This window comes from Cibotium barometz, chromosome 31, assembly GCF_041138505.1.
Source record: "Cibotium barometz isolate CiBa-2024 chromosome 31, ASM4113850v1, whole genome shotgun sequence".
Classification (NCBI taxonomy): Eukaryota; Viridiplantae; Streptophyta; class Polypodiopsida; order Cyatheales; family Cibotiaceae; genus Cibotium; species Cibotium barometz.
In genome coordinates this window covers 22,892,102-22,964,190 of record NC_141076.1, presented here as the reverse complement: position 1 = coordinate 22,964,190, position 72,089 = coordinate 22,892,102, and the positions used below count along the sequence as shown (strand labels likewise).

Sequence of the window (72,089 nt, the reverse complement as noted above, 5' to 3'; positions counted from 1 at the left end):
AGAGGATTCCTATGCATATACTAATGCAAATCATCCCATACATGTTGAAGAGGAAGCTTATGGGAGTAACGATCAATGAGCACATACATATGCAAAGGGTTGCCCATGCTTGTTGGATGGTGCTACCTCTTTAAAAAAAGAGGGAATACAAAGATTTTTCCCAATTCATATCCTCTTTAAACTAATGGCAAAAGCACAACTCTCCAAACCACAAGGATGATCCCTCTTCCAATACTCTTAAGGATAAAATTACACTCTCTAAATTCAAAGGAAGTGGTTCAGCCCTCAAAGAGTTGGAGGAGTGGGTTATGAATATGAAAACCTATTTTCAGCTCTACCCAAAGAGCAAGGAAGACAAGGTGCAATTTGATTCATTGCACATGGAAGACTATACCATCAATGGGTGGAGGCATACGATGAAGGATGGTAACAAACCAAGCTCTTGGGAAGAGTTGAAAAAAGAGATGAATTTGGCTTTCATTTCATCATTGGTTCTTGATGCATACATGGAACAATGGTGTGAACTCGTACAAAAGGGTGGAATGGTGATGGATTACATTAAGAGCTTAATGAAGCTTTCCATGTATGTGGAAGGACTTAGTGAAGGCATGAATTTGGGGTTCACATATGGATTGGATCCTCTCATCAAGATAGATGTGTCAGGACAAACACCACCCTCTTTGAAGGAAGCAATGAGGCTTCTGAAGCTTTATGAGCCTAAGTACAAATGATCTCAACAAATTTCAGCCAAGAAGAGCTTCCAAAGACCATCAACTATCACATAGAATAATGGAAAGACCTCGTTTTTCCACACAAGCCCCTTCCATACTGCAACCGGAATCTTATTCTAGGATAGATTGTGGAAGAGTAGAGAATTCACAAGAATTGATTCAACCATAAAAACCAATGCTTTGCAAGCTTCAACTAAATCAAATTAATTGAAATTCAAACACTTAACAAAATTAAAATACTTAGCTCAATAGACCATGTTGGGTGCAATCTTCCCCCCTCTTGTGCATGGCCTTTCCCCACACGAGAGTATTTCTTTATTAGCTTTCTTTCCACCAAAATTAGGCCATAGCCCCCAAAATATACAAAATGTGCTTTTAGAGAGCACGGCACTCTTCTTTTACAAAAATAGAGTGTATAATATTGGGACTAGGGTAAAGCCATAGGCTTTAATAAATTCCACATTATAAATATATCTTTCCTAAAGTTCAAAATGGAAAAATCATTTGCTAAGGTTGCAAGCTACTATGCTTGCCAAAAATTAAATGTGATGAACCAAGACATTTCTTCCAAAGTAAACTCTTCATTTTCCATAGTCTTCATCACCTGAAAATATAAGCCCAATTAATAATTAAATTAATCCCACAAATATTAAATAGGCACAAATCATAACCAACTCATGATGACTACCAGGCGTAAGTACCCCAGGAATCACCCTGCCATACAAACCTAACTGAAATAATCATAGATGGCCTCAAACATACGTCATATACCGCACGTATTAATATTTATAGTGGTGTCACCCACGATATTAACCTAAGCTTCACTGCAGGGAATTTTTCCACTCTTTAATCGACGTTTTTCAATTCTCAAAAGTACATAATCACCTTCTTGAAATGAAAAATATTTACGCTTTCTATTTGCTTGAGATGTATACTTCTCTTGAGCTCTTGCAATACAATCACGCACTTTAGATAAAATGCGGTCAAAGTCTCTAACATATTGGTCGGCAGCTTCAATCTTATGGGACAGTCTAGTAGCCGGAATAGGCAAAGCTCTACCATAGATAATCTCAAACGGTGCTCGACCAGTAGCAATATGAGGAGTATTATTATAAGCAAATTGGAGTAGGTGTATGTACTTATCCCATGCACTAGGTTGCTGGGAAACATAGGCTCTAAGCATATCTAAGATTATGCTATTTGTGACTTCGGTCTGTCCATTCGATTCCGGATGGAAAGCCGTGGAAAAATCTAACTTAGTGCCTAAGTTTGAGAAAAGAGCAACCCAAAAGTGACTACAAAATTTAGAATCTCTATTAGAAACTATCACTTTGGGTAGTCCATGATGAACAAAGATTTGCTTGACAAATATGTTCGCGGCTTGCTGAGAAGTTCGTGTCTTTTTACATGGAATGAAATAGGCTTGCTTACTAAACCTGTCCACTATTGTCCAAATCATGTCATGATGACTGGAAGTAGTAGGAAAGCTAGTAATGAAGTCCATAGACACTTGTTCCCATGGTCTATCAGGAATGGGTAGAGGCATAAGCAATCCTAAAGCTTTGCCTTTGTAGCTTTTAATTGCTTGGCAAATGTTACATTCAGCTACAAATTTAGCTACATCATTCTTCAAATGAGGCCAAAAGAATTCTCGAGAAACTACTTGAAGTGTTGCGGAAACTCCTCTATGTCCCACAAATGGTGGTTGGTGCATCTCTTCCAAGACAAGTTTGTCTATAAGGTTGAGTAACACACAATCTTTTCTCAAAGAAAAGATAGCCATCATTATGAGAATAACTTCCTTGAGCTGTCCAATTGTTTTCACGTAATTTGATCCATATTTCAGAAAAATCTGGATCAACTTCATAAGTTTCTTTCATAAGTACAAATGGTTCACTTTCAATAATGGAAATGTTGTTGATATTTGTGGTCTTCGACTCAAGGCATCGGCAACAACATTTTCTTTTCCAGGTTGGTATTGAATCATAGGTTGGAAACTTTGGATGAAAGATGCCCATTTGATGTGCCTATCTGAAATAAGGGGTTGCGTAAGCAAATGCCTAATGCTTTGTTGATCCGTCTTGATAAGAAATTCAGAACCCATTAGGTAATGCTTCCAGATTTTCAAAGCATGCACTACTGCTGCTAATTCCTTGTCATATGTGCTATAATTTTGCTCTGCAGGCTTAAGCTTTCTACTCTGATAAGCAATAGGATGGTTGTCTTGCATAAGAACAGCTCCAAATCCTTTGCCACTAGCATCAGTCACTACTATAAAGAATGGTCTTTGAAAATCAGGTAGTGTTAGAACTGGTGCTTGTGTTAAAGCATTCTTGAGTGTTGCAAAAGATTTATCTTACTTTTCAGTCCAATTGAAATTTGTAGCTTTCTTAAGGAGTTCAGTCAAAGGATGAGCAATATAAGCAAAATTCTTGACGAACTTCCTATAATAACTACATATAATAAGGATGAGCAATATAAGCAAAATTCTTGACGAACTTCCTATAATAACTACATAGGCCAAGAAAAGACCTAAGGTCATGTATGTTTCTAGGCATAGGCCAAGAAGCTATACACTCAATTTTCTTAGGATCTACACGAATCCCTTCAGCCGACACTATATGACCTAAGTATTCAATCTCTTTTTGAAAGAAAGAACTCTGTTCAAGATTGACATACAATTCATTTTCTCTCAAAAGGTTGAACACTTGTTCCAAGTGTTGTTCATGCTCTTGTCGATCCTTACTGAAAACAAGAATGTCATCAAAGAACACTATAACAAAACTTTGAAACTTAAGGAATATGCGATTCATCATACGGCTGAAAGTAGCTGGAGCATTGGTTAAACCAAATGGCATAACCAAAAACTCATAGTGACCAGTTTGTGTTCTAAAAGCTGTCTTGAAAATGTCAGATTCAGTCATGCGAACTTGATGATACCCAGACTTTAGGTCAATTTTGCTAAAGACCTTTGATCCTCTAAGCTTGTCAAGAACATCATCTACCCTAGGAATAGGATATCTGTTCTTGACAGTAATCTTATTCAATGCACGATAGTCTACACACATTCGGAAAGTTTCGTTCTTCTTCTTAACAAGAAGGACTGGAGCTCCAAAAGGTGAACTACTAGGTCGAATAAGGCCTCTCTCTAGCAAGTCTTCGATTTGGTTTTTGATTTCTTTTTGCTCTAAATTGTTGACTCTATAGGGAGCTTTACAAGGCGGAGAATTTCCAGGTAATAAGTCAATACTATGATCCTCAGGCCTAGACTTAGGTGGAGGTAGATCTTCCATGAAACAGTCACTAAATTTGGAGATAAAAAGATCAAACTTTGGACTTTTGGATGTGTCAGACTCAGCATTAAGCTAGTTAACCCATACCATATAAGTCTTGTCTCTCTTTTTCTTAGAGCTCTCTTTGCTTGAGTGTGACTCAACAAAGGACTCATTTCTCCTTTGACTAGACACTGGAGGAAAATATTTTCATTGTCCTTCCTTAGACAAATGTTATGAGTGCCATAGTCTATAATAGGGTTGTACATGTGTCTCCAAGGCATACCCAAAATTATATCTACCCCTTGTAAAGGTGCAACTAAGAAATCCCTCTTTTTTGTTAAAGGCTTGATGCATAAATCCAAACCTTTCACCTCTTGCATGCAATTATACTTTGTTCCACTAAATGCTGCTTTGACTTTATAGTGCGTAGGTGAAGAATGAAGATTTAATGCTCTAAGTGCCTTTTCAGAAATGAAATCATGTGTACTACCATCATCATGCAAAATAATAACTTCATGTCCATTTATTGTTCCTTTTATTTTAAGCAAAGTATAAACATGAGGTTTACCTTCTTGTTCTGAGTAGTATGGATCGGAATTACCCTCTTGCTTGAATGATTCTTCTTCATTGACGTCTTCTTCAATCATATTGACTCGAGCTGTTTTACTGCTGCTGGTGTCGAACTCTTGGTACACTCCGGACAATTCGGGGCTATGTGTCCTTCTTTGTGGCACTTGAAACATTTGATAGGAGGTGCCTTCGGTTTTCCACCATTGACTTTCTTATTGGTACTCATGTTGCCTTTAACCTCGTCCTTGCCTTTGTCATAACCTGGTTTATACATTTTCTTTGGAGCATAAAAAGATTTAGTAAATGGTTTAGAAGAAGTACCCTCATGTGCTTTAATCTCTTTAGGAAAACCATTTTTGCGTTCGAAATTAGTTGCCAAAGATATTGCAGTAGATAGTGAGTGAGGTCGAAACATATTCACATCGGCCCTAATGGTAGATCTAAGGCCCGAAATGAATTTCCTCTTTTGGTCCTTCTCGCTGACTCTCTCCACAACCTGCACCTGTAATAAAGTATTCCAGAACTTTTCTACATACTGTGACATAGTTTCCTTTTCAAGTTGATGCAAAGTGTCCCATTGGTGCCTAACTTTAGACTTGAATTGTGAGGGTAAAAAGTGCTTTTTACCCAGCCACCCATTGAAATCTTTTTCAGGAATTTGGCTTGTCACGACCTTGCTTTATTACACTCCACCATAAAGCTGCGCTGTCTACCAAATGATTGACTGCACATTTAATCTTATCACTCTCTGAAAATTTTTCTCCTGAAAAATAGTCATCTAGTTGACTAAGCCAAGCTAGAATGACCCTAGCATCCTTCTTTCCGTCATAATTTTGAAATGTGAAAGCTTTCCGACTAATATTGGATTCTTTTTGTGACCTTTATACTTGCAATGTAGCATTTACAACCCTTTGGATAGTGTCATCTTCGTCATCAAAAGATAGCGAAGAGTCACGCTTGCGTCTACGACTCGTGAGATGTCTCTCCAATTCAATACGCTTCTCTCTCTCTTCTACAATTTAATGTTGTAAAGAAAGGAGTTGCTCTTGAATTGATGGCGAGATAGGAAAATCTGCCATACTGCTTGTGCAAATGATGTAGATAAATAAAATTTTATTTTATTTGATGTAAATAAATAAAGCAAATGTAAGTACTTATCTTGTTTTTCTCCCGCAATTTGATCTTGGTTGAAGCTGAACAAAGATGCTATTCAATGGTGGCTGAATTGAATTCTCGTCGCTTCAAACAAATCCTGAGCGATTCCGCGTGATTCATGAGACTTGGGCTAGTCGAATTGTTGATGAAATAATTTTTTGCATTTTGAAACCTGCTGAAACAGTCCTGTAAACCTTGCCCAATCTCTGTAATATTTTTTAAAATTTTTTCAAAATTTTTCAGAAATGATTTTGGAATTTTCTGGCCTTTTTTTTCTAGGCAATTTTTAAGCCTTTTAAAACCTGTAAATGACTTTTCTGCACCCAGAAATTCCAAAATTGGAAACCTTTTTGTGTTTCTCTTCAAATTTGAAAATAGGAGGAGTAAAAGCTCAAAAAGGTGATGTGACTTGCATGGGGTTTGGGAATAGTAGGATTAGATTAAGGGTTGATTAAGCTTATGGAGGATTAAGGGTATGGAATTTTTTTATCTAATCCAAGCGCCGGTTTGCACCGGCAGGCTGCCGCTTTGCGCCTATTTTCCTCATGGTTTTTGTGATTTTTTTTTGATAGCTTTTACACAGATAAATATGCTCCGTCCATTATAGATTTGCTAGTGCTTGAAGCTTTCTGATTTCTGAGAATACCATGTGAGGTTTCTCGCTATGGGGATTTCATCCATGCGATCAGATTTTGATTTCTCTGAGTATTTAGAAAAACCACTTTTTGATAGAGAGGCATGGTTTTGCAGGGTGGTGAGTGGGTTTGTGAGTAGATCTAGTTTTGAATCTTTGACCTTTGGGTAAAGACCTACAAAACACCCTTCTGTCTAATGGATAAATTCCAGCACTTTCTTGATTTTTGAGAAGATGAAGCCCTTTCCTACCTTCTCTACAAATCTCCTAGCCCAAGCTCTGATACCACTGCAACCGGAATCTTATTCTAGGATAGATTGTGGAAGAGTAGAGAATTCACAAGAATTGATTCAACCATAAAAACCAATGCTTTGCAAGCTTCAACTAAATCAAATTAATTGAAATTCAAACACTTAACAAAATTAAAATACTTAGCTCAATAGACCATGTTGGGTGCAATCTTCCCCCCTCTTGTGCGTGGTCTTTCCCCACACAAGAGTATTTCTTTATAAATTCCACATTATAAATGTATCTTTCCTAAAGTTCAAAATGGAAAAATCATTTGCTAAGGTTGCAAGCTACTATGCTTGCCAAAAATTAAATGTGATGAACCAAGACATTTTTCCAAAGTAAACTCTTCATTTTCCATAGTCTTCATCACCTGAAAATATAAGCCCAATTAATAATTAAATTAATCCCACAAATATTAAACAGGCACAAATCATAACCAACTCATGACTACCAGGCGTAAGTACCCCAGGAATCACCCTGCCATACAAACCTAACTGAAATAATCATAGATGGCCTCAAACATACGTCATATACCGCACGTATTAATATTTATAGTGGTGTCACCCATGATATTAACCTAGCCGGCATGACGCAAGAGTAACCTAGGCGTCCCCAAATTACTCAAGAGGGGATAAATAATATTTTTCTAGAGGACTTAAAATATATTCTCATGACACATACCCAAGTTTTCAATGGTGTATGGGACTAGACAACCAAAGATAGGCAACTTTCATGCTCAAATTGATGGCATAAAGAAGCCTTTCCCCCAATGACAAGATGCCCACATACACTCCTAACAAGTCAAGACAATTGGATGCTTCAAAGATTCAAGAGTTGAGGAGCAAAGGGCTATGTTTTTACGTGCAGGGAGAAGTGGAGTAAAGACCATGTGTGCAAAGGCAAGATGGCTAATGTGAGCATAATTGTTATGGAAGAGGATAACATTGCTAAAAATTATGATGTGGTAGAGGATGCTTATGTGGATTGCCATGAGGAGGTGGTGGAAGAGTTTCCTTCTATGGAGGATCATTCCATTTAACCCATCAGCCCATATATGTTCCATATCACATGAATTGCTTGTAGGGTGCAAGAGAGTCACTACTTTGCGATCACATGGTATTGTCAATGGAAGAGTGGCCCATATTTGGTGGACTCGAGGAGTACACATCGTTATCAAATCCAAAATCTTAGATTGTAACCCATTGAGCTTCCACATGCATTAAGAGTTTAAGTGGCAAATGGGAAGAATGAAGTTGTTACCATGTTAATATTACCCTTCTACCTCCATAATCCTCGCTTCCTAATATTTTATGTAAGCCAACCCATCATGTTGGAATTGGAGAGAATGAAGTTGTGCCTACTCCAACCAACACTAATCAATTGAGGGATTCTTGGGGGTTTCTTCCTTTTAAAGAAGGTTCATTGAGCACTATGCATCTATTGTCGCTCCACTCACCAATAGGCTCAAGAAATAGGCCTTCTTTTGGGATGCTATAAACGAAGAAGAGCTTCCGAGAACTCAAGTAAATCCTCATTTCAGCCGCTATCTTGGTATGGTCTGTTGTTGGTATACCTTGATTTTTCCTTAACTTTTACCATATGGGCGGATGTATGTGGTAGTGGCATTGGGACTGTTTTGTACCAAGATCATGGCATGATTGCATATGAGAGTAGAAAGATCAGAGATAAAGAAAGGTCTTTGCATGGTATGAGCAAGAAATGATGGGCCAAGAGTATGGGATGATTGCATATGAGAGTAGGAAGCTTATGGACAAAGAAAGGTCTTTGCATGTGTATGAGCAAGAGATGTTGGCCATCATACATGCAATTAAGAAGTGGCATCACTACATCTATGGAAGTCATTTCAAGGTGAGGGTACTCAAGTACGTCATGTCACAACCCAATCTTTCTCCCAAGCAAAAGAGGTGGTTGGCCATACTTCAAAGTTATGATTTTGAGATATCTTACATGTTAAAGATGATGTGGTGGCCGATGCTCTTTCACGTATGTGGGGGGGCAAGTACTCTCTCTTCCATCTTATAGGTCTCAAAGATTGGATTATGGTCATACAAGAGAAGTACTTGATTGATCAAAGTGGCTGCCCCCCCAATGTTTTAGAAATTACAGCAAGGTATATGTGATGACTCATTAGAAGGTACACAATAGGCTATTATGGTATCACAGGAAGGTGTACTTGGCTCTCCCAAATCCTTATACATGGGTGAAAGTGTTGCAAGAGATGCATTCATCTCCACATTCGAGGTGTTTAGGTCTCTTCAAAACTTATAACAAAGTGAGGCAAAGTTTCTATTAGAGACACTTACGGAGGGATGTAGTTGATTATGTTTCCTAATGACTACCTTGTCAACAAAACAAGGTTGTTGAGGGATGTGGTTGATTATGTTTCCCAATGTCTACCTTCTTGTCTCAATAAAACAAGGATTCCACTCATAAGCCAAGTGGTTTACTTCAGCCCTTGCCTATTCCTGGACTCACATAGCTATGCACTTCATCGCCAGTTTACCTTCTACTAGGCATGGATGGAATTCCATATAAGTGGTGGTGGATAGGCTTACTAAAGTCATTCATTTTATTCCAACTAAGACCTAATTTTCAGCTTCCTAGTGGCCAATCAATTTATGGAACGTGTGTTTAAGCTACTTGGGATACCTCAACAAATTGTAAGTGATAGAGATACAAAATTCATGGGGTCTTTTTGGAGAAGTTTGTTTGAGAGCATAAGCACTAAGCTTACCAAGTATTGCCCCATCATCCTCAAATTGATAGGGGTAGGCAAACGGAGAGGGTTAACAAATGGGTGGAGACATGCTTGAGGCATTATTGCCATCATACTCAAGCTACTTTGCGAAAAGTGACTTTATTTGGTTGAATTTTGCTATGATAGCACCTCTAATTCAAGAATTGGTATGTCACTTTTTGAGGCCCTTTATGGACATCAAGTGCATGTGCCATTAATGGTGTTCAAAAAGGAGGTTGTCAATCTTCATGCAAACGATGCCTTGGAGAGAATGGAAGGATTATTGCAACAATGCAAGGATAACATGAAGAATGCACAAGATAGAATGAAGTCTTATATTGATGCATGGGCCTTTCATGGTGACAAGAGAGTGCGAGAAGTGGTTTATGCACTCCAACTACCTAGTAATACAAGGATGAATAATGTGTTCCATGTATCCAACCTCAAAAGGTATGTGGGACAAGATCTTCAAGTGGTAGAGGAGTTGCTTCCCGTGGATGAGGAGGGAGAGATCCAATACACACTGGAGAAGGTAGTGGAAAAAAGACATAAGTTTTGAGGCACCATACCACCAACTAGAAAGGATTGCCTGAAGATGAGCCAACGTGGAAACCTCTAGCTTATGTGTAAGAGCATGGGCTTATTCTTGATAATTTGGGGTGATTTTGAGGGATTTATAGGAATTGGTAGCTTTCTATAAATTCTGTTAACTTCATCGTTGTAGACTAACATGCTTTCTATTTAGATGCTTATCATGAAGAGATGGCTTGGTGGGATGCTTAGATGGTAACATGCAATTCTTAGCTCTTCTTATGCTCATAGCTCATATGGGACTAGTTATATGATATTTACAACCATGTATTCGGGGATTTGGCTAATGGTGATCATAGGCATGCTTTATGGCTTCTACTTGGATGTTATTTTGGGGTTGTGTACAATAAATTATATCACATGAAGAGCTTATGAATGGGCACAAATGAAGCTTAGAAGACATGCTTAAGGGACTTGGAAGTGAAGAGATAGACTACTACTTTGGTAGTCTACTACATGGGATGGTTTCCTTGGTCATGGGTATATGGATATGGTGGTTGGCATGGCATTTTTGTATATGATTTTGGGAATTATATCATTTGCAAGTGTCATGATTTTGGGGGCAAAAATCTATGTAAGAAGGGATGGATTGTAATGAAGGGTTTAAATAATACACTAAAAGATTGTAAAAAGTAGTATATGGCCGAGAAAACTATATATGACTTTTGGATCATTTTATAATGTAGGTTTAAAGTTTTACCCTTAGACGTATATGATGGGATTCCTAGGATAGATTGGCTCACATAGAATCAGGTTGATATTCATTATTATAACAGGACTATTTCCTTCATGGATCTTCACGGGAATAATGTGTGAGGGATTGGAGTAAGTGGAGCTCCCACCTTGCAACTTGTAAAGGCATCTAAGTTATTGAAGGGACTCAGGAAGAAGCAACTAACTTATGTTGTTAAGATCAATCCTCGAGGTAAAGAGTTAGATACAAAGGAGCTTGAATTGTTAAGTGATTATGTTAAAATATTTCCTGAAGAGTTGATTGAAATGCCCGTGACTTGTGAGGTTGATCATGAGATAGAGTTGATCCCAAGAGCCCACCTGACTACAAAAAGAGCCCACCTGACTACAAAAAGAGCCCACCTGACTACAAAAAGAGCTTATAAGATGGCCACTTTAGAAGCAATTGGTAATTGAACTCAAAGGACAATTGAGATAATTTTTGAAACAAGGCTTTGTTCAGCCTAGTTCACCCCTTTAGGGTGCACCGGTTCTTTTCCAGAAGAAGAAGGATTGGATTATCAAATTGTGTATTGATTATCATGGGTTGAATAAACTTACAATTAAGAAAAGATATTCTATTCCCAGAATAAATGAGTTGTTAGACTATGTACATGGAGCACATATATTTACAAAGATGAGTTGTTAGACTATTTACATGGAGCACATATATTTACAAAGATTGACTTAAAGTTAGGATATTATCAAATTAGAATTAAGGAACATGATTGAGTTGTTAGACTATTTACACATATATTTACAAAGATTGACTTACAATTAAGAATAAATATCTTATTCCGAGAATAGATGAGTTGTTAGACTATTTACATGGAGCACATATATTTACAAAGATTGACTTAAAGCTATGTGTTCCTGAATATAGAGATCTCGAGAGAAGAATTTTAAATGAAGCTCATGATAGCTCTATAGTAGGCCACCTTGGCTATGTGAAGACCTTCATGGTAGTAAAGAAAAGTTTCTTTTGGCCCGAACTTAAAAAGAATGTATTACAATATGTTTGTCGGTGCTTAGTTTGCCAAAAGATCAAAGCCAAAAGCATAAAAATGTTAGAAAAGTTGCATGCGTTATATATTTCATAGATGAAATGGGATTTCATAAGCATGGATTTCATTACCGGATTGCCTTCATTTAATGTAAGATATGATTCCATCTTAGTTGTGTGGGTAAATTTCTTGACGAAGGATGCTCATTTGATTCTAGTGAAAAAGACTTATACTGCTCTTAATGTTACTAAAGTCTTTGTGAAGGAAATATTTAGACTTCATGGATTGCCTTGAAGGATAGTTAGTGATCGAGATGCTAAATTCATGTCCTGATTTTGGACTGCATCCTTCAAAGTTGTGGGCACCATAATACTGCCTACTATCACTCAAAAATCGATGGACACATAGTTGCTCCACCCCTAGCATGCACCTATATAGTAACATAGCCAAGAGCTACGACTGTGCCCAATACCTTCATGGAAACTCTTGATGATCACATAGCACCCTTTGGCTTCCCTTGATGCAAACACCTTGGGCAAAGTGTGTGTTTTGGAATATAGTAGAAAATGGTAGTATATTGATTTTTCTATAAGGGGCTTGCCAGCCCTCCCCTTGTTTAGTTTGTGGCTCAAGAAGCACTTACACTAAACAAGGTGATATAAGAAGTCATCTCAAATGCCAACATTAATGTTGTGGGGTGAGAGGAATGTGATGTAATAACTTGTGTGAGCCGTCGGCATTGTCTCACAATAATGAAGTATAAAAGGGTGCACCTTTGGTTTTGTTGGCTTCTAGTGATGCTGTAAGCTTTCTTTCTCTCTCTCTCTCTCTCTCTCTCTCACACACACACACACACACACACACACATGCACGCACGCACGCACACGCACACACACACATGCACATGTATACACACAGCCACACACCCACACATGCGCACGCGCACACACACACAGTTCACTTATCATTTCTATTAACTCTTAATCAAGGTTTATTTAACTTATTATTTTAAGGAATCAACCTTCTTCTCTTAATAGATTAATTAAACTTCATCTAATTGGCTAATTAAAACATAATAATCAAATAATTAGCTAATTATATATTAATGAACTATGCTAATTCATTAGATTTGTTAGCTAAACCACTAAACATAATTTTAATTAAGACACTTTAGTTAATCAATTTATTTTAAGAACTTAAATCATATGTATTCAAGTTATGCTTTTTTTAATTTGGTAGGAAGAGGTGCATAATAAAAACCACAACTTAAATATGATTTAAGTGCTTTAATCAATTGATTAATTTTAAGCACTAACAAACTTGACATATATGATGCACCTTTTCCTGCCAACACAACCAAAGAAAAATAACGACAATTTAAATGCACCTCTCCTCCTATTCTCGCTGCTTTGATCAAGTCCCCTTTCTCTAGGTGTTTGTCCTCCACCATGTTTTGAGCGATTCTCTAAAAGCCCTGTCCCACTGAAGAGTTGAAGAAGTAGTAGGGTTTTAAGGTTTTAAATGTATGATGAGTGTTGTAGGGGCACCCATGTTTTGCTTTAATCCCATCTCTGATAGAATTAACACTGCAAAGTTTTTGATTGGCAAGAGGGAATCGAAAATCTCCTCTTTCACAGGATTAGGGGGGCTTCGAAGTTGGAGGTGAGGAAGTTGACAATGTTTTTTAAAGGAAAAACTTTACCCCTATAGAACCTATTAGCGCTGGTGAAACGTAACTCTAAGTCTCCTTTGAGCGATACTCTTTGGACCCTCATTTGAGTGATTTTGTGCTTTCTTACCTCAGCCACCAACTCACAAGCGAAAACCTTATAAAAGTAAAGGTCCCAGAATGCACGTGTTTTCAAAATTGTTTTCCTTGCTGATCGCGTGTTAGTGCAGCGACGGTTAGCATGGAGTTTGAGAGTCCCTAAGTTGTGTGAGTGATGGCACTTGTATGTGTGGGTGATAACATGTGTATTTTCTACTTTCAAACTAAGGTAAAATAAAAATAAAAAGAAAAATTGTATTTCTAAAATTTTTAAAGGAGATGACGTGGTTATTGGACCGATGAAACTCAACACCAACAGTTCAATTCTCTTTTGCCTGCCTTTGCATCAACATGTATGTGTTCGCATGATGGAGACGAACCCAGCGGCGCCATCGAAGGTTTGCGTTGTCTTAAATATCTGTGTACTTATACTCGGAGCTCCGCATGGTCGATTGATTGATTGATCGCCTGTCGGTCTTGCAGGCTCTGCGCCCCCTACATATTCCTTGGGCGCCCGTGTCGAGGGTGAATCAGCTCGATGCGGCCAAACTGGACGTAGAGATGACGGCCATGCTCAAGGAGCAGCTCACAAAGGTCTTCTCACTCATGCAGGTAGGTCAAGATTATTGTGGCGATGGTACCTGTTCTATCGGTGGTGGGGAAGATCGGGTGGGATGAGTTGCTTTGGTGTGTGTAGCCAGGGTTTCTGTCTCGCTATGAGCCCGAGTTGGACGCCTTCCTTGAATTTTTGGTTTGGAGGTTTTCCATATGGGTGGACAAACCCACACCTGGAAACTCCCTAATGAATCTAAGATACAGGGATGAGAGGGCTTTTCTTCCCCTGGCCACTCTTGGAAAAGGTTTGACACTCTTCTTTGCACCCTTGTCAAACGTCTAGTCCTGTGGAGTATCCATATCTATATTGCTGATACCTTTTCTTTCTTCAAAATCCAGTTCGAACAGGCCTGGAAGGTCCGGGGCTCACAAAATATCAGAAGATTGCGTTCTGTTTGGCCATGGTGGGTGGACGTTATGGATGGGCTCGCTTGCAAATGGTTTCGGCTTTTCGCAGATGGGGTGACAGTGGGCAGGTCTTATCATTTGAAGTGACACACTAAAGCTTAGTTAAAATGCCTTAGCAAACCTATCCCATTTTTCTAGCCCCTTCTGTTTTCATAAGTAAATATTTAACACTCTGAGCTTGAAAAACTTGCGAGACAAATTTTAACAAGACTTTTAATTTTTGAAAAGAGGGCACAATTGTGATAGCAGTAGCAAAAAGGCTGTCATTAGCTTGGCTAGGTTAGGTTGGCCACGACGAAGGCTGGATCATTTATAGAACACATGATGGTATGCTAAGCCAAGCCTCTCAAGGAACAGAGTTAATGGCACCTTTGGAAGGGTTTGATGTTATTTCAAGAATCTAGCAATTCTACATGGATAAGCTTAGGACTAGTGCATGGAGTCAATTGGAATTGTAGTTGCCACCAATGTGGTCCACATGTGACATCCCCTATTGCTTATCAGTCATCCTCAATGCTACACTTGGGATCTTGTACATCTTCAAGTCTCCACTCTAAATGCATGGCGTCAGCTAGTCATGGCACAATTGCAAATCAGTGTGTCTCTCCCATGTTCACAATTTGTTGTCTTGTGTTTTTGATCTATATTGTTAGATAGAAGGGCCTTATGGCTCTACCTAGGAACTTAGGAAGTCATGTAATGCTCCTAAACCAAGTCCTTGAAGAGGTGTGCAACACTTGCATCCACTCTTGGACACATAGTTGCCAAGGGTTTTTTGAAACGCGCTTAATAAACGTTTCTGAAACGTTTCGTACAAAGGGGGGGGGGGTGGGGGGGGTGTACAAGCTCCAAAATTTGTTCACAATTTGTTGTCTTATGTTTCTGATCTATATTGTTAGATAGAAGGGAGGTTCCTTCCTTATGGCTCTACCTAGGAAGTCATGTAATGCTCCTAAACCAGGTCTTGGAAGAGGTGTGCAACACTTGCACTGCAAAAGATAGGTTACCTTGCTTGGAAAACAATATTACTTATGCATCATTTACACATTAAAACATGTTTATACGTTAAAACTAAAGATTTAGGGTGACCCGGTTACAGTGGACACCCAACTGACCAATTGCCATAAATAAATCGGCAACATCAAGAATCATAATTTGGATTCCATCATCAATAATGGCAACTGCGCAAAACTCAAGAAACAATATATAAAGCAGGAAAGAGTGACATAGTCTTTTGAGCACTCAAAGTGATCACAAAAAGTGTAAATCTTGAGTTGATACAAAAAAAGAAAACCGAAGTTTGAAATACACAAAGTAAAGCATGTTGATAGATGCATGACAAAGTATATGAGCGTGATAGCCCCAAAGACTAGAGTCCTCAATTTGGAGTCTGGGCAATCAATCCTCAACATCCTCGATGTCCTCATCAGTAGCCTCCTTGGTTGACTCAGCATCATTCTCAGAAGAGGACGACGCTGCCTCAGTCGCCACACTCATCTCAGTTGTTGCAGTGGTACTAGCACTTGTTGATAATGCTTGTGTGGCACAAGTAGGTGCCATCAACTCCTCACTTAACCGTGAAAATTAGTCATGAATGATCAAAGCTCGTAGCTAAAGCCTAAGACACAAGTTAGAACAAGAAGGCAACTAGTTGGAAGTTGGAACTTGGCATGTTGAGTACCCCTCGTCTGTCAAGAGAGTGCATTGGTTAAGAGCCTCTCCAATCCGGTCCATGAACTTGTACAAGAGTCCAAGAGTGCTGCCCCTCATGTCAGTGATGAAGAACATCATAGATTGGTTGAAGAGCGCTCACCAAAGCCTTTGCCTGCTTCCACCAACCTTCTTGCATCACTTTGTGTGCAAAGGCGATTGCCTTCGGGTGCTCATGATCCTCCCAGCTCAGCCACTCTCGGCAAACCGCTGTGTGCATCAGTCCCTGGTGGACTTTCACTACCCTCTCAACCACAATGAACATATATGCATAGTTTGGACAGCATTGAGTTCAAAATTGATGTTGCAAAAGGTTGTTTCCACCATAGTTGACAAATTCACTTGTTTAAGCATTTGGTGCAAATGTTTGGTAAAAAAACTGGCTAGAAAGCTTTTGGTTTTGGTGAGCATCAGTGACTAGCTTTTACTACATTTGTCTCCTTCAATAAATGATGTATAAGCATTGTGATTCATTTTGCTCTATGAAATGCTATTGAGGCTTATTGGTTTTTGTGTTTTTTGTTGGACAAGCACAGAGCTCTTGGAGGCACAAAGCATGGGTCTTGCTACAGAAAGCTGAAAATGTGTACAAAGCTGCAAGTTTTGTTAACCTCCTTTTATTCCTTCGAACAGGACGGTAATGCACTATCAAGTTTTTTTATAGGAAGTCTTGTTCAAGTTGGTGTTTGCAAAATTTTAACTATGCTATTGGCCTCTTTCATTGTTGCAGTTATCGAAGTTTAATAGAGCGATTTCTAAGTGCAAGACTTGTCTATCAAAGCCCAAATATGAATCGGGCAGTTAGCTTTGAATACATGAATCGGCAACTTGTTTGGCATGAGTTTTCGGTATTTTTTTCCTCTTGATCAGTCCTTTCTTCATATTACAAGAAGACCTTTGTGTGTGTGTGTGTGTGTGTGTGTGTGTGTGTGTGTGTGTGCGCACCTGCTTACAGTTTTCACCTCTTGTAATAGAAGTGCAATCTCCCACAGAGATGATTAAAATCACCACAATTCTACCCCCCTTAGAAGTAGGGCCTGGAGTGAAATGTGTGCTTATTGACGTGGTCAATCAGAGTCCAAATCTGGTCTACCCCCTCAGAAATAGGAAATCCATAGCAAATCTTTCCATGGTCATTCTGGGATTGGCATTAAGAGTGAGTAATCAAGGGTCTTACCTCTAGAGTATTGGTTTGTTGGCAAGTCATGATTTCTAGGACATATCTTTTTCATTCGTGGCCAGAATAATTGTCGACTAAGGGTTTTCTAAGACTGAAGAAGCTCCTTTGTGTCCCAAAAAGGGCTGAGCATGAGACTCGTGGATATTGTGAGACCTAAAAACCTTCGGTGCACAAAGCTTCAGCCGTCCATCAAAGTGAAAGTGTCACGTGCACCCTGCACTGTGCACTGGAGTACGTAATGACACATTGGCATCATCATCACTGCAATATTTATATAGAAGTAATACCTTTTTTTAGGAATATTTGTTGTACACCGTGATCCCATTGTGAGCCCTCAGTCTAGGGTCAGTCAGGCACAAGCTAAGTAGGCAGTCTCCGTGCCATAAAGGTCAGTCTGGAGTTAGTCCTCTTAACCCACTTGGAGAACTCCATGAGATAAGTGTATGTAGCAATCAACCATAGGTTAGGTTTGCATCAGAAGCAATAGCAAGCATTATGGACATGCCTATGGGCCAGCCAAAGGCCAGACCATGGCTACAGTTATGGTCAAGCAGCCTGTCTAAGGGCTGTTTACAGCATGTCAGGCCAGCCGACAAGCATTTGGAGCAACTAGCTCTAGTCGGCCAGCATATATAGCAGGCGGACAGCATGTCTTGAGCGTATGCAGCAGTCGGCCAGCCATGGGACACAGCAGCAGCAGGTCGGGTGAGAGAAAGTCGGCCAGCAGCATCATATTGGGCAACATGATTATTTGCGCAGCATTAAATGCTGTTTGCACATTATTTAATGCTAACTATAGCAATATTTGTCGAATAAAAGGTCAAGAATACAAAGATGGCAGCCTCCCACACCGTGCGCTTCTGTGAAAGAAGCTTAGATGGCTGCTTGAGAAGCTAAGGGGGTGGAGTGGCTAACAAGGTAGAGGGCGTGCTAAGTGATGAACTCTAGACTTGCTTGTTGTGTATGAAGCAAGCATGGGGTGCCCTTATATAGAGCAAACAAGGCCCTCCTTGGGCGGCACCATTCTAGGTAGGTAGGAAGCTTCCCCCCTGCTAGGTGTCATGTGTGAAGCCTCTTGAGAAGCTTCCTCATGCTGGCCTTTTAGTTGGAGTAGGTCCCCGTATACCTTTTGGATCCAACTTAACTAGGGCCCTGGTTAGGCCTTGTAAAGTCTAGGCTAGGGCCTAGGCCCGTGTGCTGTTAACTCCTCAACAGCCTGCGTGCTGTGAACTCCTCAACAGCCCGTGTCTATGAATAGCCCATCTAGCCGTGTGCTAGACCTACCATAACCATGCAGCCACGTAGGCCACCGTCTAGTGTATAAACTAGGCTTATGTGTAAAGCTACTCAAACACGGCTTCTCCTCATAAAGGGGGCCTTACAAACATGAGCGAGCTTGACCCATACAAGTGTAGAGTGAGGGTGGACTTCGATATCCCACACCCCCCTCAATGGACACCCCATACGACTAGGTATTCGGCCGAATGCCGAGCTTCCGCTGATGTCGATCAAGCGTGTCCTTTGTCAGAGCTTTGGTGACCATATCTGCGCAATTCTCCGAGGAGTAAACAAGTTGCACCTCCTGTTGTAAGATAAACTCTTGCACAAAGTGGTAGTGAACCTCAATGTGTTTGGTGAGAGCATGAAAAACTGGGTTCTTTGCAATTGCCATGCAACTATTCTGATTGTCACAATGTAACACTGTAGGTTGCTCCTGCTTTGCACCCATGTCCTCCAAAATCCATCTAAGCCATAAAGCTTCACAGGCAGCTAAACAAGCAGCCTTATACTCAGCCTCTGTTCAAGAGAGGGCCATCGTTGGTTGCTTCTTGCTAATCCAAGAAATGGTTCCTGATGCAAGCATAAAGCACCAGCCTATAATTGAGCGTCTGGTATTAACATCACCAGCACAATCTGAATCACAAAACCCCATTGAGAGTTTTGCTTGAAGAGTGGTCTGAAGTATAGGTGATGCCATATGGAAGTGTCCCCTTCAAAAATTGTAGCACTCGCATCCCGGCCTTCCAATGACTTTCTTGTGGCTTGTTGTTAAACCTGCTTACAATGCCAATTGACTTGGCGATGTCTGACCTAGTATTGCACAGAAAAATCAAGCTCCCCACGAAGGGTCTCTACATGGTCTCGTTAATTAGTGGTGAACTATCCTTAGTAGATAGTTCTAACCCAACCTCCATTGGCGCTGCCGCCGATTTACAGTCCAAAATCTCTGTGGCATACCTTTGTTGAGAGATGAAGATTCTCCTTGGCTGCTGATGAACATATATATACCTTTGTTGAGAGATGAAGATTCTCCTTGGCTGATGAATCTCTAGACCCAAGCAATAATCAGGTCATCCACATAAATGACAATAATCATGCTTCTATCCTCATGAAACACATATAAGTTTGAATCAAATGGACTCCTAATGAGACTTATGTTGGAATGCACAACAGAAAATGAGACAACTGCTCTAAGAAACAAAATGTAGAAGTGTAGAGAGAGAGAAGCTGTATAAACTCTGCTATATACACAAAGATCCGATACAAAAATGAATGTGGAGGCAAGGGTGGTATTTATACCACCCTAGGTTGCTGGTCGGCCAGCCCAAAAACAACCGACTGGGTGCAAACATGTCCACGACAGGGAAAAGGACCAGTCGGCCAGCACATGTGTAGTTGGCGAGGACAAGACATGGTCGGCTAGGAGAAAAACACAGTCTGCCAAGACCAGATCAAGTCGGCAAGCACCAGAGGGCCCCCACAACCGAAAACATGGAAAAATGGAGAGAATTTCTGGGCGGGCACACCCACAACAATGGCCCTCGTTGAGTAATATGTATAGATAGGAGATGACTTCTAACACCCCCTCTCGGCTCTTGGATGTGGAACCAACCCCAGTGAGCTGGAGTGCTACTGGAGCATTGCTTGAGGTAGAGACTTCGTGAAGAGGTCCGCCGCATTGTCCTCCGTCGAACAAAACTCCAGCAAGATGTCATCAGCCAAAATCTTCTCACGAACAAAGGGACTCTGGATGACCGTGAGTTCCTTCTGTGGAAACCCAATGTCGCCAAGTAACCTCCGCAACCACACAACCTCGCAAAAGCAGCACCACAAGTAGCCCGGTACCCTGCCTCAGTAGAAGACAAGGCAATAGTTGGAACTTGGCTACCTCTTGCTACTCCATGAACTAGCTCCTGAGCCAAGGGTAAATCCGTAGCCTGATGTAGATCTCCTTGTGTTTGGATCTCCTCCCTAATCTGAGTCACTCCAACCTTGGAGTTTGACTCGTTCCGTCGTTCCTCCTCTAGTGTCATAGAAGAGTCCAAGGGTAAATCCATAACCTGATGTAGATCTCCTCGTGTCTGGATCTCCTCCGCAACCACACCACCTTGCATGCAGCACCACATGCAGCCCAATACCCTACCTCAGTAGAAGACAAGGCAATAGTTGGAACTTGGCTGTCTCTTGCTACTCCATGAACTAGCTCCCGAGCCAAGGGTAAATCCGTAGCCTGATGTAGACCTCCTCGTGTCTGGATCTCCTCCCCAATCTGAGTCACTCCAACCTTGGAGTTTGACTCGTTCCGTCATTCCCCCTCTAGTGTCATAGAAGAGTCCAAGATCTTTTGTACTCTGTAGATACCACAAGATCCGCAATCCTGCATCCCAATGAGTTGGCAAAGGCATCTGCATGAATGACCTCAACAGTCCCATTGGAAAGCTCAAGTCCAATTTGGTGTTCAACAACCAAATCAATGAACCAACAAGCTTCTAATACAAAGAGGCATCAACCCCCTCACAAGGATCATCAACTGTAACTCTGGTATGCCAAGTCCTGGGAGCTTGTTGAAGACCATACAAGGCCTTCCTTAACCCGTAAACCAACCCTTATGATCTCGGAACCTCAAAACCTAGAGGTTGCTCAACATACACCTCCTCCTGCAAGTGACTATCTGCCACGTGCATGGCTTTCCTCCAAGTCTCTTGGGAAAGAGCTTCCTCAATTGCAATAGGCTCTGTCTCGATTGATACGAGACATGAAAGCATAGTTTACCTGTAAAGGCTCCTCCGACTGACGAATGCAAGAATTGGAATGTCCTTGCTTGCTGCCAACATCTGGCAAGCCATCCACCATCTGGTCCCGGAAAGCTTGCCGCAACGTACCCACAGTCAAGTGGTCATGACGAAACTGCCACAAATCACCTAACTGAGAACCTGTAAGAGAGAGTGCTTAGAGTTTGTAGATCCCATTCTCCACTCCGCCTTCCCATACAACTTGGCTTGTTCCTTTGTCCCGGAGAGTAACAAAATGCTCATCAAACTCCACCCGTATGCCCGTCTCACAAACCTCATGCACTGACAACAGATGAAAACCAAGGGATGGGACATAAAGAACCTTGGAGGAATGCTTTTCCCCTCTGCCATGAGGAACGATCTCTAACGTGCCCTCACTGTGAATAGGGATGGTGGACTTGTCACCAATAAGGATGTGACATGTTTGCCCACGAAGATCTTGTAATAACTCTCGGGAAAGAGTCATGTGCCTAGAAGCACCACTGTCTAGAATTGAGTCTCGAGTATCCCTAGCAGTGAGTCCAACCGTCGCCCTGCTCCAAGAAGATGAAACTCTGGTGTCCATAATCTCCAAGTGCACAAAAGCTGGAGTCTTAATGGTTATTGTTGAGGAATCTACACCTGTCTCGGTGCTCCGTTGAGGACATTTCCTCCAATAGTGGCCTTTTTCGCCACAATGGTTACAGGTCCGCTCTGCCTTCAAGGCGTCACGATCTGACTCGGGCTCTTGCTCAAAAGACTTCGCTTGTGAAGACTTCCCTTTGCCCTTGTTGTGTGAAGGCCTCAGAACCTCCGTCCTGTGAAGGATTCGTAAACCGCTCTTCCTAGTTGAAGACCATTGGCACAAGCTCTTCCCTTGTGATGGCGCTAAGGCTCCCGCCGGTGATCAAAGAGGAATAGAAAGTTGAGTACTGAGGTGTCAGATGAGACAGCAAAGTGATGGCCATGTCCTCTGAAGATATCTCCTTCCCAGCTTGAAGAACATCTTGTTGAAGAGCCTAGAGTTTTTTGATGTGCTTCCACATCGTTGAAGACTTTGCAGGATCGATCATTGGCATCTGCACTTCCAAGGAAATCCACTTCATGGGTGATACCCTGTTATACAGAGAAGCCAAGTGCTGCCAAATCCCTCTGGCCCAGCGTCATGTGTTTTTATATGATTAATCACCTGGGGTGTGCAATTAAGGAAGATGAAAGAACGCACACGGGCATTGACACGATCCCATAACTGTGCCTGAGCCTCCCGTTCTTTTCTAGTAGAGGGTAAAAGCTCCCCGTCCTCCAACTCTGGCCATGGAACACCAACCACAATGAAATCAGCCAAGTTACAAGACTCCAAGACAGACTCCATCATTACCTTCCAGATGCCATAGTTGGTCCAGTCCAACTGTCAATCCACCAAGAATGTGGGGAGAGTGGGGATCTTCACGTGCTTCTCAGCCATCTCAAGCAAATCTGCCATCTCAAGGGTTCACAAGGTCTTGTGAAGGGAGGGTGGGTGCGAAAAAAAATGAAGAAGAGGCTGCAAACACTATGCAAGGTGGCTGTCCAACAGTGATGGCCGCCTTCTACCCGTTCTCCAAGTCCTGAACAGCCCAAGAAATCTCCAATCAGCACCAAAAATCAGCAAACCCTCAAGCTCCCACTGTCTCCAAGCTTCAAGCCACCTGGGGCTCTGATACCATGTCGGAATGCACAGCGGAAAATGAGACAATTGCTGTGAGAAACAAAACGCAGAAGTGTAGAGAGAGAGAGAAGTTGTATAAACTTTGCTATATACACCAAGATCTGATACAAAAATGAGTGTGGGGGCAGGGTGGTATTTATCCACCCTAGGCTGCTGGTCGGCCAGCCCAAAAACAGCCGACTGGGTGCAAACATGTCCACGACAGGGAAAAGGACCAGTTGACCAGCACATGTGCAGTTGGCTAGGACAAGACATGGTCGGCCAAGTGGAAGACTTACCAGTTTGTGTTGGGGGTGAGAGAGTACCCTTTGTGGAAGCAATTGTTGTGGGTAGAGGGTATCTTGTTACATAATGGTAGATTGCATTAGCGTGGGAGATCGCGCAGGCGAAAGGAGAGACTCAAGGCAAAGAAGAGCTTAGAGGAAGAAGTCTGTCAAAGAAGTGTGAGTAGGTGTGGTTTAGGCCAGGGCAAAGAGAGAGAGTCAAAGGATCAGCTAAGGGTTGCAGGAGGCAAGCCAAGGATCTATGTCTAAATCTCTATTTGAACTTGGTGCCACCCAATACAGGCTGAACTACAGTCTCTGTTTGAGGAAGAAGACTGAGAGTGTGAGAAAAAGAGAGAAGGAAATCTGCAGAAGATGCTTGCAAAATTCAGCAAAAGGAGCTGAAGATGAAGATTTGGAAAAAATGGGGAAAAAATGGAGAGAACTCTTGGGCGGGCACACCCACAACAAAGGCCCTCACTGAGTAATGTGTACAGACAGGAGATGACTGCTAACAACTTATACTCTTCAAGTAAGCATCAATCCGCATGGTACCATGCCCTTGGAGCTTCCTTAACACCATACAAGGCCTTCTTCAACCTGCATGCCTTGATTTCTGAACCAAGGATCTCGAAACCTTGGGGTTGTTCGACATACACCTCCTCCTCGAGGTCCCCGTTTAGAATGCCGGATTTCACAACCATTTGATACGCAAGCCATTTGTCCTGAGCTGCCAAAGCTAAAACCGTGCGGATTGTTGTCACTCTTGCAGTGGTGGCAAAGGTCTCCTGGTAACAAACCCTTCTATCCGGGGAAATCCTTTTGCCACAAGCCTAGCCTTGTACTTCTCCAAAGTGTCGTTAGAGTTGTACTTGGCTTTGTACACACATTTTGTTCCTATGACTTTGCGCTTTGGGGGTCGATCAACTAGACACCAGGTGTTATTCCACATGATGGAATCATACTCTGACTGCATGGCTTCCATCCAACGAGGATCCCCTCGGGCGTCAAAAGAAGTGGGCTCCACCACCTATGATGTAAGGGCATAATTCACCAAGTTTTCTTGAGCCCTCTTTTGTTCCTCTATCCTCTTGGATCTCCTTATGTCAGAAGTTGGCTTGTCATCGATAGCCAATGGGGGTGTTCCATCTAGAAGCTACATGTACCACTTAGGGAGTGAGCTATCCTTGTGAGGTGGCACAACAGGCTCATCTTCCTTTGATTCCACGTCATGTTGCATTTCGTGCTTCCCGTCTCACTGCGGAGGGGGAGCTGGCCCCATAGGTACTAGAGGTGTGATGTCTTGGATTTCTTCCTCCTCGCTGTGAGATGAGGAAGTTGAGGGGGCTTCCTTCATCTTCTGAGACTACTCCTGAACATAGTTGCATTCCGTACCCGTACTCATCTGATGAGTACCTTCAATACTTTCCGTACCACTCCATATGTACCGTACCTTGTACGGATAAGGTCTTCGTACCAACTATGAGGTTCAATGTACAACACTTGTTTGGACCGTTGTCTAATTATTTTAGTCAGTGGTCATTGCTTAGTAGTTAATAGATTAGTTTTCATTTCAGTATTACCATTGTCTTTCATGCTATTTGTATATGGATGCTAGATATTTCTTATTTTATATACATACATACATACATACATAGTAAAAAATGTGAACGTACTTAAAGTATATGGATGCTAGATATTTCTTATTTTATATACATACATACATACATAGTAAAAAATGTGAACGTACTTAAAGTACTTATCTTGATGTGTACTTTATGTACTCGTACCGTACACGTACACGTACCGCACCGTACCTAAAGTACTCAACCACTATGCTCCTGAAACTGGACATCTTTGCTCACAATCACCTTCTTGGCCTTCGGGTCATAGAGCTGATATGCTTTTGACTCCATGTCGTATCTTAGAAAGATGCATTTCTTGCTTTTGGGGTCAAAGCTTCTGCCTCTCTGCATCTGGAACATAGTCACAAGGGACAGGGGACGGTAACGGGGGACAGTACAGGGACGACTATAGGTAGGGAACGGGGGAGGAAAAAATATTTTTAAAAAGTTTTTCTACTTTGGAAGTACATCAAAATGAGCACAAATTTACACTAAAATGGTAAGCTTTTGAGTCATATTAACAAAATACGTCGATGAAAGAGTGAAGGCGTTGACGGTTGATTGTATTAATAATTAAGTACATACAAAATGGGTCATGACTCAAGAGTCAGGACTAAGCCTTAAGGAGGCACAATACATGGAAGGACTTAAATGACAAAAAGTTCTAAAGCCTAGAGGCTAGAGCTAAGTAGTAAGGCCCATGAATGATCCATGAATGATCATCCATGTGAAGTGCTCGCCTCATGGTCATGGGTAGCTTGTGCCAAAGGAACATTAAGCTCATTCTCACTCTCATCCTCACTGGCATGCTGCGGCTGCACCTCATCGTCTTGTTGACTCATCTCCCACTCGGTGAAGGGATCTGCCTTCTTGGTCACGCTTTTGCAAAGCATTTGCAAGTTCATGCTGACGCAGACAAGGTCATTGGCATGCTTTACCCCAAGTCGGTTCCTCTTCCTAGAGGCAATGTGGCTCCAAAGTTGCTCCAAGCAAGAGGAGCTGACGGCTTGGCTAAGTATGTGAATGGCCAGCTGTCGTAGCTCTGGTCCATCCGAACCAAAGTCTTCCCACCATAGAGTAGCACCAACTTTGGAGCGGTTGATCTTTGCATTATGACAGCCATAGGAGCCATGGAATGACCTGTATATGGAAAGTTGGTCCCTAATCTTGCGCCTAACCGATGCACCAGGCACAAGACGGTCCAAGATGATCCTCCACCTAGCGCTCACCTCCCAGTCGCTCTCGTGCTTGTTGCCTTGGAATTCTGGGTCCACCACATAAGCTGCTGCATGCAATGGAGAGTAGTATGGATCCCCTCATATTTGTCTTCGTCAGGCATGAAGTCTTTCAACTTCTCTATCATGCGATCCATGGCCTCGTTGACCTTGCCTATGCATGGTTGCATAGTGTCTACAATCCTCAATAGGTGGACTATGGGCCTCACCATAGCATCCGTGGTCTTCACGCTCTCCCACCAAGAGGTGTCATCCGCCCATAACCTACACTCTCGGCCAGTGTTTATACGGGACTCTTGCATGTCGACAAACTCATCGCTAAGGAAAAGCCCCTCAAAGCACCGCTACAATCATTCAACCGGCCCAACATGAGGAAGTTGTAGGCAAACCGGGTGTCGGAATATTCGAGGAGAGAGGACCTCTTGTTGAACTCATGCCGAAGTCGTCGGTGGTTGAGGACAAAGGAGTCCATGGTGTTGGCCACCTCAATGAGCGGACTGATCCATGGCAATGCCCATATGTCCTTGAGGAGGTTGTTTAGGCAATGAGCCATACAAAAGGACACCGTGACATGTCCATACATACCTTGGAGGATAGCTCCTGCCGCCCTATTGGAAGGCTCCCCATCCGCAACAAAGCCCACTGTTTTGTGCCTGTCCAACAGCGCCTCCGCTTGCACTTGTAGCCGTCAGCAGCGCATTGCCGCCACGGCAACAGCCGCCTGTTGCCTTTGCGCAGAACCCCTCGTACTGCATGCACTGTCCTCAGAGAAGCACCGCCCACAGCCGCTTCTACCAGCTTGTGTGCACCGCTAGTGCTACAATAGCAGCGTCGCCACCTGCAATATCAGCCACTTGACGCTGCCGCTTGTGGCACAGCTATGTCACCCTGTACAGCACGTTGCTCCGCCGCTTATTGCCTAAAGATCATTGGCTTGCACCACCTCTTGCTATCTTTCAGTCACATCGGTAGCCACAAAGTCAGCCGCTGCCACCTTGGATTGTCTTTGGACTTGTCAGCATCCTCCACGTTGGTGTTTGCCCTTTTTTTGAGACTCATTTCCATATTGGGTGCAGAGTTCTTGGGGGTATTTGTGAAACATTAGAATCCGGTTCATATATTGGATATTGGTACTAGCCTGGTGTAAGACTCTTGTGGGTCATCCTTGTGGTGAGCTTGGCATCAATTATCTTGTGCCTTGACATCGACAAAGCGTAACTGTTTGACTTCCTTCATCAAACAGTTTGACCTTGCCTTTGGAGAAGAGGACTTCTCCGAAAGTCCGAACCTCGCACGGTCCGTATGCACTTGAAAGATGCCGCCTTGAATTGGTGGCTAAAAGTGGTCCAAGAAGGGACCGAGCCTACCTCATGGGCTGATTTCAAAACCATGTTCAACAAGAAGTTCCTTGTCGCTACCTTCGAGGTAGATGTACAAAAGGAATGGGATGAGGTAAAGCAAAAGGCAGGAGAAAGTGTGGCAACATATCTTAATAATCTCATTGAAGTTTACCTCATATGTCAATGGATTGCAGCCAAAGCTTTACCAACCAGTCTATATGGTGGGACCTAAAACCTTGGAAGAAGCCCAAGACAAAGCCTTGCAAGCCGAAGCTCTATATATACCTTGGATGGTGGGCAAATCAAAGAATGAGAATCGAGACTCGTCCCAAAAGAAGAAGTTCAAAGGGGGATCTCAAGCAAGGAACAAGCCACAAGAAAAGAAGAACAAAAATGAAGATAAACCCCCATTGTATCAAAAGAAGCTATCCCGCGAGCAACTTGAGGATTATGTCAAAGAAGGGAAATGTTTCCAATGTGGAAAGAAAGGACACATGGCTGTAAAGTGTCCTGATAAACCAAACCAAGAAGCCAAACTGCCCCAAAGTAATGCATTACCTAAAGAACTTCAACATCAAGATGATACACCACCAGAGAAGAGAACTGTAAACTGGCCTCGGTCTTCAAACGAAACCAAAGGGCGGTGTGAAACAAACACTCGCACACAAAACACTTCAACACCTTTGAGGACCAAGAAAAGGAAAACAACCATGGGGAGCTAGAGTGCTTCTGCTAACAGTACAAGGACACCGATTGGCCCCAAAACGCAGTGGCGCCCCTTGCGGTATTTCTTTAATTGAATATAAGAGAGCTTTGATTACAATAAGGCTGGAAACTCAGCCGTCACAGTAGAACTCCTAAAGCCTACAAAGACCGTGCATCATGGCTTCATATTCACTCGGCATCCACAAACAAGTCCAGCCATTGTTCTCACACATTGAGTCTGCATACAGAAGCTTTCTCCCATGATCAAGGTTGCCACAACCATCCATAGCCTCTCACCCTATGAACAACATCACACCCTGACACATCCAGTGCTTCTGCATCACAACACAGACTCCCAAACTGTTTCCCAAAAGAGAACTCGCATCACAGCACAGCATACCATACAGTCGACACACGTGTACCAACCCTCTCTACCTTCCAAGGGTGCTATCCATCTCTGTCATGGATTCCCTGTCCCATGTCCAATCAGTAGAAAGGCTATACCAAACATGTGTCCATTCTTGTACCTTCTACCTGCATGTGAGCTATCTCCCGGAGAACCATAAACATGTTTCCTCGAGAAACCTACGACCTGTTACCACGTGAAACCCTTAGGCCTGTTTCCCTTTGAAACCTTTGTTCTGTTTCCATACAGAACCATTCAACAACAGTGCCAACAACGTCATACATCTAGTTACCTGTTCCCTCATGAAACATCTGGAAACATAGAGATGCCCATAACTGTAGGTCCCTCTGTTCCTTTCCAACAGGAAGAAAACAATCTGCTCCATGAGCATGCAGCCATGCGAGCTTGCATTACTCCCATGCCAAGAAACACATTCAAGTGACCTGTACTTGCAGCGGGAAACCCAAGCACATAGCTGAATTTGCAGCCAACCAAAAATAGCCCATAAACAGTCCTCGAACTGATCTCAAAACAGTCCCGGAATTGCTCATGTTCATAGCCACATGCGGTCCATTCCTGTACCTTCTGCCTGCATGTGACCTATCTCCTGGAGAACCATAAACATGTTTCCTCAAGAAACCTACGACCTGTTACCATGTGAAACCCTTAGGCCTGTTTCCCTTTGAAACCTTTGTCCTGTTTCCATACAGAACCATTCAACAATAGTGCCAACAACGGCATACATCTAGTTACCTGTTCCCTCATGAAACATCTGGAAACATAGAGATGCCCATAACTGTAGGTCCCTCTGTTCCTTTCCAACAGGAAGAAAACAATCTGCTCCATGAGCATGCAGCCATGCGAGCTTGCATCACTCCCATGCCAAGGAACACATTCAAGTGACCTGTACTTGCAGCCGGAAACCCAAGCACATAGCTGAATTTGCAGCCAACCAAAAATAGCCCATAAACAGTCCTCGAACTGATCTCAAAACAGTCCCGGAATTGCTCATGTTCGTAGCCACATGCACTGCCGCGAAACAGTCCATAAGCCCTTTCCAAAACAGTCCCGAACCAAAGCGCAGAGAAGCTGAAAGTTCCATCAGTTGAACGCCATCAACATGATGTCTATGTTCATTTGTTCGGAACCACCAAACACCAAGCTGATGCCCCACGAGTATGTAGGGGGGAGAGAGAAACCCACACGGCTGTACACTTCTTGCAGCCGCCTATAGCCCCTGTGGCTCCTTCCAAGTGAGGGGGAGAGAGAGAGAGAGAGAGAGAGAGAGAGAGCGAGCGAGCGCAGTCCAGCCCCTCCAAAAGCATGTGAGCCCCTCCAGCACGCAGCCCAACTTGTAGCAAGTAAGGGAGAGCCCCCACGTGCAGTTCAGCTTCTGTGCGCCACCTGCAAACAGCCCGACAGCCTGCTGTTCAACCCTCTGTTCAGCCCACGTGCAGTCCAGCCACGTGCAATCCAGGCTGACAGTCGCGAGAGAGAGAGAGAGAGAGATTCAGTCGGCCCTGTATGTACTGCAGCGCAGCCTCTTGAGAGAGAGAGAGAGAGCGCACACCCTCCTCTGCTGCAGCCCTCCGCGTGCCAAGCGAAAAAGGGAGAGACAGAACATGTGCCGCAGCTTCAGTCCGTCAGCCCCTCCAAGAGAAAAAAACGCGCACATCCACAGATCCAGCAGGCGCCTCCCAAAAAGCATGAGATAGAAAGAGGCTTGTCTCCCAAATTAGCTTTTGGCCCTTGGGCCACTAAAGGTTCTAAAACCTTTTAAATTAAAATCTAGTTGTTCCCTTCACACTTGGGGTTGTCCACACATGGGTTTCCTTTTCAACTCCAAACTGATGCCATTCACACTGTCCACCATGTCCTCGTGCACACCTGCATACTGTCGAGAGAAAAACATAGGGTCGTGACAAGAACTCTTCAAAGCTTAGGGCAAAGTGGCAAACCAACCAGTACTTATCCATGTGGATAGTGGTGCTACCCCCACCACTACATCCATCCATGAGTGGTTGAAGCCATGAACCTCCCTCCGGATAGGTTCGAAACTCCTTTACAGTAGGTGCGGCTTTTGAAGGAATGTCAGCCAAGGTGACTCCTATTTTGGGAAAGCTTCGCTTACAGATTGGAGACTATGTGGATCATGAGAACTTTATTGTTGGCAAGTTGGATATTGTGATGTGATTTTGGGTATGCCCTGGCATAAGAAGATAGACCCGACCATTGATTGGGCTGGAAATAAGCCTTTTAAAGGCAAGAATGTAACTTTTGATGTAGGAGTTGAGGGGAATTCCATTCCACTCATTAGTTATGTACAAGTTCCTAAAGCAATAAAGCAATCTATTTCTCGTACTTGATATATGTAAGAGATCCAAAGGAATTTGACGGTGATGAGTCACTCTCAACTCTTGATCTGGAAAGGAAAGATTTCCTAAAGAAGTATGAGGATTGTTCCAGGAGAGCTACCTCCAAAGAGACAAGAAGATCATAAGATTGACATCATGCCAGGAAGCTCACCTCCTAATAGACCTCCTTATCGAGTGAGTCAGGCTCAACAAGAAGAGATTATGAAGCAAGTGACCAAGCTTTTGGAAAAGGGTTTGATTCAACCTAGCTCATCACCTCTTTGCTCCACAGTCTTATTGGTTTAGAAAAAGGATGGTTCTTGGTGTATGTGTATTGATTACAGGGCTCTTAGTAAGATCACTGTAAAGAACAGGTTTCCTATTCCTAGGATTGATGATATCTTGGATAGATTGGATGGAGCCACTATTTTTAGCAGGATTGACTTGAAGAGTGGATACCATCAAGTCAGGATTGTTTCGGAGGACATTCACAAGACCACATTCAGGACTACCTTTGGACTCTATGAGTATTTGGTGATGCCTTTTGGTCTTACCAATGCTCCGGCTACCTTCAACCGAATGATGGAAAGAATATTTCAAGAAAGTTTGCAGCTACTTTCTTTGATGACATTATTGTGCACTCAAAGAATGAAGAAGAGCATCGAAAGCACTTGGATATGGTATTTCAGGAATTGCAGAAGCACAAGTTGTATGTGAATGGCAAGAAGAGTGAGTTCTTTTTGTCAGAGATTCACTACTTGGGCTATATAGTGTCCAAGGAAGGGGTCAGGATGGACCTTGAAAAGGTCAAGGCTATTGTGGGATGGCGAGAGTTGACTAGTGTGCATGGAGTTTGAAGTTTCCTTGGCTTATGCTCTTATTACAGGAAGTTCGTCAAGTGGTTTGCTGTGGTAGCAAGTCCACTACATGATTTGACAAAGAAAGCCGCGGGATTTCAGTGGGCCAAAGTTGAAAAAAGAATCCTTTGAAGCACTAAAGTTTTATGCCAGCAAAGGACCGGTATTGATTATTCCAAATTTATCAAAACCATTTATGGTAGAGTGTGATGTCTCAGGAGATTGCATTGGAGCAGTCTTGAACTAAGAAGGCCATGCCGTGGCCTATGAGAGTCGAAGACTTCAAGGAGCTGAAAAGACCGCGCCGTCAAAAAGCAAGAAAAAGCAAAAGTCAAAACTTTGTTGACCAAAAAGCTGAGGGCACTGATGGAAAGAGGACATCGAACTGGATCAAAAAGCTAAAAGCCGCTTTTGCAAAAAGCTGCTCCAAGGCCAAAAAGCAAGGCTCTAAATTCTAAAAGCATAAATCAAGAACTTTGACTATTATTAAAGCAAAAGCAAGGAGGCAAAGCAAAAGTAAGAAAATAAAACAAAAGCCAAGCGGTAAAAGCAAAAGCAAAGCATGGCAAAAGCAGGCACCCTTCAAGTATATAAAGAAGCATGCACCAATCACAATGATGAGAGACATGAATGAAGCTTTCATATTGCATGCCATCCATGTCTCACAAGCGACCGGAAGATCAAAATGTTATAGTTGGACTTGCAAATATTGTGGCAAGCCTTATGTGAGCGGCCTCACTAGGTTTCGGGAGCACATTGCAAAGGTGGGGAGGCAAGTGGCACCATGCAAGGAAGTGCCTCAAAACATCACCGATGAGATGTTTATAGCCATTAGGGGTGTCAACCACCCAAGTAGAAACTCAAGCGTCCATGATGAGGTCATTTTCCCACCACGGGATACTTCCTCTCCCGCCGTCTCAACTGCCGCCTCCGCTGGTGCCTCCGCCTTCGCCCCCTCCGCAAAGAGGACAAGGTCCGACCAAGGCACGAGGCAATCTACTTTAGCTGAAGCTACTGGGGGTTCCATTTTGAGAGCATTAACGTCAAGCAGAGATAGAGATTGCACGCACCGTTATTGAGTGCAATCTCTCCTTCAATGTGCTCAAGGTGGAGCAATGGAAGACAACGGTGAAAGCCATTGCAAATGTGGGCCCGACACATGGATATACCGGCGTCTCATACCATGACATGCGCACCAAACAACTTGACGAAGAGAGGGAGAGAATCGATAATTCTCTAGCAACCATGCGAGCAGGATGGACCAAGTATGGGTGTAGCATCTGGAGTGAGAGAAAGAAGAGGGGAATCATCAACATACTTGTGTCTTCCCCTCTAGGCACATACTTTGTACGAGCAATGGATTTCGGGAAGCAGGGGAGGAAGACGACGAGCAACTTCATATATTGCCATATCAAGCAAGCCATCATTGAGGTGAGAATCGTGAGATATGCCTTGCTTTTTTTTTCTCTTGAAAGTATGATTACGTTACTTATTTAAATGTTTTCGCATGTATGATGTAGGTTGGCCCAGAAAATGTGGTGCAAGTCGTCACCGACAATGCATCGAATTGCTGACAAATGGGTCGCTTGTCGGAGAGGGATTATCCCTCCATAGTGTGGACACCATGTGCGTGTCATTGTGTAGTCTTGCTCATGGAGGACATGGGCAAGTTGGAGTGGATGAAGACCATCATGCGGCAAGCCACTTCCATCGTCACCTTTTTCACCTCAAAGGTGAAGGTGCTTGCCATGTTCCGTGCACATAGCACCCTTGAGCTAAAGAAGCCTTCCACCATAGCTTCACATACATGTGGCTTCTCTTGGAGAGGCTATATGATGTGAAGACACCCCTTCGCCAAATAATGGTTGGCCGGAGTGGATGGATCGAGATGAGAGAGAGGTGAGTGACGCAAAGGACATACAAAATTGGGCCGAGGTGCAAAGCATTGTCATTGCCATAACCTCCTTCTTTAGGGTTTTGCGCATGACCGACATGGAGGGCGCTACCTTGGGCCTCTTGGTTCACTTCATGTCCGCTGAGTTGCGCACGCGATGAGGACAAGCGCGAAGATCTTTTGCACATTGTGGATAGGAGTTGGAGGTGGGTACGACGACCTATCCATGGTCTTACTGCCCTGCTACATCCGGCCTACAAATCACTCGCCCTCTTTACCGACATTGAGTTGCTAGAGAGGAGGAGGAGAGATTGTATGTGGAGCTCTCATATAGCTTGAGGAGATTGATCGACAAGTTTCTCGTACTCGTCGTGGGCGTGCAACAACTCGGCCTAGTAGTAGAGGAGTGCGAGTAGGCACTCGCGGATGCACCTTTTGTTCTTCCGGGTCGAGTAGCACAATGCAAACCTACACGTGACGAGGTTCCGGTAGTTCTTTCTCTGCTCTTGCAAATCAGGATGCTCCAATTGCCTTGTCAAAGAACATTAGAGAGCCCGAGTTTGATGACGAGGACAACATTCTTAGCGAAGGTGAGTTCCGCGAGCGCTCTGATGGGCACTCTTTTGATGGAGATGATCCTAGCGAGAGCTCTAATTTTGATAGTGATCACTTCTCCATCTAGCCTTCTAGCCCCGGCCCTCTAGCCTCTGTTTTTTGTACACCACTTTTTGTACTTACTACTACCTATGCCTAGAGCGTCACGCATTGTATGACTTAGTCTATCATGATTCATCTATGTATGTTTTCAACTTGGTTTTAATGGAATTGGTTTGTGTCGTGTGACAACTTATCTTCTCTTTGAAATTGAAAATACCAAAGTTTGTAACTATTTTTTTAAAAGACCATATTTTACCATACAATAAGATTTTTTATATCATACCGTATTTTCCCATACGGTATCGTATCATACGAACCGTGCGGTATCGTACCTGACAACTATGGAGGTGAGCATCGCCAGATGCAAGGACTCCACATTCCCCTCTAAAAAATGATGTCCTCGGACTGGTACTAGTCTAACCTATTCTGATCCAAATCCAAAAAACTTTGGAAGTACCACTCTCCCCCCAGGCACGGCTAGCAACCACAGATCCAAAGCATCCTATCGGGTCCGAAAGTCCATCCTCCAAAACAACCCTGCACGCTGCATCAAACCAAATGCAAAACTAGTAGGGGGAGGGGCAGCCTCAGAAGCATCACAAAGAGAGGCAGAGGTAGACTCCTCACAATGAGGAAGGGAAGCATGAATATAAATTGCAATGGTAATAAAGTCCTCGAAAGCATCACTGATAGCACGAGACCCTTCCATAAGTAGAATCAAATCAACAACAAACAAGTGATCCTTGTGAAAGGCAAGGATCACACCTCATAGGCAAAATACCCTCCTTTCTCTGCAAACACTGCAAAGAACATAGGCTCACACAAAATAAAACTTTGCACAGGATCTCTGAAAAGATCACTACTCTCATCAAGAAAGAACTCCTCTCCTCCAAAATCTGCAAACTCTAGTCGTAGAAGAAATTCTCCAAAGATACAAAACAGCTCCCGAAACTGATCCTCAAGTGAAGTAGCTGGAGATGGGCCCCCTCTGAGTGTAGAAAACTCCTTTGGGAAGCAAAGCGCAGCCAAAACACTGCTGTCCAGCAAAAACTGTACTCCACCACAACAGAAGGCAAGAAACAGGAGAAAACAAGGTACTGTGTAGGCCAGGAAAAAAACGCAGGTATAGATGCTCCAAAAATCAGCAAAATGCTGACTAAAATCAGAAAATTCAGTGTCCTCAGGTACCAAGCTGTCACCAAAGCCACAATCCACACGACCCCCTCTGCAAGTGATATGTGTCCACTAGAGGAGGTAGAGTTACCAGCAGTTACAATCCAGAAAACGCAGCAACGAGGGGCTGCAGATCTGAAAAAACGCAGAGGTGAAGTGGCTGTAGAGTCTAGACAGGGCAGAATATGGGGCAGCAGGAAAACGCAGATCCTAGATGATACCATGAAGGAAGAAGGGGGAGCAACTAATGCTGCAAGTCACCGGCGCTCTGAAATCAGCAAAGCGCTGGCCACTGAGAGAAATCCAGGACTAAACAAAACGAAGGTGTAGGCGTTCCAAAATCAGCAAAACGCTGACCATAAGTCAGCAAAGCAGCCCCACAACTGCACCCATAATGAAAATGCTGATGGAAATTCCTCTGTACCGCAAACTTGAGGCCACCGGAGTCATGAATCTCCAAAACGCAGATGTCACACAAGCGGACAACACCCTTAGGGGGGATGCAAGCAGAAAACACTGAAGGAAGAGGCACTACCACCGCAACAGAACCGGGAGCTACCACCGCAACAGAACCGGGAGCTCTGAGACCATGAAGGAATGCACAGCGGAAGATGGGAAAGTGGAAACACAGGAGAGAGAGAGAGAGAGAGAGAGAGAGAGAGAGAGAGAGAGAGAGAGAGAGAAATGAAAATGAAATGAAATGAAATGTTATATTAACGTCTTCAAAAGGCCATAATGACCTATGAGACCAAAAGTTACATCATGGTGGATCTGATACAATGTCTGGATAAAAAAAAACCCAGAAAATGAAAAATAAAGATGATACTACAGGCACCTAGAAAATGAAACTGGAAATGGAAGGTAAACAGAAACCCTTATAGGGTGTGAATATAGTGAGGGGGGGGGGGTACGCTATGGAGGTGAGTGGAATATAGTGAGGGGATACAATATCATGTGGGACGGTGGGATACACTATGGAGGTGCCTCCATCTCATAATATGTGCCGCATCGGACGCTGGCGGATCTCCTCAATATCCTCCATGGTGAGTACTCTGACTGGACGTCTCCCATGCCGTGCTAGTATGGTCCTGATCCTCTGTTGTAGTCTCCGCCGGTGTCGAGATGGGCCTCTCATCTTGGGGCGCCTGGACCGCCCCAGCACATGATATTTGTCCTCAATATCAACCAAACAAGCAGCACATGTTGGTACAGGTCTGGAGCACGAGGGGGAAGATCAACTCGCATGTGAGGAGAGAGAGAAACGTAGGTGTATACTTGTCCTCAATATCAACCAAACAAGCAGCACATGTTGGTACAGGTCTGGAGCACGAGGGGGAAGATCAACTCGCATGTGAGGGAGTGCAGCAAGCCAAAAACGTAGAGGCACTAAGGCATGCAAGGCAAATACTGAAGTGTGTGAGTGGGGGATGGCCCGGCTATATATATGCCCAAACAGGGGCAGCCGACTAGCACCCTCATGACTGGGGAAAAAAAACCATGACTCCATAAAATGGGGGAAAAGATGTGAGGGGTGACTTGATAAAGTTGCACAATGTGGAAGCAAAACATAGGAGAGGGGGAGAGCAAAGGAGAGAGAGAGAGAGAGACATCAGACAATGAACATCATGTTATGTAGCAAGAGGTTTTTACAACGGCAATATCAGCCAGCAAATGGTGTAGAACATGCGCCTGTCAAATAGGTTAGATGATAAACGAGTGAATAGAGGAGGGCCTCTTTTATAGTGATGTAAGTGAGCTGGCCAACTGTCCCTAGGAGCTGGCCAACTGCTCCACGACCCACTAAATAGGAGATAAATGGATAAAATCTCATAAATAGGCATTCCCCAAATACACTGAGATGCACAATTTCTAACACTCCCTTTGCAGCTCATAGTGGGCAAAGTTTGAAGAAGATAAGCAAATGAAGATGCAACCATGGACACTCCAATATTGTGCAGTACTGGATACACCTCGGAAAGAGCACCGGCCAACCCGACTCGTCCAAACAAAATGCCACCCTGAACAACAAGGAACTTTTCTTGGCTCTGAATTCCCACACAAGTGTGCAGTGAACTCCAAGAATAAAATGATGAGGTGTTGGACACATTGTCCCCATAATCCCCAAGAGTGGACTGTGAACACATCATGTCCCAAGAACCTCGAACAATGAACTTAGAACACATCCTGTCCATAATCTCTACTACACCAAGCAATAGACGTGGAACACATCTAGTCCGTAGCTCCAAAATGAAATTTTCTCACCATATATTTTTAATGCTTGGAACTCCGACTCACGAATCCCATGCATGAGAAATGGAGCTACTAACAGTCCTCTCTCCCACCCACAAGCCTCCTCTGGCTGGAAGCACATGGGGGAGAACTATCTCTATAACTATAGAAGCTGACCATCCAAGTCCTCCCTGGCTTGTGCAGCCTTTGGGACACTAGAAGTATCAGAGTCATCATCCCGTATATTATAATTGCCCATCTTGAAAACTTGGTCCTGGCCTGGGCTGTATCTTTGGTATTGCAATCCTTGGCCAAATGAACTTGCTTTCCAAAAGAGTAGCAGTGACACCATCCCATCTGTTGCACTGTAGCAGCTGCCTGATCCTGTCCACTAGGAGGGAACCTTACCTGCTCTTGAGAAACAAGGAAAGATGCCTCCTCCAAGAACATCCACAGCAATAGCACACCTCTGCGAGCAAGCCTTTGTGCCACTGATGATTTGAATACCCCGCAACCAATCTCCAACACTTCTCCAACGGAACGAGATACAAGGAACAAGCACCCTCTCAAAACTGAGAGAGAAAGGAGCTGGACAATAACAAACAGTCCACCAAAACTTGCAAGAAAACACCCACAAAGGAGGTAGATCCATTGAAGAAGAGGCAGGCTGAAGATGCCACAAGTGTGTGGTGCTCCACATGTGAAGAAGAGGACCACTAACTGCTGTCCAGAGATTTGCTCCAAATGCCAACACCGCAAAAGCACAAGACCGACAGCCCCCTCTCAAGCGAAGGCAAGGCTGAAAGCACATGGGAAGAAACACCTCCATTGCTGTCCAAGGCTGAAAACGCAGCCCACGCACCACCACCACCAACGGATGATGGAGAAGATAGCATAGGGGAGAAAGAGCTACTGCCACTACAAAAATGCAGCCACCAAAGCTGAAGCACAGCACCCTAGAAGAGAAACGCAGCCTTTAGGATGAAAAAGCAGCAGCCAGAGGAAAACACAGCAGCCAAGTGGTGAGGAAAAATGCAGCTGCTTGGAAATTTGCACAAAATGCAGCCCTCTGCTGCATATGTAGCAAAAATGCAAGCCTTCTACTCCCAAAACGCTGAACTTCTTGCAGAAAGGAAACTTGCCGCCACCGGCTTGAAGTGCCGGTCACCTAAGTGACTGATATCATGATAAAGTTGCACAATGCGGAAGCGAAACATAGGAAAGAGAGAGACATCGGACAATGAACATCATGTTATGTAGCAAGAGGCTTTTACAATGGCAATATTTGCCAGCAAATGGTGTAGAACATGTGCTTGTCAAATAGGTTAAATGATAAACAAGTGAATAGAGGAGGGCCCCTTTTATAGTAAGGGAGTTGGCCGATTGCCCCTAGGAGCTGGCCAACTGCTCCACGACCTACTAAATAGGAGAGAAATGGATAAAACCTCATAAATAGGCATTCCCCAAATACACTGAGATGCACAATTTCTAACATGACTAGTCCCTCTAGCTAACATGGTCAGCCCTAAAGGCTAAAATAGGACACCACAAAGGAAGCCAGTAGCAAGGGGATGAAGATGTCTAACAAACTGCCATGGACGTCAGTCCAATGTACATACATAATGAGAAAGCACGAGTGGACCAATTGGTGACACCTTGATTCTCTTGTCGGAGGTCATAGAGGTATCAACACTACCTTGGAAAAGTTAGAGAGGTCATTTTATTGGCCAAAATTGCGTTGGGATGTCTACCAACACGTCCAAGCGTGTCAGATATGTCAAAAAGTGAAAGTTTCACATACGAAAGCTGTTGCATGCGCGGAAGCCTTGCTGTATTGATCCACAATCCTAAGCCTGATCAAGAACAAGATGCTGATTTAAACATGATCAAGACATAGGAGAGAGAAGAAGAGAGAGCTAGGTGTCGGGGTTTTTCTGTATTTAATATGGTACAAAAAGGTGGTTGAATGTTTGTACATAACTTAGGCCCTTGGTGAACCCCATAGGGGTGACCTCTAGCCCTATGTGACTTCTACTGACTTAGTAGAATGATGATTGAATGAATGACTTCACTGAATGACTAAATTATGATAGAATGCTTATATATGATGCTGAAGGTCGGCCACTACGAGCAGTTGTCAGCCAGTTCTTGGACCATATATTGGCAGTAAATGCCATAATATTGCGCTTTACTTCTTATGTTGCCCCACCTTTTTGACCTTCATCTGGATGCTGTCCCACTTGCTGGTAGGGCTTCTGCTAGCTGTCGACAGGATGTCTACAGGTAGCCGACAGAGGTTCATGCCTCCATGCTGTAAATGTTGATGGTGATGCTATCGATGATGATGATGTTGGTGATGATGATGACGTTGGGGATGGTGATGATGATGATGATGATTCTGATGCCTAATGCTAATGTTGATGATGTCCTAAATAGTGATTTAATCAGGGATTCCACTGTTCATGCTGAGGATTAGCCATGGCACGGGCGTGCACGTGACATCCCCTCCTGCTAAACTTGATGATGGGGTGGATATGTTGTCATCCTTCCTCCCTAGACTTATAACTTTAAACTGCTACTTCTGATTCTGACTTTGACTTTAATATTTTTCTTTGAACACCTTCTACTTCTGATCTCCACTTCTAAGTCTTGTTGAAGAACTGGGCATTTGTTTCATTGTTGTCCCCATGCTTGCTATCTCTTATCCTTAACACAACGGTGGGTTACCTGTTGGAACTCATCATGCTTGTTGCTAGGCCTTTGGAATTGATATGAGAGATTAATGTATTGGTGTTGCGTACGTACTCTCAGGGAATGCTTCCTCTAGCTTCGCCTGTTGTAGACCACTCCATCTGCTACCTTGTTGCATTCTTCTGCTGGATGTGTGCATCTTCCTTGGGACTATATGCTTAGTGGGTTGAGCCTGAATGCTCTGATACCAATGTTGCATACACGGAAGCCTTGCTGTATTGATCCACAACCCTAGAACAAGATGCTAATTTAAACATGATTAAGAGGAGAGAGAAGAAGAGAGATAGGTGTCAAGGTTTTTATGTATTTAATATGGTACAAAAAAGTGGCTGAATGCTTGTACATAACTTAGGCCCTTGGTCAACCCCATAGGGGTGACCCTGGCCCTACATGACTTCTATTGACTTAGGAGAATGATGATTGAATGAATGATTGGGTTATGACTTAGTACGAAGGTCTTTGTGTGAATATATGCTCTTATGTGTGTGTGTGTGTGTGTCATAGTTGTCACGATACGAAAATACGATATCGTAAGGGAATTTTTGGTTAGATATGAAATTTTCGGATACCGTACAATAAAATACGGTTTTTTTTTTTATAACACTTACAAACTATGGAGCTTTAAGCTTGAATGTGAGGGAAGGTTGGAGGGGGAGGAGTCTACAGTGCTTGAGGAACCAAAGCATGGAGATGTGTCTCTCTCGGTTCGATCTCCCAATTGTCTCCAAAAAAGAATCTGCATGGGTAATGTAACACCAAGGTCTCCCGGTGTAGCGTTTATGACTAAGGGACCGTCCTTGCACAAATATTGGGAGTGCATCTAGGGTGATAGGTTTAGGGACTCCTCTCTAGATCAAAATGGCAATGTCCAAATCTTCTCCCTTGTACATAACTTGAGGATTTGACTGCCTAGCCTACATATACCAGGGATCTCCAAGTGATGTAGCAAGATTCTCTCATCCTACCCATCAAGTGTACACTACCAGTCTACCTTGCTAGATTTTTTAGGTCTCTCAGCAACCCCATATGGAATATTGAGTGGACACGAAAGTTGCGAAGTATTGCGGGCATTTAGGATCTTTGTTAACTAGGATTTCTATATTTTTTTTAGCATTTGAAATTTTTTTCTCAAGGTGGGGGAGTGGGGGGGGGGGGGGAATAAAAAATCGCATTGTATGAAATCGTACGGTATCATACCATATGAACCGTATGGTACGAATGGGTTCGTACTGGTACGAGAAACAACTATGGTGTCTGTGGAGTGCGTGTGAGAGCATATCTTGATACAGAGTTCTACACCCACTATATAGTCTTGTGGATTGACTACCATGAGTATATAACATGCACGTTCCTAAAGGTGAATTTGGGCATGTTCGTGGATTCATCTAGGTTTATAATTTAGCCGTATTAGCGGACATGCAGATTTCACTTTGTGAAGTTTTTGTTCGAATTACGGCGAGTTGATATTGTGCTAATTCTTTCTATCTTTAGCGGTGCATTTGCCCTATTAACTACTTATTTGCTGTGCTAATTCTTTCTATTTGCTACTTCCCTTCTTATATATGATGTTGAGGTACATGTCGGCCAGTACAAGCAACTGTCGGTTGGGTCTTGGATAAGATATTGGCATTAATGCCATAAATGCTGTGCTTTACTCCTTTTGCTGCCCCACCTTGTTGGCCTTCATCTGGATGCTATCCCACTTGTTGCTAGGGCTTCTGTTGGCTGTTGACAGGCTGTCTAGAAGAAGCTGACAGAGGTCCCATGCCTCCATGTTGTAAATGCTTATGGTGATGCTGTTGATGACGATGATGATGGTGCTAATGATGATGATGTTGATGGTTCTAATGATGATGAGGATGGTGATGGTGATGGTGATGGTGATGGAGGTGATGATGATGATGATTCTGATTCTAATGCTAATGCTAATACTATTGTTGATGATGTCCTAAATGCTGACATTGTTCATGCTGAGGAATAGCCATGGCATGAGCATGCACATGACAAAACAGGCAAGGTTACGTCAGCCTTTGCTTATTCCAGAGGGACCTCTTCACAACATCACTTCGTAGGCCCTCTTCCTACCTTAGCTTTATCTAGAAACACTGTGTATGACTATTAAGGATAGATTCAGTAAGTTTGACTATTGTGGACAGATCTGGATGCTATCCCACTTGTTGCTAGGGCTTCTGTTGGCTGTCGACAGGCTATCTACAAGAAGCTGGTAGAGGTCCCGTGCCTCCATGTTGTTAATGCTGATGGTGATGCTGTTGATGATGATGAGGCTGGTGATGGTGATGGAGGTGATGATGAGTGATGATGATTCTGATTCTAATGCTAATGCTAATGCTATTGTTGATGATGTCCTAAATGCTGACTTAATCAGGGATTACGCTGTTCATGCGAGGATTAGCCATGGCACGGGTATGCACGTGACAAAACAGGTAAAGTTACTTCAGCCTTTGCTTATTCCAGAGGGACCTTTTCACGACATCAGTATGGACTTCGTAGGCCCTGGATCTAGAAACACAGTGTATGACTATTGTGGATAGATTCAGTAAGTTTGACTATTATGGACAGAGTCAATAAGTTTTGCATGCTCATTCCATGCCAGCAGGCAGCTATAACCGAGGACATAGCTCGCTTGTTCATTCGATTCTGGTATCCATTCGTGGTTTGCGACGAACAATCACATTAGACAAAGATCCCAAGTTCATGTCCCATTTTTGGAGAGCGTTGTTTAACAACTTTGGGACTAAGTTACAGCTGTCCAATGCATTTCATCCACATACAGATGGCCAAACATAAATATATAATCAATTGGCCTTTGATGTTCTCAAATCATACTGCCATGACCAGCAGTCGAAATGGGAACAATATCTTCCGTTGGTAGAGGCAATCCTAAATGATACTCACTCATCGAGTATTGATCGGATGCCGTATGAGGCAACATTTGGTCGCCGGTGGTCGTCACTTTTGATGAGATAGGTATCACCACCCCTAGAGGCCAACAAGACAACCGAAATATTTTCGGAAATCATTGAGTCAATTAAGGAGCGCCTGCTAAAGCTCAAGAAGCTTATACCCGGCAAGCCAATAAATATAGGCCAGATGTCACCGCATCATGAAGCAACAGCTGAAGCAAGTGGGCAAGCGTCATCCCAAGCTTTCATTTTGTAGTTTTGGCCCTTTTCCAGTCATTCGAAAGTTAAGTGATGTCTCTTTAAAGTTAAAGTTGCCGGAAAGTTGGACTATGCACAATGTCTTTCATGTTTCTTGGTTGAAGAAATATGTAGGCCCAACATTGGAAGATGTATCCAAAGAGCAATAACTATGTATGAATCATGATCGACGAGGCAGAAGTCATAGAGCCAGAGCAAATTCCCCTCCATAGATGGAAGCTTGGTTCCGGCCGAAGAATAAGACAATTTTATACGAAGTTCAAGGACCAAGGAACCCATGAAGCAGTATGGTTGCATGAAGAGTTCTTTTAGGAGTACCCCCCGTTATTGGTGGACTACTTGGAAGCAGCAACAGGTCGGGTGAGAGAAAGTCAGCCATCAGGATTATTTGCACAGCATTAAATGCTGTTTGTGCAGTATTTAATGCTAACTATAGCAATATTTGTCCAGTAAAAAGAGGCCAACAACCCTTTTACTGGCTGACCAGCAATTTTGTTCCATATATAAGCAAGTGCCAGCCTTCAGCCATAGATCATCAAGCATAAAATTCAGCATCAAGTCAGAAGTCAGCAATCATCCTCTCCAGGCAAACATTCTCCTCTTAAGCATTAAACCAGCATATGTTTAGTCCTACAGCTATCCTGGACTTGCATAAGTGGCCTCGAGGAGTCTTCTGCCGTGCCCTTGGATTGGTGGATACTTAGCCGACGTATGGTCTTCCTCGTCCTTGCGTTGGGCAGTCATATCGCTTGTTCTCAAGCATTGTACAACAGTTCTCCAAAGAAGAGAGGGGGGTTGGCTTCAGTGGGTAATTGGGACCCAATACTGTGTTGTCTACTTTCTCTTCTATTCTCTTCTCTCTCTCTCTCTCTACTTTGTGAATGTATAAAGAAGGCCCTGTTGTGCATTACCACGATCAACCTCAGTGCATGTAACATAAAGCTTGCACTACATGACCTTGAGAAACTTTAGCCCATATTGGACTATCAATTGCATAAGAATTTGGCATAGCTGAAAAGTCATCACGAGCTTCATTTCTGTGTGCATAGTTAAATCATCTTTGTGGTGGCTTTTTGTCCTGTTGTTGCTGGAGTCGTTTGACAATTTTGCCTATATTGTGCATCTGTGTAAAACTTCACTCACCCCACTAGACCTTGACAAAGGCTTCTTTGCCTTTTCCTTCTTCTTAGTGCTTGGTTGGAGATGGATTGGAATAAAGCTTTATAAGTTGGGAACATGCTCTCTTCTTCCTTGCCTCAATGACATCAGGCTTGTGGACATGCTTTGAAGCTCATGGTCCAGTGTTCACAGCCACATGGAGTTACCGTTATTGCATGTACCTTGCCTGTGGATTTGGGGAACTTGTTTGTTTTCCTTTTGGGGGGCAGGAGGAGCTTAAGATAGGAAAAGTAAAATCTATGCGGCTTCCTCGACATCGACGCCTGTGATGACCACTGAGACATGACTTGTGTAAATTAGAACTGATGACTTTTAATATGCTTAGGTGTGACATGATAGTCAAGGAGAAAAAACTTTATCCTCCCCAAAGTGTGGCCTGTGGGAGGAGCAGCCTTTGTTTATCTTGGGTTCATTGCAAGAATGGCCTCCCCTAGTTTCTTTGCCTCCTTGATAGGTAGCCATAGATCCCTGCAACCCTTGTTCTTAGCCACCAAGAACTTGCCCATGGCCTCCACTAAAAGCATGGAGAGAAATAAGGAGCCACTCTATATCCCAATCGTACTGAGGAAGAAGGCAGAGCGCTCCTCCCACCCCCTTAATAAGGACATGGCTGCGGAAAACCATGCATATCATGATGCCTCTAAGGACTCCAGTTCCAAGTTCCTCCAAGAAACCCCAGTTCACTCTGATGTAGCCCACAGGATTGCTAGCAGAAGGAGAGCAAGCTCTTACCGTAAGGCTGGACCATAAGAAGTGACCTGATGTCTTTGAAGATGCTCTTGGCATTCACAAAATCGTACTAAATGCAATGAATGACGTCAGTAAAACAGGAGACTAAGAAACTCGGATGAGGCAAGGCTTTCTCAATAAAGGAGCTAATACATGCCAAAGTAAAATCTAGTGTAATAAGCTGCAAGCTCCCAGTTCAGACGCTACAGCTTGCCACTTGTAACCCAACCTCTTCTGTACTGGAGCAAGTTGTCAAGAATCTAGGAGGATCCTTGCCTTCAGCACTGCCAAGAATCATCAAGGTGAATGGTTGATGAGGAAAGGTGGTGCGTGCAACAATATTCTATGTCCCCTTCCCTTCCCCCAGACAATATATGGCCCACTTTTACACATGCAACAATCAAGGTTGGGGTGTGAACTAGCAATTTTTTCGGGCTCAGGACATGGGCTTGCATGGTTCTATGATCACACATCAAGAAGGCCAAGCAGATCCTTTGAGCTTGTTGATGGAACAGGTGCTTAAGTGGAGAGGAAGAAGGAAAATCTTTCTTACCTTTAAGTATCCATTGACATATCTACTTAGCAGCAGTTGCTTATATCAACCAAGCGACATCCTATGGTTTTTATTTGAGCTTGCCAGAGAATCTGGGTTGGCACAACCACACTATGATGCCACTTTCTCTGAAAGTTGAAACACAGCAAATACCACTTTCTCTGAAAGTTGAAACACAGCAAATACCACTTTCTCTGAAGGAGGAGCTGTCTAACTAGTTAGACAACTGAGAATATATGTCGAGGACTCAGATTGCAGCCAGAACAACACGTTAACTAGTCCATGCAAAGCATGGCTCTCTAAAAAAATTTATTATGTTAATTCTAAAGTCGTGATGGCATAAAAAAGCTTTTCTAAACTTGTGATGTCTGGAGGAGAGATTATGAGAAACTGCTCTGATACTGCCTTGCATAAATAGATTCTCCATTCTAGTCTACGACCACAAATCTGGTCAACTGGTTGAATGTGGGGATTGTTCACACAATTGGAGAAAGAGGTGAGGAGCATTGCTTGAGAAATGTGGATAAATGACGTGTAAGATTGGGCAAAGAAGTACAGTGCGAGAGTGTTGAGTCAGGTTGGAAATCAAATGGCAAAGCTGTATCTGAATGTTGCAGTTTCAAAAAATGGCCCGAAGAAAGAGATACTGAATGCGTTTATATGTCCTGCAGTTTTTGGCCATATAGCCATGCATATTTTGCTTCCTTGTGCAAGTTTTGAGCCCTACAAAATGTCAAATTTTGGATAGCATATTTCCTTGGCAATATTATTTTTCAGTACAATATTTTCTCTTCGTCATGGGAGTTCTTGTTTCAAAATAAGGTTTAAGCACACTTATTATTTGCAAATGTGTTTACACGACATGCTGTCTGATTGCAGGAGCTTCTACTGCTGATCTTACCATTGCTGAACATCACTTCTATAAAGAAAGCCCTCACCTTCCCTTTTTCAAGTGAGAAATTATCAAAGACAATGACAAAGGAGGATGCGTGCCCTGTTTGTGAGCGATGCCCAATTACCATCACTTACATAGCACATCCGTGTCAGCATCGATATTGCTACTATTGCTTGAGAACTAGGTGTATAGCAAGTTCATCATTTCGGTGTGTAAAATGCAATGAGCAGGTTATAGCCATGCAACGCTTGCATTTGCAAGAAAGGCTGAAATAAAAGAAGGATATCAAGATAAAGTGTACAAAGTTTTTTAAAAATCATAGATGCTATCAACTGTTTCAGTAGTTTTCTTGAAATCTACAATATCTTGGAGCTACTTCCATGCGCAGTCTTCATTGTCAAAATTTGACCGGCTTACTTCTATCCTGCCCTTGGCATGAGTGCTTTAAAGTTGCCCCAAAGAGGGGTTAAAATCTAACATTTCAAGTGGTGACAATCCCCCTTTTTTTTGTCGTAGGATGATTGCCTTTCAATGTCGGGTTATCTGTTTTGATTTGGCATTGCACATTGGTCAATGTAATCTCCTTGATCTTTTGGACTGTTCTTGCCAAGTTGTTTCAAAGCATTTATTTCCCAAGGAACTATGATTTATTAAAGTTGTGATTTCTGTCCAGGACATTAGTGTGCTAGCATCTACTTTTTTTTTTCCAAATATGTTGCATCTCTCATCTTTGTCACGTGACTTTCTTCAAGATTGTCTTCTCTTTTTTTATTGTTACCTTGTGAAGTTTGTAGAAATACGGTACGCATTTCAAACAAGTTTGCAGGCTAGAAAGGGAGGTGGTTCAATGAACTTTCCTTTCAATTGCTTTACAGGTTTTTTGCTTTCAGCTTTGTGGTGAAAACTATTCACAATTTTAGCCTCGATTTTTTGTAATCCACTCTGTATTTGCTGGTTCCTGGAAGAGGCGAGCAGTGAAAGAATGTCGACAGTGTGAGCTTGTTTGGAAATAGCATTATGAGATGCATTTGTATGCTCTGGTGACAGTAAACTTTTGTCCACATGATGGCAGAGATGAATGGTTAAGAAATGGAGCTTGACAGGTTGAATATCCTTGTTTAAAATTTGAGACATGGATGTTGATCATATAAACATTTCAGATGATGATGACCTGTTGGCAGCCTTAGTTTGTTCGTGGATAAGTAGCTGACTTCGTATTTGGATGTTGAAGCTGAGATTTCTTCTATCATGTCAACAAAAGTGTAGTTTTTGCACGTGGGAGGAATTGTGTGCTCAGATTTAGGACATACATGGATTCCAATGAAGTTAATTTAAGGCATACATGTTCCAATGAAGTTTATTTGTGCGATTCCTGCTGGCCATGGATCAAGACTAGCTAAGAGACTTTCTAGGCTCACTGTATGAGTGTCATTTGATGATGATGATGGGTATGCTCATCTTAAGAGGGAAAGGTAATCTTAAGACCTAGTGCTGGGTTGCGTAGTGTTGGTGCAAATTATTTGTGAAAGAGCAATGAACTTATGTTGAGCATATACATGCTCACCTTGTCAAAGCTTGTGTCTGATGCAGGCCATGGTTGGAACTAGTAATAAATTGATGAACAACAAACTGCTGAAGGTGGTATCATCTGTTGGTCATATTCAGATCATGTGCTCCACTAATGTATGCGGAAGTGTGCCTGCTTGCCAGATTCGGCTTATTTGGACATGGATTACACTGCAACGCAAGAGACAACAAGTGAACAACTCAGGAGTTGATAAATGTATGGCATGAATACAAGCTCTTTCCATGTCCCTGCAGGATCCCACTCATGAAATTTTAAGATGGAGAAGGAAAATGTAAATGTGAGGCGTGTTCTAGTCGAGGGGTCAATTTGATTTTTGATGGAATGGGAAAAGGAGTTAGAATTCTTGCTGGCAACCACTTGTTTTTTTTTTTAAAAATCAAGCATTACTAACCAATCTACATGAATGCATACACATGCAACAAGATGTACTTTGGAGGTGACTATTGTTTTCATTAAAGTATGAGAGAGAGAGAGAGAGAGAGAGAGAGAGAGCCTTGCAATAGTGTATTAGCTAAAGGTTTGGCAATGGGGCAATCCTTGTTCATGAGGCTTTGGCGAAGATTGCATCTCGCAGAGCCATGGTGGGTCTATTTTAAAATTGGGCAAATTGGTTTTCAATGGAAGTAATAAGAGCAGGTGTGATCATGTGATTTCATGAACCTTCCCCAATATTCCCCTTGACAAGTTGACAATGTAGTTTTTAGTGTCAGTTAGTGTGCATTATTTGAGATCTACAAGCTACTCGTGGATCTTGGAATAGGTTGACATGAAGTAGGTCAATATTGACTTTGTAGGGATCAATGATTTGGTCCAGAGTTATGAAAGTGATGAAGTTAATATTGCAAGCATCTTATCAAGGTGGACCAATTTACAAAGAATGTTGAGCAAGAGTTTACCTGACCCTTGGCAAAGCGTGTGTAATGTTGGGCCTTGCCTTACAATCGCATCTGCAACTTCTTGATGTGGGCGGATGGGGTGAAGGGAGAGCTCTCTTTGCCTAGATGGAGGCAAATGGAGATCGTCCTTTGCGATGGTTCTCTTTCACAAATGGCGGGGGGAAAAAGAGGAAGCTATTGCAAGCAAAAAACCTACAACAAACACTGATCCTATCCAGCAAGCATTCATCAAACATACGAGATTCAATAGAGCACAAGCAAGCAAGATTAGAGAAGAAGGGGAGCTCACAACTATTCTGTTGCAAGTACAACCAATCTTATCTACCAAGCATCCATTAAGCATGCAAGATTCAATAGAGCACAAGCGAGCAAGAGTAGAGAAGAAGGGGAGCTCACAAGTATTCTATTGCATAGGAATGCTTGTGTATTGCTTATTGTAAAAAATGACTTGTATAAAGTGGCTAGTTTTCACATAGGCTGGCTAAACTTAAAAATGGTTCAGGCTCTATTACTATTCTTAAGCAAGCCTGTACATGAAGTCCTTAGACGTATCCTATTTATTAATATTAAGCACAAGGCAAGGCTTCTTTATATGTTCCAACATTGTCTTACAAAAGAGAAATGTTCGTTCGAGCGGGTAAGAGATGGCAAAGTGCCTTATGGTAGGTCAGGTGAGTGAAGCCATGGTAATCTATGGAGTGGTTAACATACCCCCCTTCCTTATGCTAACCACGTCTGCATGTCACCTACATCCAAGTCGATGGTGAAGTAGTTGTGTCGGGGTGGAAGGGTGTGGATGGTCCAAGATACGCCATGAAGTTGGCATGTGAGGAACTTCACCACCCAAGTCAGTGGGGTGAAGTTAATGTTGGGATGTAAAGGTGTGGATGGTCCAAGATACGCCATGAAGTTGGCATGTGAGGATAAGTCGTATGGGTTTGGGACCGATCCACGTCCATGAGAAGCTTTGGCTAGCTCTCGTAGATAGTTGGAGAAGCGATCCACACCTTGTGATTGATGGAATGAGACCATAGAATGATTTGCATAGGTAGATAGCGGTTCGGATCTTCTTGGCATGGCACGATATTATATCCCGAGCTCATAGTGTGGTGCCTATAGATTGGGCTTCTTCATGGCAAATACGTCAGCCAAGGGCAAGGTTTTGTTGGTGTTGAATTGGAATCTAACCAGAGGTTGCATCCATTGAAGCTCTTTGGAGGTACTTCAAAGGTCGAGGGTTCTCCAGGCGATGGATGGGTCATACCATGGGCCACCACCCCTGGCGCTCACATGGTCACCCATCCAAAGATCTACGTGGAGGGCTGGTGCATTGACGAGGTTAGTTACAGGTGCGTGTGCCGTGAGATGTGAGATATGGGAAAAAATGTGATGTCCGTAGTGAAATATGCAGGTGATGTATATGGGCAATGGAGGAAAGGTGTGGCTCTGTGTATTTCTCTAACTCAACTGCTTTCTTTGACTCTCTATTTTGCTTCTTTGATGTTTTCTCAACATCCCTTTTCTTGGAGAGTCAAGATTATTAGATTGTTGAGGCATGGCAATGGTAGCTGTAATGGAGCTAGGTAGTTCGGCTATAACCCTTTGGCCGTCTCCGAGGTTTTCGTATTGGATTTATGATTGACTGTGGAATAGGGTCTGGGATATGTTTGAACAAGGTTAGTGGTCCATACTTGACCACTTGTTCAAGTATTGGCTCTAGTTCAGCCAGTGCAAGTTCCTTAAGCGATTGGGTTTTTTACTCCTCTCTAACAAGGTTAGTGGTCCATACTTGACCACTTGTTCAAGTACTGACTCTAGTTCAGCCAGTGCAAGTTCCTTACAAGCGCTTGGGTTTTTTACTCCTCTCTAACAAGGGGTTGGGGGACTCTTTGAGTTTTTTTAGAAGGTTTACGTAGTCTATGGGTTTTTTCTCTTAAGGAAGGGCTGGTCAGAGGGAGATTACTCGTCTCTACGAGTGATTAGCTTCAACATTATCATCCAAAGCACTTTCAATGGTCACGATGTCATTGCTTTGACAATTGTTCATGCATTGTGTTTCCATATGCTCTTCGAGGTTTTCTGCTTTTGGACATCTAGTCCCATCCTTTAGCCTTTTCAAAGGCTACTGAAGCCTAGGGACTTGTGCCTCAGGCTCTTTGGTAGCATCCTTTGAGGTTGAATCATGAGATTTCTTCTTCTTAGCTACCTTGGATGTTTCCTTGGCAATTTCCCTTGTCTTGGTTTGGAGCCTTGTGATGGCATTAAGGGAGACTGTATATGAATAAGTTTTCCTTGTATGCTTAACAAGTTAAAGCTCGTCGAAGTGGTTGATTCTCTTGCCCACTAGGGTGATTGTCACTTTGTTGGGACAATCCTTAAAAAGCATGTTTAGATCCATGGTTGTAATATGTGTTTCCATATGGAATGACATTAGGGTTTGGCATTGGATTCGAGGATGGAGTTGGGGCAATTGGTAGGACTACTCTATGAGGACACTTGGCAGCATGGTGCACGCCCTTAAAACATTAAAGAGGTGACTTGCATACGGCATGTTACTAAAGTCTCTTGCTCTTGGTTGTATCATGGCTTTGAACAAGGCGGCATAGTCAATAAATGGGGTTTTCCTCTTTATATGTTGCTCTTGATATCCATGTGAATTGCATTGCTCATATGACTCATAGCTCTCTTGTTCTGGACTCTCGGCGTCCACTTGCAATGTCACCAAGTACTATTGTACTGGTGTGGTTTAGGGTGGTAATATATCGGCGGTGGGTATAGCATTGGTGGTGGTCAGTACATACCTCTTAGTAAAGGGTCTTGATAAATGGGCATTCGATTATGTGCTAGCAGTTTTTGAGAAGAATTTGATAAGGTCTAGTGGTTGCTTTGGAGCTTAGAGCATAAGTTATGGTGACGGGTCTCCCTGGAACTAATAATGAGTTGTATCATGGTATCTATGGCACTGAATGAGCACAATATTGTTGCTGTCTAGGCCTTAGCATCGGACACTCGGTGCTTGTATGGTTTTAGCAGGCGGCAGATTGCACAACAAACCATAAGCTTGTCCTGCTTGAGGGGCTAGTTGGGATTGGCCTTGCCCCACTGAAGGCCTAAACAGTTGAGTAGATTTTCTACAACTCGTCCCCAAACTTGGTACCGTGGTCAAGACGCTTCTATAATGAGCTCCTATAAGGAAAGTAGGACTCCTGCTTGCCTTGTGTGTGTGCTTGTTGCTGTGTGTTTTGAGAAACACATCCCTAATTGTATAGTAAAGGAGACATGTCTTGATTACTGTAAAAGTGCAGTTATTTGGTTGCTTGGTGGTCATGGTTTGCTTGGTATAACCCTTGCTCAAGATCGACACTAAATGTTTGAGACATTGTGGCGTTTGACATGGTTCGACCACTTCTTGAGGGAGTGAACCTTGAGGTTCATGGTCGTGCTCTTGCTCCTTCACTGTAGCTTCACCAAAACATAGTGAAGTTAATGGTAATGTTTGCAGAGCTTGTTGGTGAATCTGGGGCTTGGAAGATTGTGGGGTGGCTCCCGTTTCTAGGGATTCTGCTGTTCCTTTGCTCACATTTGCATTTCTTCCCAAAGCTCCTCGCTGCCAAAGGAGTTTTGCCTTTTCAATAGGGGAGAGCCCTTTATTGAGTGCTAGCAGTTTTCCAGGATTGAAGGTTGGGTGGGTTTCAAGAAATTTGGTTTGTGTACTAACTATATTCGACTGTATTGCCGTTTTCAACAATTAGTCTAGATTGGGTTCACATCAAGGATTTCAGTTTGGTGAAATGGTCTCTAGTGCTTTCTAAAGAGGGTTTGAAACTAATTTCAGACACGTTTATTCTACTCAAGCGCGTGTTGACTCACACCTCTAGACTCATATACTTGTTTTAAATGAAATAAGCCTACATGGGCCTACATAAGCTCACGTGTGTGTGCCTTTTTAAAAATAAACTAGACTCATGTACTTGTTTTAAATGAAATAAGCCTACATGGGACGTAGAATTTTATACACTAAACCTATGATAGGGTTGCTGTGCAATAATTAGGTACTAATTATTGCACAGCAACCCTATCATAGGTACTAATTATACATTAATGACCTAACATTACAAAGGACAATCATTTTCCTAGGAAATTATAGTTGGTATAGATTGGAAAATCCTTAAAAGGCATGAGTCCAAGCCTTTAAAGTAATAATAATTGGTTAGTGCCTCGCTCATGTGTCACACACATCTCACATTTTTAGGCTCATATGTGTTGACTCATGTGTTTGACTTGCGTCTTTTTTTGTGAGATTATGGGCTTATGTCTCCCAACCCAAGTGCTCCTTTAGCTTGGTTTTGTTAGTTTTTTGAGGTTCCTTTCAAAAATTCAATGACAATGATTTTCTTATCTAGTACCCAAATGCTAGTGCTATTGATAATCTCAAGACATTCAAGGGAGGAAACAAAAGAGCGATAGGGTGAGATGGGTGGAGACAACAACAGAGGAGGAGGTGGTGTTGAAGAATGGAGAGGAGTTGTGTTGGGCTTCGATGGAAAATGATAGAAAATCTTGGACACTTGAAGAAATCTTAGGTTGTCTCCATTATAGGCATGTTTAACTATCGGCACAATCCCACTCTTAGGCTCACGTCATGTCTTGTTGGTTTGACGTTATGTCTCATTGGTTTCCCGTCATGTCTCATTGGTTTCACATCACATCTTGTTGGATTCATGTCACGTGATTTTTGTAATGTCATTTGTTTTGAAGATTTCTAGATTTTTGTGGATTCTTAGACTTGATTATGTGTGCATAATGTTCTTAATCCTAATTAAGAGGTTTGTGAATGTTATGAAATTCTCAATGTGTTGATTCTATGTGTTCTTAGCTACCAATTGAACAAGAAGAGAAAACACCCTAATCCATAAGATTGGAGCTTATGAACTTACTCCTTATTTTAATGGGCCTTTGTTGAGCGAGAATTCATAATGAGTGTTTGTGATATAGCACTCAAGCACATGATTGTTCTTGAGATGCTAATCAAGTGGAAGGTTCATACTAGAAATGATAGCTTTTAGAAGAATGCAGAATCTCTTGAGGAGTAACTCTTCGACTTTTAGAAGAATGTAGAGTCTGTTAAGGAGTAACTCTTGGACTTTTTTTTAATTAATTACTACTCCATTGGATGACTTGGTGATCTAGTTCAAAGGAGGGAGTATGTTATGGCCAAATGGACACCATATTATTTTGAGGCTATGCCTATACCTAGGGGAAACCCTAGATATGGACAACACTATGGGTACTACGGGTAGTGAACAAACTAGTCTTCTACCATGTTGATTTGCAAGGTGTAATAGGTAGGCATAATTGGAGCCAATCTAGATACCTTTCCCATTTGATTGTGCAGAGGTATTTTGATTCTTACAAAACAAATCATGACTATTGGAGCAAAATAGAAATTTTATCCTCAAATGACCTTCAAATATATATTATGTGAGCTCAAATCCATGGCCAATATAATCAATTGAGGTCCTAATACCCAATGCTAGATTGTGTTGTGTATCAGTTCATGTGCTCAATTTCGATTCCATGACTATTCCAAATAATTTAGCTAATTGTTGAGTTGATCATAATTAATGGCCAGATTAAACATTTCATGCTCCCTATCTATTTGAGCATTTCAACCTTAAATCCTTTAAGTCTGTGCTTTTTACAATTCAATTCCTATTTCTTCATTGGGTGGAATTTATACTTCAACTTTCAGCCTTGTTAGGTGACGTTGATTATGTATCATCAAACTCATTCTATTTTGGCTGTGGGAGATACACCTACCACGATTCATGCTAGCTGCATGCATGACCATGATTTTTATGCAACTTCACATTCATTATCATTTGTACTAACAAATCACTCATGTTTTTTAAATTTCTCAATTAAATGTAAAAGCAAATGTACCTAATATGCTTACTTTCCTTGCTCATGAGAACATGTCTCCTTGTAGGCCCATCCTTCATCTTGGCACCATGTAAACAATGGTTCTTTCTACAATGCCAACACAATGTGTGAACAATAAACTAGTCTTGGGCTACAACACAGGATCCATAGTAGGGATTTTTAGATTTATGCCTCGTTTCTTCTTTTGAAGGTACTTTATCTTCGTATTGATGATATTAATGGAAAATTGTGCCATTCTTGAAATTAGACCTCTATTGGGTCGAGTATTCCAAGGCAATCTCTATTTGGGTTGCCTTTAAAAAGGCCACTTAAGGTCTCTCTCTCTCATAACTGTTTCTTAAGAGCTTCTTCTCATGTTTCTCATGTTGTTCCAAGAAGTCCTTGGTTGCGCTCTTTACTCTGACAGCTTCCTAGCTTTCAAGCTGCTCAAACCTCATTTACTTCCAAAGCTGTAATTTTTTATGAAGCCTACGGTGCTGTAGCTTAATAACATGTATGCCTTGGCATATACAGCTTCAAGCAAGAATGTAACGAGGGCAATGTACCATCTATGCCAGTGTTTCAAACCTTTAACAAATGCCTCGCCTGTTATATGCCAACTAAATCAGACAGATTTATGCTAAGTGCCAGTAAGCAATTACAATTTCTTAAAATAAAGTACTTCCATAAATGCATGTACTCAAAACCGGTCTCTACATTGTTGTACACGCATTGAAAGACAGTTCTTCATGTGTTTCTTTATCTGCAAATTGCTGACTGAGCAATCTACAAATAACTGGGTTGTCCAGATAAAAAAACTAGAAAAAAGCTTCCTTCCTGTTCCAGCAGCTAGTGATTGATGCCTGCACTGTTAACTAGTAGATGATGTGTTTGAACATCGAAGAGCGCCGGGCATCCAAAGCAGAGAGCACAAATGGTGTAGAACTGAGGCCATCATATTTAGGGGACTGAAGTTCTGTTTCAATCAGATAGAGTAGCCTTGGATACCTTGACTGTTTTCTCACCAGCACTTTGCGAAATGCACATAAAGCAAGCCATTCTATCTCCTTGACATGCAGCAAGAACAAGGGCTTAACCTGAGAACTTTTTGAAATTTTTCTTGTTCTGTGCACTATAAGAGAATGCATGTACCTGCATCACCCAATGTTGCTACAGAGTTAGAAGGCATTGAGCTCCCAGACTTTTTTGGCCGTGAATCTGATTGTTTTTTCAAAAAGCAATGCACAATGCAACTTCTACATAGCAAAGGAAAAGGAAGGAGCAGCCCACAACTATATGCGAGCCCTGCATGTACAATGAACAATGAACAATGAAATAAGCAATCCCATCTTGTAGTATCCACACCCAGGACTGAGTAAGTTGCATCAATGTCCAGAGAGAGAGAGAGAGAGAGAGAGAGAGAGAGAGAGAGAGAGAGAGAACCTTGCTGTTTTTCGAACAGCTCTAAACCCAAATTTTGGATTGCACTTGCCACCACAGGGAAGTGAACGATTATATGCATGGAATTTCATTGCGCACAGAAGGAAGGCTTGGTATGCATTGAGAAACACTGTTGCTGGTGAATTGATGTTGGTGTCATAGAATATAGGGTGGCACTTTGGCCGCATAAACTGGCAGAGTTTTGTCATGAGATAGCAACCTTGATTGTTTCTTCTCCATACCGTCAAAGTTGATCGAAGATCTACTCCAGAATACCTATGTATTATGCACACACTGCATCAGCGAGCTATTCAACAAGATCACTTAGCTTTCCTCAAATATGCAGCTTTGACTGGAGCAACTCACAGATTCTGAAGTCAAAAAAGCAGTCTTGCAGCTTTGCGCTACAACAGAGAAAAAATTGAGAGGTTACCTGGTATAATCTGCCTGAATCTCAAGAGTGTTGCAGTTGATGAGTAACCCGCTCCACCGCATGTAGCAAGCCCCATCTTCTGTTCGATAAACTTTCATTTTCAATGATGATCCTCCTATATCCGCATCAAAACTCAGTGCTGTTTTCAGTTTATTTGCCATACAATTGTAGTCAACAAATCCTCTGTGCATTTTAATCACAAATTCTAATGCATTATTCTGAGAGTCAGAAATAAACAGCCAATCATCAACCAATCTGAGTAGAACGTTTTGGGGTTTTGCCTTTTCTGTTTGCACAGCACAATAAGATTTTCCCAAGCTTCTTTGTGCTGAATGAAAGCACATTAAATGGCCACAGGTTTCACTATTTTGAGAGAAGAAACATCTGATGACACCAGTAATATTGTTGACTGAAGACCGTCTTACAGGTCTGGAACTGGGTGGGGGCTTCAAACAAAAGCTGATACCATCTGCCTTTGTAAAATCTGAGGCTGCTGTGACCACCATGTTTGTATCTATACCGACTTGCTTTCGTATGTTAAGTGTGTGATCTAGGTGCAAAGCTGATGCCAACCTATATCTTTCAAGATGACCATAGTACAATGAGCACAGCAGAGAGGAAAGTATGCTCCCTTGTGGAATTCCCACCACTTGAAGGTAGTAGTGTTGGCCAATCTGCAAAATGTTTCTCATTACGTGCTCTTCAAGTAATTTGATGATGTGGCTTCGTTTCATTTTAGTAGCGTAGGCCTGGAAATACCCAATCCTATTTAGTAGAAGTCTGACACTGACCACTTCATTTTGAACAATCAGGCTTAAAACAAACATATCATAACAACAAAAGAACAATCTCTGAATAATATATTTGCTCAGTGAAAATCAGTTTAAGGGAGAAGGGGAAGTAGCTTACCTGATCGATACAAACAGCATTCACCTGCTTTGCAGCTAGTTGCAAAAAAGTCTCCATAAAATTCATGTTATTTTTAGTAGGCGCTGCAGATCTCTCATGGACAACCTTGATAGATTTCACACTTGGTGATGCATAGCTGTAACGCCTCACACAGTACTCCTCTTCACGAACAAATTCCTGTATAATGTCAACTAGTTTGTCCTGGTTTATTGTATCAAAAGCTTGTAAAACATCACACACAACTAGGTACAAAGGAGCAGGAGCCTTTGAGCTTCTTTTGAAGTTGATAATGAATGGCAATAGCTTCAAATAGACATCATTGTAATCAAAAACTGAACATCCCAGATCCTCGGGATGACTTTCTTGTTCGAACTTGAGGCAATAGTGCAGATCCCGGAGCACAAGATTGATGGGTTTGAAAATCAAATCAGATTTGACCGTGCCCCTTTGAACTGTTGTTGTCGTGCCTACTTTTGGAGCATGATCTTTTGACGTGTTTCCACTAAGCTTCCCTCTTCTTCTGCTTAGTTTTCCAGTCCTTATGGCACTTGCCTGCTGCCTGAAACAATTCAAAGAAACCTGATTTCTGGCTGTGGAGACCTTTCCTAATTTCCTGTCAATCTCATCACGTGCACAACTAGCAGGCAAAGTAGACGAACTACCCAAGTTTGAAATTAGCCTCATTCCTGCTCTTTTCGGAAGTAGACGGGCTCGTGAGAATCCCAGGGATCTTTGCTGTAGCAAACTGACAGTAGATTGAGTACTCAATCTTTTCAAGTTAAATTTCATCATTTCTGCCACAGCACAAGATTTCATCTTAGCCCACACAGATTTCCTATAGAAGAGTACATTTTGCCTGTATTTTTCACTCTCTGTGACATAAAAATGAGCTTGGATCAGTGGCACTATTAAGTTGGAGAACAGCCAGTATACCCACTTTTCTAACATAATCCTCCCCAGCTTGTGGGTCTTTGAGTGGTTTTTTGCTGCTACTGAAGAATCCACCATTGCACAGTTTCCTATCCTCCAGTTACATTGCTGTTGTGAGTCTCCTAAACCGTTCTCTGTTTCATCACTCCCCATTAAAGACCAATTCTCTAAAAAAACACCAACAAACAAAGAGCTCTCTTAAGCATCAAATTGTATCAAAAGTTTATTTGACTTTATTCTGATGATTAACTCTAGTATTGCGTTCATGGGTTGAACAACTCTGCTTAAGCTTAAGCCTTTCATAACGTGCATATAGAAAACAATTGCTTCGATATGTCTTTTGATAAATTAAGGTTTCAGCAAGTTCTTGAGTGCATCATGCTTTGAGTTATTGATTGCACCGGTAACATTGTACTTGAAGAAGACAAGTGCAAGACTTTTCTAGAAGTGATTTGTTGAAATGAAAAGGGAAAAATTTCTCAAGACATTCGTTAGGGCTGGCTTTACCAAGAACATTGGATCCAAGCATATTCTTGTTGAGGCTGCAGCAAGAAAGACTCTGCTCTTGGCACCAAGAATACCCTGAAAGTCTCAGCTTAAACATGCACTGCTGCAAAGAAAAGCATTCATGTCTACGAAGGCTGACAAAAGCAAAAATATTTTTCCTTAAGGCTCTCCAGTTCCCTCTGGTGCCCAGGAGTTCCTCAGGTATAATTCTTCTACATACAGCCCAAATAAATGCAACAACTTGACTCTGGGTGCAAAAACCACTACTCCTTTCTTCAGCAAGAACACTTTCAGATCCATCAGAACCCTTATCTGCATGATTCTGGCAGTTCCCTGTTATATGAGCCAATATCTTAGTCCTAAAGTGTCACAAAACTGATACGTTTCACTAGACACACCAGTTTTTCCACAACTTAAAACATACAACATGAAACCAAAACTACCTTGCAAGAGGCTGGAATAATTTGCTACACATTCCCTCGAACTACAGCATTCTGTGATGCATTCCTCATCTTGAGTGGCATACCCTTTCTGATGGCTCAGCATTGCCACCTATAGAGCCAAGTGATTTCTTGAATAATTCAACTTGCTTGCTTAAAGTAGAAAACAGAGGTGAGAAGCATCCAAAAAAAAGGTACCATTCAGCATAAGGAAAATCTTATTACAGCAGCAACTCAAAACATCTGCAACAAGAGGGGCATGCTTTAACAGTCAACAGAAAGAAATCTCAGTAACTAATGGTTTTATTTTTCTATGCTCAAAAGATAGCTTCATTGTGAGTGCAGCAAGATATTTCATCAACAACCAATAAGAGTGCAGTCTAAGATCATATCTATGAAAGATTGCAACACATTTTTTAGCAGCAGAAGGCGTAGACATCAAAGCACCCATTCAAAACAATCTTGCAGATTTATTCATCTCATCAAACTTTTGGTGATACTATGTCATTTGAATCACATGGTCTAAGGCAGCAGGATATGACAACTTCAAAGTTAAAAACAATTAAAAGCTCATAATAATAAGACTTTCTCCACATAAATATAGAATGATTACTACCACTATGTACCTGGTATCTTTCTACTATAGCATGAAACAAATGCAAACTATATGCTAGATGAGTCAAAATGGAGCACCTTGAGCTGCAAGTCTCTCACAGATCCTTTGGCGGGTCTTGACCCTGATAGGCTTGTCCCACATGGCGGACAATGACGTTTAAGAAAACGAGCATATTGACAGTGGTGTGCATTCGCAATAAGCTTTTTGAGTAGGAAGCATATGCATTTGGAACATCTGAAAATGTAGGGTTGAATTGTTATATTTCTGCAGCCCACGATGCACTAAAATACAAGGTTAACAGCTAAGCTACAAAAAATATGATGGTCAATTCTAGATGAATTAGAAATTAAAATCCTTGAAACCTTTCTTCAAGGATGGCATCTCCTACTTGATATGCACTTCATTAATTTCTAGCTATTCCTTTAGAAATAGTAAAAAATGGTGCAATTTTACCACCCTGCAAATATATGAAAAAGTGAAATGCCAAATGCTACTTACCTGCCTGCTCTATAGATTATCTCAGAATTTCACCTCATAAGGCTCCTGCCTTGAACCATTCCATCATCCGCTAGATAAGACATGATGCATAATTTTTTTGGTAATAAGATGCAAGCAAATTTTAGAAGAGTTTGAACATATACTACTTGTCAGTATTCTGGAAGCAGAGGTGCAAAAAGAAGATATCTGTCTTAGCTGATAACATTACTCTGAAGGCTGTACCCCAATCCCAGGCTACTAGTAAACCATCAACAGACGCATGCCCACCTGCACAATAGGGAACTTTATAATATGACAGAGCTGGACGCGAGCTTTAATCAGCTCAGTGGTACTTGAAGCAGCTGGATGTTGCTGACATGTTTACATGTGACATTCCCCCAGAAATATATGCTCGCTCTACCCAACTTTGATTGTTGGGTTAGCACACACAACAAACCAAATATGCCCCAATAGCACACCCACACATGCAGACAGCATACTACTCACAACACACACACACACACCCGAGTACCACAATGGGGTACCACCCTCGAAGGAGTGTATTTCTATAGCGTGCATGTTACAAGTATCCCAAGAGGGTGTGCCACTCAGACTGGCTAGTGGAGGGCCACCAGCAAAGACCACCAAGGGATCAGCACTACAATTGGGACACTGACCAGATTTTTTTGATTGATTGATCCATTACTTGCTCACCTTCCCACTATTACCAGTCACATAACCTTCCCATTTCTTGATCACCCTCCCACTGTTACCACTCATGATTGGACAGAAGCTTATCCATCACCCACCATCAAACCTTGCTTTTAGCTAGTTTTCATGTTTAACATCAACCATGTCATCTGCATTGCAGTAACTTCCATATCCAGAGTACATAACAAAAATATTTGATTTAACACTAACGTAACAAAACTTGTGATATGAGACTTACTTTTTGGAGCAGAGGAAACAACATTGGCCAGAATCTTTTGATCTGCATAAACTTTGCTGCCCAAAGATAGCTCCAAATAAAACCACTGCATCATTATATGTAGGCCTTAGCCTCTGCAATACATCTGCAATTCTGATTAAGGAAGCCCAAAAATATAAAGACATAGATATTCAACAAGATCAAGCTGTACTGAAGTTGCATACACTTAATTTGATACATAGTCAGCATGACTACCAATATACGAAGAAAGTGATAAGCCAGAAAACACAACGTGCTGAAGACTCCTCAAACTCTTGAACCTTGCTGCTTTCACACATACCTAACAATTTCATCTTATCCTTGACTATGAAATTGGCACAACATGTGCCACTACAAGCGCATTCAAATGTACAGTTAGTAGCCTGTAGTCAGTACTCACAATATGGTCGGACTGGATATTATCATCATCATTGTCTTCAGAGTGTCATTCTTGATATTTGATTGTGTTGCAGACAATTGCAATCTTCATGCTTGGATGTGATGCTGCTTTGCATGAAAGAGATGGGCAAATGCATCGAGTTGAATTATATAAAGGATACGGTTCTTTGGTAATCCTGCATGGCGCGAAAACTTTGCTTTATAAAACATTCTCGTGCGATTGATTAATCTTCTTCCCACCCCTGCACCACCATGATAGCATTTGGTATCACAAAGGCGTAGAGGAGGTGCTCCAAACTTTGCTCCCTTTGGCACCTTCAAAAGTTGATACCATCTTAGTTACATCACAAAAAAAAGACTACCTTCGGGTGTTTGACATTGCAAAGTTTTTTATCCTTACAGGCACACAAAAAATCACTAACCATAAAGATGAAATGGATGCAATCAATCGCATAATCAGAGTTCAATAAACTAATCACTGTGCTCTAGCCTTTGACATGTGAGAAGAGATCTTATAACCACAAATATGCAAGTTAAAAAACCAGTACAGTACTGTGGGCTATGGAATCGGTTATGACGAAACCCTGAACACTGGAAGTAGAATCCACAAAATAGCGTGACAACCTGCGAGCTCCCCGACCCTCCGCCTCTGTCGACTGTGTCGCCCCCCATCTTTCCTCTGCCCCCCCTCCTTCCTCCCCCGCTGTTCACCCCTGCGTCTGCCCGCCCCTCTTCCTCCCGCTGCTGTCTCCAGTCTCCGCCCCTTCCCCTCCTGCTCTCCTTGTTCGCCTCCCCTCCTCTCTCCGCCTCCCCTCCTTCCTCCGCCTCCTCCATTCTGTGCAGCCTTTGCTGCGCTGCCCTTCCCCCACCGCCCTCTTCCCTTTTTTTTTTCCCACCCTCCCTCCCTTAGCTCCGCCTCCTTGCCTACCTCTTCCCCTTGGTTCGGATTGCTCCTCATCCGGGTTCAAGTCGGCCTTTTTCTTCGATTAGCATCATGGCTAATCATTCTCCGTCGGCCAGGTGAACCATTGTTTTTTCCGAAGCTGAGCTCGCAGTCCTCTATGCCAAAATCGAGAAAGACTCCAAAACGACCCTCATTGCCAGAATCTTTGGATCTCACCCTTCCCGTCTCCAGGCTCGGGATTGGGTCCTGGCGGCTCTGCCCTCCGACCTCGCCTCACACTTTCGAGATGTCAGGTTGCTTGGAAGAGGTTTCTTCCAAGTGGATTTTGATTCTGAGGACGCAGCCTCAGAGGTTTTGAAGGGCAGCCCTTTGCCATTGGGCCCAAGGAAGATATTCCTTCTTCCCTACTCCAGCTATTTTGACCCTGTTGAGGAAGACCGAAACCGTAAACCGATTACTCTCAAATTCCTAGGTCTTCCTCGCGCATATTGGCCTATGTTAGATGCCATCGGGTCCGCCTTTGGGCTGGTTTTTCAAGTGCCCCCCCTCCATGCCTTGCCGACATCTTCTGCCCAGGTGGTCACTGCCTCGGCGGATGCTGTCCCCACGGTCATGGTTCTTGCCCGTGACATTGAGCTCTTTGAGGACTATGTTTTGCTTCCGCGCCCTTGTGGCCCTTTGAAGCAACGTATGGAGATTGCAGGTAAACCCGATCAGTGCTAGGTTTGTCACCAATAGGGTCACTTTGCTCGAGATTGCCCTCGGGCTTGGGGTCGTAGGAGGCCTCGCAAGCGTGCTTCTAAGGCGCCACCTCCCTTGGTTCCTTCCCGTCCTTCAATCCGCCAGGTGTGGCGAGCGGTCTCTCACACCCGCCCCCTTGGTGCGATTGATGGGAAGGCCTCCTCGGATCATGTATAGATAGATGATGTTTCTGGTCAGAGGGATGTGTCAGCTGATGCATCTTTGCAGAGAGATGATATCTCAGATCAGGATGATTTTGTTGAGTCCTCTCTACTTGAGGAGGGCGATATGTAGGATGTTCAACGCAGTGGGGATCATGTATTGCAGGATTTTGAGCATGATGCCATTGCCCTTGATGCCCCGTAGGGCGAACAAGTTTCTCGTACATATGCAAGTACTGTGCAAGGCCTCGGACAAGGGCATGTCAGTGGACTTTGCCCCATGGATTATCCCGTCCTCCAGCATTATGAGAGGCGTCCTCATGCTGCCCATCGTCTTCTTAGATCGGGGGTCAACCCTCTTCTCTTCCATAAGAATCGTCTCATGGAATGTTCAGGGCCTTGGAGGGCTTCCCACCCGTGGTAGGAACCCCCTTCTGAAGGAGCAGCTTCACCCTGCTGTTACAGGAGGGTCTATGGATGTACTTTTGTTGCAGGAACACAAATTGGATAGATCTCAGTGTGGAAAAACTGGTAAGATGCTTTCTAGCCACACCTTCTGGCCCTCGACAGTTAGGACTAGAGGGGGTGTTTGGATTTCAGTGGCAGCATCTGTTATGCCTCATGTTATTGGGCACGGTGTTATCATCCCTGCTAGAGCGCAGTGGATCTTGATCATGCATGAGGGTCAAAAATTGGGAATCTTGAATATCTATGCACCTAACGTGAGAGGTGAAAGGGTGGCCTTTTGGGACACCATTACAAATGTCATTCCCCAGGTTGATCATTGGATAGTGGGAGGAGATTTTAATATGGTTGAGCAACCTTTTGACAAACAAGAAGGGTGGACGCGAAGGGGGTTTACACCCTTTGGAGCGAACCTCATGGGAGAGGTTCACGCTTTCTTTTTTTGGCAGGGATTGCTAGATTGAGAATGACCTCCAGAGAAGGCCAAACTCCTTATCTTTCTCTTGGCATAACCGCAGGAGCGGGGATCAGAGCATCTTTGCACGTCTAGACAGGTTTTCTGTGGATGATTGGTCCTTGGACGACAGAGGAGGCACCATTGCTATTATGCCTGGCACCACCAAATCCGATCATTGCCCCGTCGTTTTGTGTCTCAGGGAGCCCGGGGCTCGCTCGGCCTCTCCCCCTGTCCGTATCCCTGACTCTCTTTATTTAGATGTTGACATCTCCCTTGAGATTAGAGAGATATGGAGATCTTGTGACGGTCCTGATCCTCATCATAATATTGTGCTGGCTCTTGAGAGGACCAACCATCATTATCATAGCACTGCCTTGTCCAAGAAGAAGGAGGCTCTCGACAAGGAGAGCTATTAGGTGTAGGATTGCTGCTCTTCAGAGGGAACATGAAAAGCATCCACATGCGTCTTGGATTACAGATCTCTTGACCACAGTTAGAGCAGAGCTGCAGTTGGCCATGGACAGGAGGGTTGAGTTCGCATTTCATGCGAACGAGGCTTTTTGGACTCAGATGGGTGACAAATGCAACAAAGAGTTTCTCACAGCACACAGGCCTTCCCATAGTAGGGATTTTGTGAGATACTTGCAGGATTCATAGGGTGAGGTTCAGCTTGAGCCTGATAAGGTGAGGGGTATTGCTTCAGATTTTTATTGGTCTTTGTTGACTGCACAGGTGCCCTCTCCTCAGAGAGAGGTGGCACGGCAGAAAGTTTGGGAGTGCATGCCCAGGCTCATTACAGATGCTGTGTGTTCTTCCCTGGATGCCCCTTTCTCGAAGGATGAATTCCTTCACGCTCTGCATGCTCTTTCCAGTGGTTCATGCCCAGGGGATGATGGTCTTTCTCCTGCCTTCTTTATTCTTTTTTGGGATCATATTGGAGATGCTATCACTATTGCCCTTTAGGAAATGTGGTTGTCGGGTATGATGCCGCCATACCTCACGGAGGGGCTGATTCACCTTATCCCCAAGAGTGGGGACAAGACTGACATCAAGCAATGGAGGCCCATCACCCTCCTTGGATCTGCATATAAAATCTTAGCTAAAGCCTTGAGTATAAGGTTGCAGCCGATTCTCCAAAGGACTATCCATGATACACAGAATGGGTTCCTCCAAGGAAGGAGTATATTTGATAACATCTTTTCTTTCTACGAAGCTGTCGAGTGGGCAAAGTCTAGTCAGCAGCCTGTTGCCATTCTTTTGCTTGATTTTGAAAAAGCTTATGACAGAGTGGATTGGGATTTTTTGGAGGGCACTATGGCACACATGGGGTTTTCCCAAAACTGGATCAGAGGGGTGTCCTGCCTATACATGGAGGCTCATAGCACTGTTTTAGCTTGGGGGGGGCGCGGTGAGCATTTTCAGATTTTCCGTTCAGTGAGGTAGGGCTGTCCCCTCGCCCCTTTACTCTACCTCATTGTAGTTGAGGCTATGAGCAAGTTTCTTCGGGCTGCCCCTCGTGTTGTGGGTCTCAGGCTACCTTTATGCACGAAGGAAGAGTTTTTGGACTCTGAGTTAGCAGATGATACAGCATTGTTCCTTGAGGCTTCACATGCTTGTTTATGTGCTTTCCGGACAACCTTGGAGGCCTTTTGTTTGGCAGCAGGAGCTACTATCAATTGGCGTAAGTCAGTCGGTTTTTGGATCAGTGATTCTCCTCTTGCAGATTGGGGTACAGATGTGGGTTTTACTAGGATTGAGAGAGAATGCTCTGCCAAATACCTTGGTTGTCAGGTGTGCGTTGACATCTCCAGTTTGCTCTAGTGCTCTTAAGCATTAAAAGCAAACTTCATCACTGGAGTAGGAGGAAGCTCGACTTGGCCTCTAGAGATTTGGTGGTTAACCAAGTTTGCTACCCACGGCTTGGTTTATCGCTTCGTGCTGGATTTTTTATAAGGGCTGCATTGGCCAACTTTGTTGCCTTATTCGGAACTTTCTTTGGTCAAGGCTTGATGGAAATGCACAAACCAGGGCCAGAGTTTCTTAGGAAACCATTATCAGGCCTAAGCAGGAAGGGGGATTGAATATCATTGAACCTGAGGTGCAATATGAGAGAGATGGGAAGGTCTTACCGTATTTGGCAGTGTCTAATCCCGTACATGAGAGACAGATAGATGAAGGGAAGGTCTTACCTCTTGCATTGACTAATGAGCAAGGGCAGTGTCTATTCCTGTACATTGAAAATGAAAATGACGTTTGAATATGAAAGAAAAATGAAAATTCCTGATTTTGCTGCTTCAGCCTCTGAGCAGGTCTTCCCTCTCTTTCAAAACCATATTTTTGACCGTCTATCCAGAGGGGTAACCCGTGAATGGCTTGAAATCTGAGGGAAATTGAGTAGCCAGCATGAGGACACTTGTTGGGCCTGCTTTCCATAAAGAAGTTGATGCAGGGTGACGTGCTTTTGCACCAAAATGTGACCCAAAGAGGAAAACGCAGCAGCAGACTGATTAGACGGGATGTTCCCAGCAGATAATCGATGAGGAAAGGGGTTGCGCAGCCTGAAAACAGTGAAAAACGTGCTGCTGTTGATGAACCGTTTGCAGATTAGGCTTGGCGGGTTGCTTACTGATATGACGAGCTGCAAAAAGATGCGTGGGTTGCTAAGGAAAATCGCCATGAAGAAGAAGGTGCGCACCACCATGTGAACCACGAGCTGCACAAGAAACTGCAGCGTGTCGAAGATGGGGTGCATGGCGAAGATAGGCTAAGAAGGTATGATGAACTGCATGAGAAAAACACTGCCTTGCTGAAGATAAATTGTTGATGCTTGAAGAGATGCCTGAGGGCTACAGAGAAGAAGATGAAGATGAGCTAGGGCTGAAATGGGAGCTAGGTGGAGACCTGCTCTGATACCATGTTAGAAACATGGCGAGCAGAAATTAGACTAAAGCTGAAAACTGAAATCAGAGAAGACAAAAACACGCTGAGATTCTTCCATTGATGTGACCCCTTGAATATATAGGGGGAAAGTACAAGAGCTGAGCATGAGTGCATATGGGATAAATCCCTGAGTGCCACGTGGCATACACTGAGATGACCAAGACTAAAAAAACTCCTAGTGAGCATTTAGTAAAAGTACTCCTAGTGAGCACTTAGTTCCAACAGAAGTGTGTCCCTGTTTGCGGAGGTGACTGGACTCTCAGCTCACGCTTTATTTTTTCGGATGCAGTTCACCGCTCCCCTTCATCCCCCTTGGTTAGGTCCCTCCTATGGGCCTGGGACTGCCTGAGGAGTTTTTTGGTACACATCCCCCCACGTTCAGTGGAGGAAGCTAACTGGCAGCCCATTCTGTGGAATGATTTGATCTTAGATGTGCATGGAATGATTTGATCTTAGATGTGCATGGTAGGCCTCTTGGGGCAGCTATGCATATTCTTTGGGCTGGCTGCCCTATGCCCCATAGTGCTGGCTTGGAAGAGGCTTAAAAGCCTCATCAAGGTGCAGAGATTGGATTTCACGCAGCATTTGAGAGGCTCTAGCCGGAGGATTGCACAGATTGATGCAGCCATTCCCAAAACCACTAGATTACTGGATCTTTCTTGGAAGGCCGTTATCATTCTTGGTTTGGGGTTTTTTCGGGGATAGGTGTTCCTCTTCAGGTTATGGGTCTCCCCTTGCCTAGGGGGGATGATGTACCGGTCTTTTTTTCTGTACAGGATGGATGGCAACTGGAGAGATGTGACGTGCAGGACCTTATTGAGGGGCCCCAGATTCGTCCAGTCAGAGTTGTTGGCCGGTTAGGGAAGCACGTCATTGTTGACCCCCCCCCCCCCCCCCCCCCCCCCCCCCCTTCCCTGGGATGATCACAGAGAGTGTTAACCTTTGGTTGTATGGTGGCTGCCCTATCAGACATTTGCATTGGGACCCCGGTGAGTGGGAGTGGAAGGATGCTTGTAACCCTTTGAAAAGCATGCCTTTTTTCAATTATATGGTACGAAATGCCAGACATCTTATCTTGGGACACATTCAAAGTGTCCCTACTCTTAGACCCCATTGGGAATCTTACGGCATTTCGACTGACATTCAGAGGGTATTTTGGCGGAGATTGTGGCATTCTTATAGGAAGCCACAAATTTCCTCCTTTATCTAGGTTTCTCTTCATGGTGGTCTAGCCACCAATCAGTGGAGGTCTGTTACTGGAGCTTGCCCAGCATGCCCTAGATGTGCAGGAGTTTCGGAGTCAGTTTACCATTGTTTATGGGAATGTAGGGAAGCACAGAGGGTTTGGTAGGATTAAGAGGGATGCTATCATTTCTTTTGGTTCTATCATTTGGTTGACACAGTCTAGGCCTCAACTGAGATTCGAGGGGACTGACAGGAGCTTGGCCATTATGATTAGGCAAGGAGTTGCTCGGCAGTGTTGTCTTCAGGATTTGCCACTTTCACACACTGTCCCTCCGGCACAGAGGTTAGACAGCTCTTGGGAGATTATTGCTAGCATCTCAGCCTGGAATATCTAAAAGGCTAGATGCACTGAGGCCATTGAGGGTACTCCTGTTCTTGTTTCTCAGTGTCTTTGTAGGATTTGGAGTGATATTATTCACACCATTATGGCTACCTGGGCCAGAATCCAGGGATCTTCGAGCTGCGGAGAGGAAGCACGGCCAGTTTATGAGAGAGTGGGACATTGGTATCTTTTTCACATCCTCTCATTCGGGACCCTATTGGCAGCACAAGGCTCTTGATTGGTTGAGATCTCCACCTTGCTTGGTGTGAAATCTCAATTTTGTAAAATTTTTTCATATTTAATAGAAGTCTCCTTTTTGAAAAAAAAAAACAGTACATTAAAAGGACTCTGATTATATAGTTGTACCTCAACACTTCTACAAAAAGTTCAGACTTCCAATAATGTTGCACAATCATGACAAGGGATGTGCATGAGGCAAGAATTTAGCCAGAGAGGACTGTCACTTTAACAACTGCAAGAGTACAAAATCTCCTATTTTTACAACAAAAATCACTCCTTGTGAGAGGACTTGTTACGTGGGTAAAATAGAAAATTAGAGCACAGGTCTTACATGAGGACTTGTTACATGGGTAAAATAGAAAATTAGAGCAAAGGTCTTACTACTCAAAAGATCTTTTTATATAGGTGCATCTGAATGGAGGGAGATTCATGGTTTAGAAGTAGGAAAGAAGGGGCAATTTAGGTTCCTTTTTTAATAGAATTGGATCCTTCAAAAGATAATCATAAACAGTTTTTCTTGAGACTACGTCCACCTTTCAAATCCTAGGTCAAATTATCAAGGTCTTTGCTGAAGTGAAAGTTCGTGTCTGCAATATACCAAAAGCAGTAAGATGAGGTTTATGTCCATTAAATGTCCTCCACATTATATTTTATTTTTTTCCAAGCAAAGATCCTTCCATTAGTTACCAAAAATACAGCCGAAATGGCTACGTACATGACCCATGTTGGGGTTGGGGGAGCTTGCCTGTACACAAACACACACACACGCAGAGAGCTTGAGCAAGGAAACGTGAGAGAGGGAGCTACTGGAAAACGTACTCAATAATAATGATAAGGTACAAAGTACAATGAGTACATAAAAGCCTAGGGCAAGGTGCCCAACACACATAAGTGTGTTCACATGAGGAAAAAACCTATGTCTAACCATAGGGAAAAGTGCCCATGAGTAAGCTCGGTTCACACCTGAACTAGCCGGGAGTGGCAGACAGACATGACCAACAAACCCCCCTCAAGTGAATGGTGTGAACGGAGACGGGGTGTAGCAGACTACCCTGGTAGAGGCTGTAAGCTCAAAGCTTTGTGGAAAGCTTTGAACTTTTCCCTCAAAAGAGGCTTTGTAAACCCATTTGCTATATTGGCATGTGTAGGCACATAAGCCAAGTCAATCTCTCCTGCATGGGGCCTTTCCTTGACATAATGATAGTGAACCTCAATATGCTTTGTGCGGGCATGAAAAACTGGGTTTCGTGCAACTACCAAAGCACTCTGACTGTCAATGTAAATGGTCGTAGGAGACTGCTATCCAACATCAAGATCGGCTAATAGGCGTCGTAGCCAACCACATTCCACAGGAGCTGTAAAGGCTACCCTGTATTCGGCTTCACATCTAGAAGTGGCCACTGTAGGTTGCTTCTTACTGAGCCATGAGATGCATGAGTCACCAAGAAGAAAATAGTTACCACTGGTTGACACTCGCGTGTCATTGCAGCTTGCCCAATCACTGCCTGTAAATGCAAGCAAGCATAATGTAGAAAACCTGCCATAGAATAAGGCAAAATTTGCAGTGCCTTTAAGATAGCGAAAGACATGCTTACACACTTGCCAATGCATAGTGCTCGGACAATGCATGAATCTGCTCAACTGAGAAACAGCATACTGTATGTGCAAACGAGTAGAGCATAAATAGATAAGGCATCCCACAGCCTGTTGATAGGTGGCAACATCGAAAGGCTCACCAACATGCTCAAGTCACAGTTGTAGACTTGGTTCCATAGGAATAGAAACAGGTTTACAATCTGTCATGTGAAAACGCTCAAGGAGCTGCTCAACATATCTGCACTGAGAATCTGTCATGTGATAACCCCCTCAAAAGGTATAAAC

General features: G+C 43.0%; 2 protein-coding genes across 6 annotated transcripts in view; one reads left to right on the top strand and one right to left on the bottom strand.

Annotated features, from left to right (window-relative positions):
• The first annotated feature begins 13,793 nt into the window (after positions 1–13,793).
• Positions 13,794–47,584, top strand: TED3 (Pex2/Pex12 N-terminal domain-containing protein / zinc finger (C3HC4-type RING finger) family protein). Of its 2 annotated transcripts, none has more exons than XM_086824889.1 (7): positions 13,794–13,907; positions 13,993–14,121; positions 14,211–14,369; positions 14,464–14,600; positions 16,779–16,879; positions 16,973–17,090; positions 47,194–47,584. In XM_086824889.1, the coding sequence occupies exons 1-7, from the start codon at positions 13,865–13,867 to the stop codon at positions 47,482–47,484; spliced, it is 978 nt and encodes a 325-aa protein (XP_086681015.1). In that variant the 5' UTR covers positions 13,794–13,864; the 3' UTR covers positions 47,485–47,584. The 2 variants fall into 2 exon arrangements, with proteins under 2 accessions (XP_086681015.1, XP_086681016.1); XM_086824890.1 differs by having other exon boundaries at positions 13,849–13,907; positions 14,207–14,369.
• Positions 47,585–56,279: 8,695 nt separating this feature from the next.
• The window catches only part of TERT (telomerase reverse transcriptase), a 79,948-nt gene continuing 64,138 nt past the window's right edge, over positions 56,280–72,089 (bottom strand). For all 4 annotated transcript variants that reach the window (XM_086824885.1, XM_086824886.1, XM_086824888.1 and 1 more), the window contains 9 exons: positions 62,895–63,048; positions 62,317–62,440; positions 60,968–61,124; positions 60,278–60,386; positions 59,835–60,167; positions 58,398–59,494; positions 57,489–58,237; positions 57,059–57,331; positions 56,280–56,767 (listed from right to left, as the gene is read on the bottom strand). In XM_086824885.1, the coding sequence (XP_086681011.1) occupies positions 56,491–56,767; positions 57,059–57,331; positions 57,489–58,237; positions 58,398–59,494; positions 59,835–60,167; positions 60,278–60,386; positions 60,968–61,124; positions 62,317–62,440; positions 62,895–63,048 (3,273 nt within the window). In that variant the 3' untranslated portion in view covers positions 56,280–56,490. The remainder of the gene's footprint in view (positions 56,768–57,058; positions 57,332–57,488; positions 58,238–58,397; positions 59,495–59,834; positions 60,168–60,277; positions 60,387–60,967; positions 61,125–62,316; positions 62,441–62,894; positions 63,049–72,089) is intronic.

Excerpts from the sequence above, each read along its gene's own strand:
- TED3 (XM_086824889.1), top strand. The coding sequence starts at position 13,865 with ATGTGTTCGCATGATGGAGACGAACCCAGCGGCGCCATCGAAG. Across the intron at positions 14,370-14,463 it reads CCTGGCCACTCTTGGAAAAG|TTCGAACAGGCCTGGAAGGT; the intron begins GTTTGACACTCT and ends TTCAAAATCCAG. Across the intron at positions 17,091-47,193 it reads TTGTTTGGCATGAGTTTTCG|GAGCTTCTACTGCTGATCTT; the intron begins GTATTTTTTTCC and ends GTCTGATTGCAG.